Below are 51,101 nucleotides of genomic sequence, written 5' to 3' on the forward strand. Positions count from 1 at the left end.
ACAGACCATTTGCCTGTCCTCATCTTTTCTGGCCGATCTTTGGTTAGTTTTTCATTTTTCTAGTGCCCTCACCACTAGAGGTGGCATGAGGCGGTATCTGCAACCTACAGAAGTTGCTCAGGTAGTGCAGCTCATCCAGGATGGCACATCAATGTGTGCTGTGGCAAGAAGATTTGATGTGTCTCCCAGCACAGTGTCCAGAGCATGGAGGAGGTACCAGGAGACAGGCCAGTACACCAGGAGATGTGGAGGGGGCCGCAGGAGGACAACGACCCCGCAGCAGGACCGCTATCTGGTCCTTTGTGCAAGGAGGAACAGGAGGAGCACTGCCGGAGCCCTACAAAACGACCTTCAACAGGCCACTAATGTGCAGGTTTCTGCTCAAACAGTGAGAAACAGAATGCATGAGGATGGTATGAGGGCCCGATGTCCACAATTGGGGCCTGTGCTCACAGCCCAACACCGTGCAGCCCGATTGACCTTTGCCAGAGAACATCTTGGTTGGCAGATTCGCCATTGGCGCCCTGTGCTCTTCACAGATGAGAGCAGGTTCACACTGAACACATGTGACAGACGTGAGAGAGTCTGGAGACGCTGTGGAGAACGTTCTGCTGCCTGCAACATCCTCCAGCATGACCGGTTTGGCGGTGGGTCAGTGATGGTCTGGGGAGGCATATCCTTGGAGGGCCGCACAGATCTCTACGTGCTAGCCAGAGGTACCATGACTGCCATTAGGTACCGGGATGAGATCCTCAGACCCATTGTCAGACCATATGCTGGTGCAGTGGGCCCTGGGTTCCTGCTCATGCATGACAATGCTCGTCCTCATGTGGCCAGAGTGTGTCAGCAGTTCCTGTATGTCGAGGGCATTGATGCTATGGACTGGCCTGCACGTTCCCCAGATCTGAATCCAATCGAGCACCTCTGGGACATCATGTCTCGTACCATCCGCCAACGCGATGTTGCACCACAGACTGTCCAGGAGTGGACCGATGCCCTGATCCAGGTCTGGGAGGAGATCCCTCAGGAGACCATCCGTCGTCTCATCAGGAGCATGCCCAGACGTTGTAGGGAGTGCATACAGGCACGTGGAGGCCACACACACTACTGAGCCTCATTTTGAATCGTCTTGAAGAATTTCCACAGAAGTTGGATCAGCCTATGTTCTCATTTTCCACTTTGATTTTGAGTATGATTCTGAATCCAGACCTTAATGGGCTAATGATTTTGATTTCCGTTGATCATTCTTAGGTTATTTTGCTCTAAACACATTCCTCTGTCTAATAAATAAAGATTTTCAGCTGAAATATTTCATTCATCGAGGTCTATATTGTGTTTTTAGGTGTTCCCTTTATTTTTTTGAGCAGTGTACATTGAGAGCCACTAAAACGCCGTCAAAGTCCTTGGATGTGCAAACACACTTGGCCAATAAAGATGATTCTGATTCTGAAGTACAAAACTTGTAAAATAAGAAAAATAAAAAAATCTTAATACGTCTCCTGAGGGAGTATTTTGTCTTTGTATATTGTCACATTCTTGTCTTTCTCACAATTCTTGCTGAGTGCAAGCTCATTCTGGGCGATATGGGAAATATTCTCATGATAATCACAGGGCATGTCACATGATCTTGATATATATCATGATATCTGTTTATCTATGCAACAAGAATCCATCTGATGTCCATCACATTGGACTGTTTAGTAAAATAAAGAATAATATCAAACCAAAACTAGATTTCAAAAAGCCCAGTAATCCCTCAGATATTTCAGAATTTATCTCGTGAGGACATTTTAGGCAGCAGATCTTTAAATTAGACAACAAAACTGTTTATCACGATAGGACAACATCCAAATTTCTGCTCAATACAATACCGCTCAAAGACGATAACCGATAACAGTGGATTACTGTCCAGCCCTTGTCCAAGGCGCCACTCAAATGGCTCCACTGCAGCTCCTTTTCCCACAAGTGGCTTAAACATAAACAAAGTGGACAGGCGACTTCCTCTACTCCAAGCCCGGGTCCACCACTCTTGCTCTCATGAGTGGCAAAATGTTAGAGATGTTTTGCCATATCTACTGCTACATAAGGGAGAGTAGTTTCATAATCTTATTCGTGATAATAAGTGCATTTGAGTTGAAGGTCTGTATTGTGTTACATAACATCTTAATAAGAAAATTTGCAGGGATTTGTCAGAATACTACACATCTCTCTTGCTTTGAATTGAGTGGGGAAAAAATATAAGTATTTATATATAATGTGGAGCTTTTTGGGAAGTGGGGGGGGGTTGTTTGAGCATTGTGGTGATGGGGGCGTAACAGCCCATAGGTTAATGATAGTTCCTCTGCCAATTTCCTCGTAATTAAATAATCCCTGTCTACCTGATCTGATACACGGGTCTCTTGCCTGGGGGGGGGGGGAGTCTGGAGCTTGGATTAAAACCATCTTGTAATTTAGCAGGCTGGTGACAGAAGATGTGAGAGTGAAAAGGAGACAGAGACCGAGAAGACGGCGGTGTTGCATTTGACGGCTGAATAGTGCAGGACCTCCGACTCGTTACAGCGACCCAATTCATTCTACCTCAGTTATCTCTAATTGCAAAGCATTTCCCATCTCCAGCCTAAATATCCAAAATGCTCTTCCCCTATCTCTTCGTTCTCGCCGACACGTTTTCATCTTCAGCCCTCTGGCCCTGTGTCAAGCATGTGACCTTTCAGTGGTTTTGAGTATCAAGGCTTTTTAGATGCCCGAGTGTGACTCTCCGTTTCCTTGGAAGCAAGGCTTCAGGGGAGTATCCATCAATGTTGGAAGGTTAAACCCAGAATAGACCAAAAACACACCCTCCCCATACACATTAAAATTCCTCTGGATGCCAACCCTCACCGGGCATCCACATATTCCACATTCCCCTGGTCAAGGAACTTTTCCGGACTACCTGTTTCCGAGGCAACGCCGACTAAACACCAAGGCTGGATGAGTGTGTCCATGTCATTCCCAACGTGACGGCGGTTTGCCATAAACTCTAGCCGGCGTGGTAATGACACTCCTGCACAGTAGGCGTGGCTGGCATGAGACTCTGTGGACGCTGGTCAAAGCCCAGTCTGGCCACACTTGCAGATGGGGAGGCAGCACAGGAAACTGGGGCTTCCAGTATAAACATGTAATTAGAAACACATTGACTGGGAGCCCTGGAGTGATACACCCAGTTAGAGGAGAGAGACACACGTACTGAGGGGTGCTCGGAGGGAAAAGAGGTTTGATTCAAGTGGAAGACGTGATCATCAGGGAATCGGGTCACTGGGAAAATCCCATGAGAAAACCAAAGCTTGCGAGATGAAAAATGGCAAAACCCTGGAAACACCAGGGGAAAGACGCGGTGCAAAGGCTGAAAAATACATATGGTAGTAATGACAGAAAACAGAGGTATCCCGCTTGGCTGCATGACTTCTCCGAACTGTCAACCCACTGAGCACGGACAATGCTTGTGCTATGATAACAGGGTGGGAAGAGCATGTGGCACAGTGGCGGGCAATAATATTCCACTCTTGAAATTCCTTACTACTTCTATTAACCCTACTACCGCTGTTAACAAGGTTGCTGTATAAAAGTCCACAGAGTTTGAGTGAGCAGTCAGCATGGCCCTGAGGCCTGACCACAACAGAGCAGGCAGCGGGGCAACGCGAGCATAGCTGGCAGCGTGGGCCCGAGTCAGGCTTAGCGAGCCCGGCCACGCCCTGCCTGGCCATGTGGTGAACCTCGCTGCAGAGGGCGGTCAGGTTAACATGGCCAACACGCGATCTGACAACCACGTCATCACCCAGTGTACGCCTGCGGAACCCCAGTGGAGAAGTTGAGAGGAGATAGGCATGAGATGGCCCTGCCGGTATAGAAAACCTGTGCTGTAATTGCCGGGACGAAGCCGAAGACAAGCACCTGTAATCGATTAAAGCGAGACGTGATATTCAACGTTACCTCTATGTACCGTACATGTTGTAGGGCTAACGCTCCATGAGCAGCCGTGATACTGAGCAGTGTTCTGTGTTCGTCTGAAACGCAGCTGAAAATGTGTGGGAAAGGCGTCAACCTGTCAGACAATCTGTTAATGTGAAAACTTGCATCCTGTTTTGTTTTTTTTAAACCTGTATTTAACCAGGAAGGTCCCGCTGAGGTTAAAAATAACTTTTGCAAGGGAGTTCTGGTCAAGACAGACAACAGACTACACTACAATAAGCAGCAATCACAAGGAACAGGCGCAACAAATGACATGTTTCCATAATACGAGAGAGCAGAAAAATGTCAGTTAAAACCCAGACATCCTAACAACTCTGCCTCCACTTCTTTCTGCATTTAAAAAGCATTCAACAAGATCAATTATTTAAGTTTTAAGAAAACCTGCAGCATATTTCAGTCAAAAGGCACAGAACACATAAATGCCCCTTTTCCGGTCTCTGTTTGGGTATTTGTGACATAAAACATAAAACAGTCCTGTGGCTGCAATGAATACTGCCCAGCACATTTTAGAGCCGTATATACACATAGCGCTAAGTGGGATGGGAGCAGACCAAGAGCGTTTTTTGGGGGGGATTCCCCCCTTTTCTCCCCAATTGCACCCGGCCAATTACCCGACTCTTCCGAGCCATCCTGGTCGCTGCTCCACCCCCTCTGCCGATCCGGGGAGGGCTGCAGACTACCACATACCTCCTCTGATACGTGTGGAGTCACCAGCCGCTTCTTTTCACCTGAGAGTGAGGAGCTTCACCACGGGGACGTAGCGCGTGGGAGGATCACGCTATTCCCCCCAGTCTCACCGCCCCCCGAACAGGCGCCCGACCGACCAGAGGAGGCACTAGTGCAGCAACCAGGACACATACCCATGTCCAATTTACCACCCGCAGACACGGCCAATTGTGTCTGAAGGGACGCCCGCATGGTGCGAACTACGGGGGCGCTAGGGGGAGCTCGACTCTCCTTAATAAGACATGGGCTCCCCTGAAAACGTGATTTGTGAAACTTTGGGGAGTCTCTAAAAATATTGACAATGTGTTATTTTGACATGTACTTTCAGTTTTGTGTATCGTCATCATCATGGATTATTATGTGCAAAATTGCGAACGTGTCATTCATTCATGCATGACGGCGATTTAACACGAATTCACTCCAATAAAGATAACGACACATGCTGTTCTTGTCATGACCACCAAGGCGTGGCGGCGCTGCGGTACAAATCAAACTCCACTCATGTTTGCGTGTTAACTCAAAGATGCGTAGAAGAAATATAAACGTTGGAGGCTGAGTCCCATTGATCTGCGAGTGGAGTCCTTAGCATTGTCTTTTTGCAGTTAGCATCAATAGCCATGTCAAAAAGAAAACAAGGCAGTTTAATTTACTTTGGTTTCACTAAGAAATCGTGTTCTAGTGACGTTAGCATGACCGAGTCACCTGCTGCAAGACCTGCGACCGCCGTTAGCACACCGCCCGCCGGGGTGGCAACGCAGCAGAAAGAAGCTGAAGGAAAGTCCTCTGGCTGGAGATGGTGGAGGTAACAGCTCGTCACCATCACGGTCACCATCCTAAACTGTCACTGAAATGTCAGCAAAGAGACATCACTCTAGTGGATGCCAGTCGCCACATTCTGCAGCCTATTGGTACACTGAAAGCAATGAAAGCGAGTGGAGGTAAATCCACACAGAAGGCCGAACAGCGCACGTCCCTGGGGCTGTTTAAAGATGTCCCAACTAGTTAAGGGCACGGGCAAGATTAACCGAAATCAGTTTTATCAATCTGATCGACAATATCACGAGGCAAATGCCAGAATCAGACCTCCTACAGATGCTGAACCCCCTGGACAAGAACTTTTGGCCACAGGATCGGAATGCTTTGATTCTGTATGGAGAAAACATAGTGCGGGCACTTGCTGAAATGCTTGAAGAACCAGCCAGAGAGGCGGTCGAGGAGTTCCGCCACTGGAAGTTACTGGACAGAGCACCAGGCGAAACGCTGGAAAAGCTTTGTACAGCGAGTAGAACATATACCTTCCACTTCAGCTGAGTGTGAGAGGGGATTTTCTGCCGTCAATGATACTGACAGCAAGACCCGCAATAGGTTGCGTGAAAACAGCCTCTCATCGCTCCTTTTTTCTGGATATTAATGGATCCCCGTTGGAGAGTTTCGGCTCAATGCCCTTTATAACATCTTGGATTAAGGCAGGGTCATCGCCCGTCCACATCATGGATTTCTGGGCGAACAGCAAAGGCAGCTGACCCCAGGCCTCTGTGGCCGATTCTGTATTAAGGTAAGGCATGCTATTCCCAATGTGTTGTGGCTGGGTTGTTATAGGTCTACGTGATGTCTTAATTGGACGGAGGAATTATGGCGTTCTTCTGTAGCCTGTGGCGGGTAACTTTAACCGTTGTTGATGTACTCGATTGTAGGCAGCCTGATGTGCTTTGTTTATAGCCTATTTTATGTAGAGGGAATATAAGAGTATATTGCAGAAATCTTTTTTTTGGGGGGGGGGGGGCAGCCCGGGAACCGTCGCCACAGCCGGGACGCGAATCCGTATCTGCCGCACCGCGGGCGACAACGTTAACCAGTCGACTAAAGGACCCCTTAGCTAAGGGCTAACGTGTCTACTTATCCGTGCACGTTACAATATATTTATAAGAAGAACTCCGCTACAATGTAGCGGTTTGGTTATCCACCCGTCTAAATCCTGCCAGCTAACCGCCTTCCCCCTGCCCCTAACCCCCCCCCACTCCAACTCCCTCCCCCCAAATGCTCAGAATCATCTGAAATGCAGAGAAAAGTGGTTTTTAGCCATGTTTAGAAAATGCATATTTTGCATAATTATGTATAATTATTATAATTATTTTAAGTTTCTGCTATTTTTCTGGTCCTCTCTGGAACAATACCTACCACCTCCCAAAAAAATTAGGATCATAAGTGCATTTTTGCAAAAATGCATATATTTTGCATAATGCCAAAACATTTGTCCCAGAAATTTTTTTTATATAGGTGAAAAAAATCAAAGATGCTCAGAATCATCTGAAATGCCGAGAAAAGTGGTTTTTAGCCATTTTTAGAAAAATGCATATTTTGCATATTTATGCATAATTATGCATAATTTTAATTTTCTGGGATTTTTCCCTTACTCTCTGGAACAATACCTACCACCTCCAAAATGAATTAGGATCATAAGTGCTTTAGTTTTCGGTCCCGCTATCTACACTAACACCACACACACACACATTACGAAAATATATGAGTAGATAGCCTATACGATCTGCTGTCATGAAGCAAGTAGGCCATACACTTGCAGCTGCTGTATCTTTGTAAGTCATTGTAGGTCCTCATTTTGAGGCACGCGCAAACCCCCCCCCCCCCGAAAATAAATACCAAAAGTGGGCTCCTCTGAAGGCCACCGTATAGTTCGAAAACTGGACGCCCGACCAAGTCAGAGATAACACGGGGATTCGAATCGGCGGGCAACGGAATAGACCGCCACGCCACCCGGATGCCCACCAAGAACGCTCTTGTGTATAAAAATGCACGTGCATACAGGTTGCCTGATCAGGGCATGCTACCCAAGATTAGCCTATAACTCACATTGGTGAGTCAAGGCTAATTAGTGATGACTCTCGGGAAAACTGTACTGCTTGGTTCGCCGATAGGCTGCTTTGTACAAGAAAATGCAAATAACATCATTTCACACAGCGGCATAATGCAGGGCAGCTTTTGCATTCCTGGATTGACAACCGGTGACAAGGACCAGTGGACACAATATGGGCAGCGTTTCAGAAACACAGACGACTGCTCAGCGTTTTGGCTGCGAGCAGTGTGTTATCCCTACAACGCATACAAATAATGTTGAAATTTATGATCGTTGCCCTTTACGGGTTTATCCAAACAGCAGCACTCATTCAAAAATGTTAAGATAAACATACAGTAATAGTTACATGTTTTTTTAAGGAAGTCAACAGGATTTATAGTTTGAACAGCAGCCCGTGTGATGGCAAACTTAGGGCGTCACATCTCATTGATGACTACTTTCCCCTTTCACCAGTTTCAAGATTCTCACAGAGTGAAAACCTAAGATGTCCCTCTATACAAACAGCTTTGGCTAAGGGATGAACGTGAGAAATCGTTCCTCCCTCCGCAGAGAGAAACCATCAGAGACACTTTTTAGTGTGTGGCTTTAGAGATCAGGCAAGTGGTGACTGTGGGCTCAGAGCAAAAATGCCCTAATTAGCCTTAGCTCCCAGCAGGCTCCCAAACCAAGAGTAGGGGTTACATTTAAAACAAAAAAAGTGAGCGCTTTTAATCAAGTCTGAAAGTGTTTCTTTTGCCCCCTACAAAAACAGTTCTCTAACACGTAATCAGAATTTACAGAGGAAATGGATGTTATGCAAGTGAGGAGGGGGATTGTTATACATTTCAAAACACAAAAGTGTGAAGTGACAATTCACAGTCCAAAACCACATGGCAAGAGATTGGAAAATGTGCAGCAATCAAGGGGACACAGGAAGTTAATGGTTCTGGTTATAAAACAAGAAACAACAGAATTGCACCTTTTTTTAAATACATTAAAAACATTTAAACAAAGACTAACGAAGAACAGAAATGTAAACATTATAAGTACAACATCCCTGGGGACATTCTTATGATAACATAACGAACAATTCATTGAAGTCAAGGAACACAGTACTTTGGTCAAAATTTGGTCCTTCTTCCCCAAATACATTTGTGACATTTGTGACACAGCAACAGCACCACACATTAAGCACCAGTGGCGGTGTGTGTCTCCAGACAATGTAACACATTCATGATACAAATCAGCTCCAGCACGACATCTTTCATTTCTCCTGATCCATCTCACAGTGCAACACACACCATACAGTATCTCTGTAGAAAAAAAAAATTCCCATTTGTAAATCCACTCTAAAACTCAATTGGAAGTGAACACTGGCCGATGTGGGTTAAAGGATGAATTAACATTGAAAGCCTCTACCTTGCATGTAAATATGAGGCTGTTTTTCACTGAGTTACAGTAACTTCCAAGCTGACCTTCTGAATGCATGAACATGCTCTTATTTTCTGAATAGTCTAGTACGGCACCCGAGTACATTTTAAGACTTGCACGAAAGGCTCTTCATACACTTATAGACACTTTGCAACAAGGAACAGTTGTGAATAAAATAACGTCAAACCAGAATGTTGTCAACATGTAAATGGTCTGAAAAGACAAGGAATGTGCTTAAGTGTCTTGGTAAACATGTTTGTGCATAGGATTTCTTTGACAGGTGGTAATAACAGACCACAAGTGTACAGTAGGTCAGTAAAGTGTGACAGTATATCAGTACGAAGTACAGTAAAATAGGTCAGGCTATTAACAGTAACGCTTAGAAACTCAGAAGAACTGAATGAATTCAGTTAGTTTTTTTCTGTAGACAATTTTTTTCAAAGGCACTATCCCCACATCCAACTAACTCAGATGCCGGTGCATTGGAGAGTTTCACTTCAGCATTGAGAAAGGAAGATCCCGCACACTGCTCTCGCTCAGCATCACAATTTCAGGAATCAGGAACACTTTATTTGTCACAACGAAATATCGTTTCTCCCAGCCCACAGCAGTGCAACACAAAGACAAAAACACATATCCAAAAACTATAGGAACTACGAGAACACACATATCCAAACTAACACATATATCCAAACTATCACATTTTTCCAAACCAAACAACAAAAAAAATATCACTGTCCAAGGGAACAAACACCAGCCAGGATGACTGTCAGAACTGCTGGTCTGCATGGGCTAGCAGTTAGCTTAGCCTGCCCCGTTTCCACATCCTGTCAGACTGCCCTCAGTGTTTCCTCTTTGGTCGCAGCTCCGGGCAGGGGAAATGGTCTTTGGGCCCACCGGACGCAGCAGACCAGCCTCCCTCGGCCGATCCAACGCCAGCTCTCCCAGCCTGACAACCTCGAAACACCTCCCCGCACTCCACACGACGACACCAAAAACACCACAGTCATCGCCAGGCAAGGCTGCCACCAGACTGCCCTTGGTGTTATCGGAACTGCCGGTCTGCATGGACTAGCAGTTAGCTTAGCCTGCCCTGTTTCCGCGTCCTGTCAGACCGCCCTCAGTGTTACCTCCTCCGGCGCAGTTCCAGGCAGTACCGTGGTCCCTGGTTCCACACGACGCAGCAGACCAAGCTCTCCCAGCTAATCCAACGCCAGCTTTCCCAGCCATCAAATGAAGACAAAACTTGGATGCAGATGTGGACAAAGACACTGCATGGATGCAAACGTGAATTCGTGCCGCCATCTTCCCACACTGGAAGCGGAAGAGTGTCTCGCAGTAATTGACAGTGAGATGTGTACATCTCTCTCTGGTAGTCACCTTTTCAATGACCTGGAACTTGAATGATGAGATATCATGTTTTAAGTCACTGAAATGTACTGTTATATGGTAATCGCTATCACTTCTCTCTCTCCTACTCTACCAGAGAGAGACTGCACACGTCACTGTCAAGTAATGAGAGACACTCCCACAGGAGATTAATTGTCCCACACCTGTGCACACAGAATATGTGGAGCATTATCTACGTAGGATCATCGTTGTAAGAACTGTTTAAAATACTCTTGACGAAGGTCCAGAGGGACAAAACGTTAGTATGATCGATAAATTGTGATGCTGAACAAGAGCAGTGTACGGGAGCTTCCTTTTTTCTGTGGACAGAATTCCGTGAACTTAGATGAAGACATTTTGTCATCACCATGCCTTGTGACAAGCCAGAGAAAAAAGCTTTGCAGGCAGATGAAAAATGTTCAGGATTTAAGGCGAAATAAGTATCTAAAATGTATGACTTGAAAGGTAATTAAACAGTATAGGTTACAATATTGAAAAGTTTCCCTAGTACTCTTAACCATATTCTGTATGTGTGTACTTTTCATAGCAAAATACTGTTTACGTCTTCACCTATGTACACTTAGGCAATACTGGTTGTATGAAGTACGAGACTGACCTTTTTCCCATATATGTACAGTATTTTTTTTTTGTGGATTTTCCCCCCCCCTTTTTTTCCCCCAATTGTATGCGGCCAATTACCCCACTCTTCTGAGCCGTCCCGGTTTCTGCTCCACCCCCTCTGCCAATCCGGGGAGGGCTGCAGACTATAACATGCCTCCTCCGATACATGTGGAGTCACCAGCAGCATCTTTTCACCTGACAGTGAGGAGTTTCGCCAGATCATGCTATTCCCCCCAGTTCCCCCTCCCCCCTGAACAGGTGTCCCGACCAACCAGAGGAGGCACTAGTGCAGCGACCAGGACACATACCCACATCCGGCTTCCCACCCGCAGACACGGCCAATTGTGTCTGTAGGGACGCCTGACTGAGCCGGAGGTAACACAGGGATTCGAACCCGCGATCCCTGTGTTGGTAGGCAACAGAATAGAACGCCACACTACCCAGATGCATATGTACAGTATTTTTAACAATTTTAGCCTGACACTGAGGAATCTGATTATTTTTAGTCAGCCCTCCGTTTCTCCATGGACGTTCTCCATATGCACTTTGAGGTAGTCGTTCCTGGTGAACTTCTTATGGCACAGCTGGCACTCTGCCATGGGCCGGTTTGGGTTGTGTGTGAGTTTGTGTCTGCTAAGCATCTTCTTCAGGCTGAATGACAGGTCACAAACCTGTAGAATAGAGCAGACACAGTTTTAGTTGCCAAAACCTAGAGGCACATACCCTTTTACCCTGTCGACTTCTGATCTTGCATATGAAACGCATGATCACTATATGTTGTCATAACATCATGCAGAAGCTTTATCATGGGCTCAGTCAAAGAAACCTGGAGTGATTTGAAAGGCATATGAAAGGGGTGTTGGGGGCAGAAACGCACCCCCCCCCAGAAACAAGATGGAGTGTATTCAGCTTAATATCCATCTCAAATTAGGCATTTTACACGATACAAATGACTTCAACGTCCTCTATCAATCATGATAATCCGTCATTGGCTGGCATTCAGCTGCAGTTCAACACATCAGTTCAAGAATCGCAGCATGTCCTTTTCTCGCTCGGCTCAAGTTGCTGCTTTCAGGGCAGCCGACGTCAAGAGGTGCCTGAGTCTATGAGAGGGAAGGAGAGCTGTAGTTTCCTTCTTTGAATCACATCTGAGATTAACACACAAGTAAATTAATTATAATTAATATTCACTAGTCAAATATTCACCATTACACATCAGCACCTTAAAGACCTGCAATTCCAGGCCCAAAAATAACTTCTACCCAAGAGCTACCACTGAACTGAACTCAAAACACTGCCCCCCCCCCACCCACCCCAAACATCATCATAACACTCCCACCACAGGACTAACAACTGGACTAGAATTTCTATACAACGATGGAATGTGCAGCAACATCTGTAGATATCTGTATATATCGTGCAGTAATATTTTTATAAGGTGCAATAGCATTTGGTACAATGAGCAATATCAACTTCTGATATGCCACTTCTTTTTTATTACTTTTTTATTTATCTTTTTATCATTATTATCTGTATGGGCAGTTGTGTGTGTGTGTGTGTGTGTGTGTGTGTGTGTGTGTGTAATGTTAAATGAACTGTTTTAGGAGCTGCACAGCAAATTTCATTGTACAATAATGTGCAATGACAATAAAGGCATTCTAATTATAATTTAGTCATAATTTATAATTAAATATGTATAATTTCATTTATGTTGATTATTGGCAAAGAATAGAAGAAACAGTAGCTAGCAGGTTTTGAATCTACTCCGTCTCTGTCAGTCATTGGTGTTGCTGCTGTATTCACACAAACAACAAGGCAGATTATCAAACCTATTTGACCCAGATATAACTGGGTCAAATAGGTTTGACCCTGATTTAATCTTTTCATTCAACCTATCAAAACTAGAGAAAAAATCACCCACTAGTCTCTGATGAAATTTTGGTATCAATTTCTGTGCATTTCCAAACCAAACGACCCAATTTAAAACAGGTTTTCCAAGGCTTTTAAGTGTTAGATGCATCATAAAAGCTAGTATCTCCCACAAGCTACTACTTCTTGAAGTTAAGGGGTAATGTGGAAGTAATATGAACCTCACACTGTTGTGAGAGGGAGCACTTCATCAAACTATTTTGAAGGCTCTATAATAACCCCTCACCATTATCCACCTTTCTGGTACTAGCGATCGCAACTCCTACCCGATTCGACTGATTCATCTGCAGACCATTTGATTGGACACTCGCCTCTAGAGACTGACACGCAGAGTTCATACATGTGCCTATAATCTAGCTTCGATATCCAAGGTCCCTTGAGAAAATGCAAACAATTGTGGATTGTTATACCATGCACTGGCTTTAATATCCACGCAGCAGTAAATATAGTTTGATCTGAGAAGCGATCCAGTGTCAGGGAGATATTTTGACATTTACAGAGAGACACAAAGTGGCAGTGGTTGAAGGGACGACAGGGTCCCTGTCTCATCTTAATCCAGATGTTTCTTTTCTGTGCCTACAAATCTTTTAAAGCTCCTACGATACACGTAGCTGACCAGAGCTCTCTCTCTCTCTCTCTCTCTCTCTCTCTCTCTCTCTCTCTCTCTCTCTCTACATGCTTGTCTGGAAAACTGTCATGCAATTGTACACTCTTTTGTTTAAGCTAAATCACCCCCCCCCCAAAAAAACAAAAACAAAATAAAACCCACATGTTATTTCCATTATCTTGAATAGTTTAGGCTAGCGCTGCGTACATGAAAAAGTCTCTGGCAAAGCGAGAGAAAAAGAGAGTCGAGACTGATGTGGGATGTCACCAAGCGACACTTTTTGGAGCTGCTCCACTGACAGTGAATAGGATTCTGACTCTGTGGTCTTCCAGAGGACCCTGGGTGACTCTCTTGAGCTACGGGCACAGTTCCTGGTTTAGACTTCATGGCGATGCAATGACTTATTTTGGTGTAAAAGCTCACACTAATATTATGTGAATCCACAAAGTCGGCCTCGCACTCAATTGTCAATGGATCCTTTCCAAACTTGTCTTTTGATGATATTATAGATTTAAGAGCTGTATGGATACAAGCTTTTGGACACGCATGCCCGCGCAGGATTAGGGTTAGACCAGTGGTGATCTTTGCTTTAACAACAAGAAGAAAAGAAAAGAAAAAAAAAAAAAAAGATTTTCCAGAGGATTTAGGTATATCGAATCTGGTAACAAGAGCCCTAGGCCAGACAAACTCCTCATGTCAAACAGTTGAGAGGGTTTAGTAAAATTTGACTGGCTTTGGGAATCTTAAGACATTCTTACAACACAGTCATGGCTTTTTAAGCAAAATATCAGGGGCAGGGGAAACATGCTTTTAATTTCCAGGATAGATTACAGAATTCTGTGGCATGTGAAGAGACTTAAAAGTTTTCTGGTAGTTTTCTCATTTCTTGAACAACGGCGCGATCTTCTGCCGCGTGTGCTCTCTGAGAATAATTATTATTCCTGCAGCACTGTAAGCAGAGGGTAATTTCTGCCTCTGATCCTCTCAATGTGTTTACGTGAGATCAGCCCACTAGGCCCCTCCAGAGGAGCGAGATCGCTATCTGTCTCTTATTGAGTCCCCCCACCACATTTGGCCTAATGCCATAAGCTGCTGAAGCGCACACACACACACACATACAAACCACACAGACAAAAATATCCGGGAATCCATTGAAGAAAGACATTGTTGGTGCCAAGAATAGAGGATGCTGGACACTCACATCACACTGAAAAGGTTTCTCTCCTGTGTGGGTCCTCATATGCTCATCCAATCCTCTCTTCTGACTAAAGGCCTTGTTGCATTCGCTGCATTTATATGGCTTCTCCTGCAGGGATCGACAGACACACACAGAGTCTCAAGAGGGGAATATCATCTCTCAGAATACAGCAGGGCAACAGTTGAGACTATGCTTACCCACTTCTTACACATATGGACAAAACCTGGAGAAAAATATGTGTTCAAAATGTACCAAGGCACACACATGTGCAATGGTGCACATATGCGCACACATAAAAACACTCACACACACACAAGATATAGAATATGCACAGACCCACAAGCAACATGGGAAAACACCAAAACACAGTGAAACATTCCCTGAACACATCCATTTGCACACGCGCACATATGCATGCACGCACGTGCGCACACACACACACCTGCACACACACACACACACACACACACTCATATCCTCTATCTTCACACTCTGGTGCGCTCCCTGTGTGCTTATGAAGATATGAAACAAGAGACTGTACAGCCCCTGAAGTAAGGAGGAAATGACCGGCATAGGGGCCATCAGAAACACGTGGGTTCCTCTAAAGAGTAAGGAAAACACACCAGGAAAATCCCTTTGAACGTGTATCAGAGCCCTGGCACTCTGGGGCTGTAGAATATCACTCCTCCGTCTCCACACCTCATCAGTTTACCAGAAGAACATTTCCTCTGTGCCTTTCCCAAACCTGTCAGGCTGTCACTCAAAGGAACTATCTCACAGTGGGTGTGTTTTCCGAAAATCTGCAATGTGTGTGTGCGCGTGCGTGCGCGCGTGCGTTCATGTGTGTGTTTGTGTTCTTGTTCAGCTACATTTGCGAGAACGAATTTGAGTTTTTAACCATAAGACTGACGACATTTTTGCAGCGTGAGGACATTTTGGCTGGTTCTCACTTCATTAGGTGTCTATGTTAGGGTTAGGACTTTGGTTTAGGGTTAGTAATAGGATTAAGTCAACGTTAGGGTAAGGGTTAGTTAGGCACGTAGTCTTGAAGGCTAAGGTTAGGGTTAGGGCTAGGAGACAAATATAGTCATTGAGAGTCCTCACAAGTCACAAGTAAAGAATAACAAACGTGTGTGTGTGTGTGTGTGTGTGTGTGTGTGTGTGTGTGTGTGTGTGTGTGTGTGTGTGTGTGTGTGTGTGTGTGTGTGTGGACCGAACTTCTCAGGGTAGGTGTGTGTATGTGTGTGTGTGTGTGTGTGTGTGTGTGTGTGTGTGTGTGTGTGTGTGTGTGTGTATGTGTGTGGACTGAACTTCTCAGGGTAGGTGTGTGTGTGTGTGTGTGTGTGTGTGTGTGTGTGTGTGTGTGTGTGTGTGTGTGTGTGTGTGGACTGAACTTCTCAGGGTAGGTGTGTGTGAAAGTCTGAAGGGAAAAAGTGGTGACACTTGAAAGACTTGGTTTGCTTTAAGGGCAGCAAGACCCATAGAGATAGCGGGACTTAGGGAGTATGGTTCCTTTTTAGCCTGTCAGTCCTTGGGTAGCTGTTTTTGACAAGTCTGGCTGATAGCAAAGGGTCTACCCATTTAAAGCTTAGTTGTCATGGGAACAGGATAAATGCAGGAAGTAAGGGTCCTGGGAAAGCAGCTATCATGTGGGCGGGGCAAGGAGTGCCCAGCGACGCAGGACACAAAAGGAAGTAAAGATCAGGTCCATTGCATGTGTGTTCATGTGTGCGCGGGCATGTGTGCGAGGAGCTATAAAAAGTATGCAAGTATTTGTGTGTGTATCTGTGAGAGTAACGGAAAAAAGAAACACCCAGACAATCGTTGAGTTGTAAGTCAGTGGGAGACGTGTCTTTGGGAAGCAAAGAACGTATGAAAGCCTGTGTAATGTAAATTTCCAGTTTAATCTGCTGGTTTAACAGGGGTCACCTTCCCCAGTAAGGATTTCACTTTCCATCAGGGAAAAAGTGGTTCTCGAATAACGTACAAAAAAAAAACTATGAAAGGGTCAGTGTTCAAAGGTCAGAAAACACATGGATGGACTTAGGTGATGTGGTCTACCCAGAATGCCTCAATATGACCCTGGTAACATCGAACATCTGTACCTGGTGACCTTCCCTCATCAGCAGCTGTTCACTCTCTGACCTTTGGATGAGCCCTTCCTCTCAAACTGACCACTTTACAGCCAGCACATCGATGAATGCAAGCATCGACCCTTGCTTGTTTACTTCAAGGGGTCTCACGTTTCATGCCAAACATGCGGGTATTTCTAAGGCAGTATGGCTACAGGTTGTCACGTATCCTCCTTAATATCCTGGCGTGACATTAAATCAACAAAAACAAGCAATTCATATAGCTGGGTGGGATGGATTTCATCATCTAATGTCAGTATTATATCAATTTAACAATACCAAAGCTATGATAGCATACTAATACCAAATATCTTCCATTATATCTACCACAGTAACTTCGATCATAATGTTGACGACCATCCCTTTCTGGATTAAGTCGGAGAATATGAACCACAAATGAAAAAATATGTACCAGACAAATGACAAGAATGATTTGTTTCACTGCCAAAACAGAAAAACATGTTATTTTGCACATAAGGAGCCAGTTGAGTCAACGCGCTGACATTCATATCGCTCTGTCCCCATCCAAGAGATCAAAATGACATTAATAAAAGAATTCAGACCCGGGGAAATGTCAGCAGTGCTGAGCAGCATCATGAATGTGTCTCACTGCAGCCAGTGATGTAGTGTGTGGAACGAATGTGCATGCTACAAACACATCCATCTAAAATCTTCTGTACATTAAGGCTCAAGTGCGGCTCCTGCTGCCAAATGACATTTATTTTGCCCAACAGTGACTTCATCCGCCTCTGCTGTTTGTCACTTTTCAGCCCATATTTCAGAGCGATCACAGTGCTATGAGCAAAGGCAGATCTGGGAACATTAGGACCCAGCATCCGTCTAATGTAACAGTCTAATCAGCTACTCATTTGAGAATTGAACCTTCCTGTTTCTATGGAAAGGTTTCCGTCCAGGCCAGATATCTATGTTTTCAAGTAAAATCAAAACAATAAAGAGAGGGAGCATCATAAAAGAACCTCTTAAATTTATATTAAACTTTTTTGCTGACACTGCTCTGCTGTCAGTCATGTCCTGAGAGAGAGAGAGCGAGAGTGAGAGAGAAAGCAAGGGAAAGTGGGAGGGGCGGCAGAAATATATACCGAAAGAGAGCAAGAGAAAGAGGGAGAGAGCGAAATAGAGCGAGCGAGGGAGAGAGCGAAATAGAGCGAGCGAGAGAGAGCAAGAGAGAGAGAGAGCAAAAGAAATAGAGCGAGCGAGAGAGAGCAAGAGAGAGAGAGAGAGAGCGCGAAAGAAAACGAGGGAAAGTGTGGGGGGGGAATATATACCGAAAGAGAGCGTGAGAAAGAGGGGAAGAGCAAAAGAGAGAGAGAGAGAGAGAGAGAGAGAGAGAGAGAGAGAGAGAGAGAGAGAGAGAGAGAGAGAGAGAGAGAGAGAAGGGGAAGTGGCATTTTGCTGCTGAACTCTAATGGGTAAAGAAGGAGTGCTGGGACACGGGGTGTCAATGTCCCTTCCAGGGAAATGACCTCACAAGGATCAACACAGCCGTACCTTTTCTTTCTCCACCTGTTGACTCAGTTTACACCTACACGTTCAAGGCATCAACATAACGCCTTTTGTGTCCTCAAAATGTGGCGCTTCATCGCACAGTAAGTTTCCGTCTATAAATGAATCTGTCCTCCGCTTATCAAATGGTGAACTTCACATGATACTAACTTTATAATTTTCCCATGTGTCTGCATCCAAATACCTGTGCTTCTCTTTTGTGTCTATAGGCCTAATCAAGCTCTTGGTGAAAGAACTACAGGAGCAGCCGTGGTGTCCTCAAATTACATTTTGAGGAATCTGACTGTAGATACTTTCCTGCGCTAGATATTATAGAGATAGGATTTCATGGTCTAGGCAAAGTGTGAGGGTTTTCCTGAGAGTTTTCCAAAGTAAGAGCAAGAACAGAAAAGATGAGGAATAGCAGTTTAAACTGGATGATAAAGTTTCAGGGGCATCTGCACTTTAAATCCTATTTCCTTTCTTTCTATCATCACAATCCCCATCCTTCCTCTGTCATTCTTTCTCTTTCTTGTTCTCTCTCTCTCTCTCTCACTCTTTCTGACACACACACACACACACACACACACACACACACACCATATATAGAGTAGACATAGTGTGTAGTTAACACATACTTGGCTAAATCTATAAAGTACACAGTATGTATGTTTTTCTGGGAAATTTAATATAACTTATTAAATACACAGTAAATCATTCTGGGGTCACATGTGATTTTTTTTTTTTTGGAATAAAATAAAATAATTTTCCTGTGGGTACGGTCATCACAACTACCCAAATAGTGCTTGGAACAAAAACTGCACACTGACAAGAAGAAGAAGTGGGTTGAGCATGTGGCTGCAGAGCATGCTAGGACTTACACGGGTGTGGGTGCGGATGTGCATCTTCAGGCCATCGTTCTTGCTGAATGCTTTGTCACAATAGGGGCACTGGTATGGGCGCTCACCTAAGAGACAAAAAAAAATCTGTCAAAACACTGTGTACAAGACCATATCATTCCCAAACAAAGCTGACATCATAGCATACTGGATCATGTTATTCATATACAAAGCTGACGTCATGCAAGACAAGACTCTTTTATACACTTACAACACTAACATTACACCATGTAGTGTTTAAGAATTAAGACTCTTACAACCGAGAGGATGTACTCACACTTTCATCTCGGGAACATCATCTTAAACATTATTGAAACAATCCCTCCATGTACAGTAAATCTACTCATCGCACACGCAAACACAACATACACTGGTTTCTTTGTGCCCTGCTGATTGCTGATGTGACCTCTTGGAGAGATGGATGGATCTGTTGGCATTTGTTAGCTCTTTCCTGCCCCTTTCCAAAGCAATTTTTAACATGCTGGACCTCAAATACCATGGTTTGGGTACTGTTGGAGCAGACGTCTCTCTCTAGGAGCCTGATTCACCGTTACGATCACTTGAAAGGCAAACATCCAACATCTCAAACGAAGTCCTGAAAATCTGCAGCTTTCAATGGTACATAAATGAATACTGGCCCATAGTCTAGGAGCACATCTGAGGTTGTACAGCTGCAATGTGGCTTATCCCGGTTGGATCAAAAGCAGTCCAACCAACCAAGCTCCTGGAGATCCTATCTGAGCACACACCAACAATGGCAAAGAGGAATTGACAGGCTGTCAGTCAAACAGCCCTCCGACACGTGGATCTATTTACCCTTGAGCTGATCCACAGGCCAGATAGGAGCACCAGGGTTGATTACTAATCTATAGTAGGAATATGAGGTAAGCCACAGAACCACAATGAAACGAGAGTTTTAGAAAGAAAAATACAGTAAATTACTGACTAGGAAACAGACTGTGTCTAACAACTGCTAAATTCAATTTTTCCAACTGTATGTTCATTCAGGGACTTGGATTTTTTACTACTGCTGTCACACTATAGATAAACACATCTCAACAGTCAGGACCAAAGACAAAAATCAAACATAAAGCTTAGTTTACCTTGCCTCGTTTCTGGGGTAATGAAACAAGGGATTTTTAGACAGCAAATTACTCTCATCTGAATTAAGAACTACTCCTGCTAATGTAAATAGAACAGCTCCTGCGGGACGCCAGCAGGCAAATGCAATTTATAAAACATTGCCTAAAACAGATACAGATTACCTGCACGTTTGTGTCAGTTCTTGCAGTGTTGCAATGAAATTTCTCATCCATTTTGCAGTAGCGTAATCTCTCCAAAGTGCCTAATTGATCAAAAGGAGAGCAAGTAGCTTTATTGATAGGGGAGATGTTTTGCCCCTTTAAGTAATAAGGTTAATTACCTGTGTTTCCCTGGGATTCAAAATGCTAAGATGCTTATTAAATCAGAGATGACACACAGGGAGTCAGAGGAGGGATATCGCCAATCGCTTTTAAGAACATAACATTGTTAGAGAGAGATATAACTTCAGGTCTGTACAGTGAGTAAATGCCTACAATTTATCTGAACCTTGATGAAGATGAGTTTTTTTGTGAGGACTGATGTCTTTATCTGCCTTTTCTACAATCTAACTCCATTCAGAGTTATGGTAATGAAGGTTTCAAATCTGTCCGAGAGCATTTAACACAGATATTCTGACACTGTTCTGTTCGGATGGACCTCGTGTTTTTCAATGGAGAGCATCTAACATGGGTATGAGAAACGAATGTCGCTTTGGGACTGAAAAGGTAACATCCTAGTAACCTGAGGTCTGTAAGACTTAAACAAAAACTTCAATGGCGACCATGAGATTTATAGAAACCAAGTCTGGATCCAAGCCGCCATAAACCCCCACAAGAGGGCTTCCGAGGAACACAAAGTTGAGTGTTATAAAACCAACTAATGAAATGTGTTACCTCACGGCGGTGTGGAAAGGGTTAACGCGACATATGCAGAGAGTGATTACACAGTCTCCAACATGTGCGGGGGGCAGATCAGAATTCAAGTCCAAAATCCCCTCCTGCTCAATTTCAGCCTCTAGGAGGCCTTTTGTTGACAAACAGGGAAATCTGAATCCCAGATGTGTTTTGAGACAGTGGAGAGCAAATCTTACGTCTTGTGTAGCATGTGTGGTATCAGGTTAAGGTCCAGCACTAGCCCTGGGCTCTGGGGAAGGCATTAGTGTGCTAATAGCGCTGGAGCACAGTGTGCCAGTGTACTCTGTGGCTTGGATCGCATCCTTCCCAGGAGTTGGCGAGTGTCAGCTAATACATACTACAGACACCCACACCCTGTAAGCACAGGGGCTTACAATAAGTGCACACCAGTTCACCTACTTAACCTTCATATGCCTAGTTGCTGGTTATGGGTGTCTGCAAAATGACTAAAGTGCAAAATGCAGAGCACGGTGGGTGTGTAATCCATTTTCTAACAGTATATGTCTTTGATAAAGGCGGTTTGTAAAGTACAGATAGGCTTATCGTGCCAAATGCCAATGACGGTGCATAGCTCTTAACAGAGGATTTTCTGACACCCATCTCTGATACAACTAAACAACCTGCTGCTCAGAGTAAAAAGCAGTCCCCTCATAGTCTCCTCAAACACTGTCTCCTCCTTATTCAATACACTGTAGTGCACAACCCAGCCAAACAGCCTTTCGTGGGAAAGGAAACAAACAAATATCACTGAAGCAGCAACATCCAACTGTAACATTCATCTCTATTTGTCATGCAAGAGGCTTTGTGCCTGTTCTGCCGGGCTTTACTGAAACTAGAAACCATCCACTTATTCACCAGATTGAGGCAGATTGTTTGGGGATTATGAAGGGTGGCTGTAGCACCACTGAGCCTGGCTTTGTATGTGTGTGTATGTGGAGATGGTAACTGATTTAGCATGTGCTGAAACAGTACACCATCTATTTGACCCTGAGTGTCTCCCCCACCCCCTGCTGTGGCCCTCACACTCCTTGTCTGCTAATCGATCCGTTTGGCACCCCTTATGTGTAGTGTGTGTGTTTGTGTATGTGCACGCCTGTGTGTGTGTGCGTGTCTGGTTAGCAGATGGTGTGCTTTGTCGCCTGCCTGCCGCACAGCCTTCATGTTATGGAGAATGCTTTGTAGCTCCAGGCCCCGGTCTGAAAGACATTAGTGCTGTCCATCAGAAATTAATTCCTGGCTTCCTCCAGTCCGGCCAGACAGTGGCCCTCCATCGCCCCTCTTTCTCCACCCTGTGCCGCATGCCGACAGGGGCCACTGAGGTAACATGATATCAATGTGTTGAAGCCGATAAGAGATTGCCTTTGATCAGTCATGGAAACGCCCAACAACTTTTACACTTGACCTTTCCATTTAGGCCAGGGTCTCGGTAGATTTTTCTACTTCCTCAAACGATTCTCTTAAACTTGCCCATGTGAGGGAACCTGAATCAAACGGCACCACTCCCTGCCTGTCCCGCACATTCACCTTACCACACACGCAACGGATCTGAAGTCTGATCTGATGCACACATCTGACACATTTCTCAGAGCACAATCAACACCGCTCAAATTAACTGCCTAAAACCTGTAGTAGCCACCCCTCATCATAGGATCAGCAAGGCTTCACTCAATCCTTATTGGGATCTTACTGTACATGATCATTACAATAACAAAAACAAAAAAAATCCTCCTAAATAAACAGGTGATCCAGTGGGTTCTGCCAGGTGCACCCATGGAGTGGATTTGACTCTTGTGTTTTGTCCAGACACCACAAAATAGCAGCTGTAACACAATTCCACAGCAGGGGTGATGTCCTTCACTCATCATCTGCAGTCTAATAGATACACCCCTATTTCAGGTTCTGCTTCTATTAAGACATCTCAAGACATCAGCTTTTGGCCAATCTCTGCACTGCCTGCACAGACTAATAACACCAGAATCTGAATCTGTATCCTTAAAATTTTCCAGACTTCTGCAGAATCCATGTCTATGGTATATGTTTGACTGACAAGGTACCATATGATCCCTATATTTAACCAAACATTGCTGCCAGATAAATACTGGGTAATTTAAATCTTAAAACAACTGAATACAAAATTAAGCTGTTGCATGTCAGCTCATTAAGTTACAGGATTATTCTGTTATAGGGATTATTTGTGAGAGTCCAATAATGACATGTCCTATGATGTCAGTATGATACTGAGGCACTGCGTTCTGTCAACATTTCCTTTGGCACACAAGCCTGTATTTTCCATAACCCCACTTGTGCTTCTCACCACATCACATCATGGCACATCATGGAAAATTAAATCACATTGACCTATGATGTATGGTAGACAGTGTTTGTGCCAGTCCTATGCCAGATGATGGGGAAACACCCTTAGCTAACATAACTATTACATTGCTCTCGCCATGCTTCATGTTTTTTTTTTGACAAGTGTCACTTATCAATGCTGAAAGTAAATACAATTCACAAAGGGAAGGCTAGGCAACTCTCCCTGATGCCAGAAGGGTTTGACAGACGGTAAGTAGAGTATTCACACTGCACCACCTTTATTAGACATTTTGATCCTAGTCGGATGTTCGTCTGGTCAAAAATAATTGCTTTGACTCGATGAAGATTGAACTAGGACTGAAATATTGTCTAATAAAGGTGTTTGAGTTTTTACAGTGTGCAGACTCTACTCTGGCTATGCTGCGTTGTAATAGCCCCCCGTTTGTTGTGGGGTATGTATACTCAACTCATCAAGGCAGTTTTCCCCCCCCCTTTTTCTCCCCAATTACATTTGGCCAATTACCCTATTTCTCTGAGCCGTCCCAGTTGTTGCTCCACCCCCTCTGCCAATCCAGGGTGGGCTGCAGACTACCGCATGCCTCCTCTAATACATATGGAGTCACCAGCCGCTTCTTTTCACCTGACAGTGAGGAGTTTCGCCAGGGGGACATAGCACGTGGGAGGATCACGCTATTCCCCCCAGTTCCCCTTCCTCCCCAAACAGGTGCGCCAATCAACCAGAGGAGGTGCTACTGCAGCGACCAGGAAACAGACCCACATCCAGCTTCCCACGGCTAATTGTGTCTGTAGGGATGCCCGACCAAGCCGGAAGTAACATGGGGATTCAAACCAGGGATCCCCATGTTGGTAGGCAACGGAATAGACCACTATGCAACCCGGATGCCCATCAAGGCAGATTTGATAGATATGAAACAGCACTATGTCCAAGCAAAATCAAAAATCAAGACATGTGCAACACCTAAAATGTTCCCCGTATTTTTGTCTCTTGCTTTGTTTTCTCATCACTCTCTCTTCTTCTCTCACAGAAATCAGTGTTGTGGGCTGGTAAAATGATAGGGGGGAGGTGTCCAGGGAAGCCTCTAAAAGTGCTCTGTGTTTAGCAGGTAAATAACCACCACTGACTTTTCCCCGTGTGGCAGGAGGAAGACAAATAAGATAAAGCTTTTCTCTCACTCGTCCAGAGAAGCTGTCGATGTACAAGTCTTAAGCTCAGCTGGGGGCCCGCTTTAAGAGATTACTGACAGGAAAACCAGACATCTTAAAAGTCTTATTAACGCGTTGGGTGCATTTTAAGATGTGTGCACGTCACATTTCTAGCATAATTTCACGCATCCACATAAGTTACAATGGCAAGCTTTCTGACTTATTAAATTTGGTGGGGGGGGGGGGTCATATGTAACCAAATTACTGCCTCACGGTTGTTGAACAAGATAAGCCTTGTCAGGATAGTGGTTCAGGGAACAACTCACACTTTCACCAAACCTTATTTCTCCTCACACAAAAACACAACATACAAAACGTCCCGAGCTATAGAATTAAGGGACAGATTTACAGCCAGTCAGGGTCAGGGGTCATCCTGCTGGATGCTTTCTTGGAGTGGTCTTTTCTTTCCTCCATCCTTTCTTTCTTTGAGGTGTCCCCTTCGCTCCCACCCCTCCCCCTGCATTCCCCCACAGTCTGGGTCTTTTGTTTATTCTATATAAATACAATCAGAATGGGCTGTGTCGCACACTGGCACACATTCTCTCCATCCATCCCTCCGTCTTGTCAGTTTGTCTCTTTCACGTTAACATGCATGCAGGCAAACATGCACACGCGCAGCTCGCACACGTGAACGCTTACATACACGCACGGAAACACACAAATGCACAGGAGCACTCGCTCTATCCACATGCCCTCTCTACCATAAACACACACACACACACACACACCCAGATACAAAGACAGTTGTTGACAAGGTAGATCTTTTTACTACAGGCTTGTCAAGGGACGAATATTGCACAACCACACTTCGAAATTCAACCTTACTCCCTAAATTCATCGTTGCCGGAAAAAAAGGCTTAATATACAGAAATGTTGCTAGTTGTAAACTTGGAGTTGTCAGGGAACACCCATCATTTAATTTGGTGTGTTGAAATGAAAAGCTGATGCTGGGGACAATGACGATGACGATGACGCTGGCTGAAGTGAATTTAATGTAAAACACTGACTATATAAGTAAGCGGGATGGTAAATGATTTCGGGTTGTTAGAATGGTCACTAAGAGTGTGCTGGTAATGATGTGAAAGCTCTACTTGGATTCATTGGGTACATAAGCTCAAAGAAAATCCTAAACTCTACAGCTATGAACACATTCTTGAGATTAGGGGATTGGTAGAAGGAGTCTGCCATTGTCTGAAGAAGCTACTTAGCTTGAGAGGATTTCAGCTGGTGTATCTGTAGCGAGAAAAACAACAGTGGCCCGGAATGAGCGAGATTTTAACACCCCCCCCAAAAAAAAGCACACACGAACAAGGAAGCCAGCATGGATGACAAGGACAGAAAATGAGAGAGTGGGAAAAAGACAGAAGGAGACAGATAAAGTTGAAGTGGGAGTCACAGAAAAGAGGGGGACCACTAAGAGAAGGCAGAGAAACTAAGAGAAGGAGAGAGACCGCTCAGTAAAGGAAATCTGGAGGCCAAGAAGTCCATGTGTGGCCGTGCCAATTCTCTGCACCAGTCCTGTTGGTAAGGAAACACACAGGAATGTGTCGCTCTCCAGTTAAAGGCAGTTTAATGTACATCCAGGATGAAATGGGGGCGTTGGTACTGAATTGGCGTTGTCAATCTTGCAGATGTGACTTGGCGAGTCATATGCACGCTGTAGATCTTTTGCAAAGCCTGTGATGTTTAATGACAGTTGATGGTGGGTCAATTTGACAAAGCATCCAACTGAGGAGGCCCACTGACCTGTGTGGCTGCGGATGTGGACCCTTAGCGTGCCATTGCTGGCAAACTTCTGTCCACAGTACGGGCAGATCTTCTCCTTCTCCCCTGTGTGGGTCTGGGATGGAAATGATAAAAGGACATATGGTTTGTGTTAGGAAAAAACATTTGTAACATTCAGCCTCACATCCTTCCTACATTAGAGAATGCAATGTGATTGGCTGTAACGTAGAAATTCACTACCAAGAACATGATCAAGGATATTGAAATCATGCGTTCTCCACTCTTCAAACAACTAATACTAAAAAGATAAGATTTCGTTAGTCTAAGATGCATACGGCATAAAAGCAAACCCGATATCTAGAGGTTTTAAGGCATAAATGGGGTCTCAAGACCTTATTCCTAAACAGATCTCCCTCATTAGGTAAAGGACAAATGAGATTAGACTATGTCCCGTAAGGTGCCCCGGTCTGCTCTGCTAGTAGGAGTGCACATGTTGACTTTAAAGTGGCTCAGACGCACAATAATTGAGGCAGGATCAAAGAACAAAGAGGATGCAGATTTGCAGCTGAAGTGAAAACATAGGAGAACAAAGGCTAAGGTGCATTGTGTGTGTGTGTGTGTGTGTGTGTGTGTGTGTGTGTGTGTGTGTGTGCGTGTGTGCGTGTGTGTGTGTGCTTTTTTTTCTCTTCCTCTCCCCACCTCTTCCTCCCTGCCAACCCTCCCCCAATGCCTTCAACAGTCCAAAGTGTATGGACTCATACGGGGTGCATATGCACACCAGGGAGAGCATGTGGAAAGAGTGTGCTGTACCTTCCTTTTCTATTTTCTCTCTCTCTCTACCTCTACCTTTTCCCTTCATTCCCCTCCCCTCGCTCCTCTCCCTCTTTCGCTCTCTCGCTGTTGAAAGGTATGTTCTGAATTCTGCTCCCGGCCTGTTGTAAATTCCCCAGGATAAACAGCGGTATGAGAGGCTCAAACTCAGAGTGACAGTTTCAACAGCAGTACAACAATACAGTAACACCTCCTCTCTGGGCCCCCATCCTCCCCTTCATCACCCCCTGTGTCCCTCCAACACCTCTGGTCTTTGGTTACAAAAGCTCTGTGTGCACACACAAATACACACACACACACACACACACACACACACACACACACACACACACACACACACACACACACACCCATGCCTGCACACGAATAGGAACAGAGAAACATTCAAATACACACACACACACACACACACACACACACACACACACACACACACACAACCCCACATATACAAACACATGTGTCCCAGATGGTCTGGTATAGCGTTGTTTGGTTAGTTGTTTATACAAGAAGGAAGAACATCCTCAGTTTTCTGATTCCATAAAGGAGCAGGATAGCTTTACCCCCAAGCAACACAACCTTTTTCCCTGGGGAACATCATGTTCTGAAACATAACTGGAATTTATTGGCGGTTGGAGCTATTCATTAACAGTCCTTTTAAGCGAATGATCTATATGTATCATTGATTACTTGACAAACAACCCTATAATTTCATGCGTGCATACGCACCTCCAGCCCAGGATGAAGAGAGAGAACACCATCTTGTACAATGCAAGAATCACACGCATGCAAACACTTCCGGACATGCTAACACCTCCATCTCTCGTAACACCCATTCAGACTTGCCGTGGAGTTAAAATTTACTGTGTAATACAATACTGTTCTATACCAGCTCTTAAATGCACACCATTACTACAAAATGTCACCGAATGGAGTCAAGATCCACATCTGCAAATGACATTAACACCTGGAGAAAAATGAAACCCGGTGACAAGAATCAAATGATCCATTCTTTCTGGTAATATGCAGAAATGGAAAGAGATGACGAAGACTGTAGAGCACACTGCAAAAACTTAACCTGTTAAGAAGTATATTAATGCCATACTCAATTATAAAACACTTCAGTTTCACTAGTTTTTTAAGTATTTTCTGGAAACAAGTGTGTAATACTTTGAGGTATGGCAGACCAATCCACAAGTATTAAGAAAAGGACGATTGAATGGAGAACATTTTTTGAAATAAATTGCTTTGCATTGAAACCAAGTATAACTACCCCAACACAATGTCAGGTTTGTGACTTGTGTCAAGATTAAACAACAAATAAGTTACTTGTTAATATGGATATTCTTTTCCCATCAGTATCTGTCCCAGACCCTTCATCAGTCCATTCAGTCTCAGTGAGTTGTCTTCCTCTCTGCGACCTGACTTTGATCAAGGCCAGGCCTCTCAGCAGTCTCCGGTCTCTGTACACTAGTGAGATAGTTCATATGCCTGTCTTCAGTCCTACTGTTCTGAGGCAAACTCCAAGACATTTTCTTTTGCTGAGTGCCAAGAAACTGTTTGGTTTCAATCTTGATCCATAACCACACCGGACGTTGTCAGATTTAGGGCTCATAATCTGCAGTGGGATCTGTTTGGGGCTTTGAATCCCTGTGGAGCTAATGGACTAACTGTCATTTCTAATCTCCAAAGTGGGACTTGATTCTGGGCTTTGATTGGTAGCAATAGTGAAGGTGGACGTCTCGGCCGAGCTTGACAGTCCATTATATCAGCTTGTGCAACATATCAGCAAGCTACATCACTTTGCTGGAATAAGGAGTAACCGGGATAAAAAGAAGTGTATTTTAAGCTATGATAAACCATTTGACAGTGTATATGGTGGGGCTGTTGCTTCTTTTTCCTCTCTTTTACTTGCAATTAGGTACAACGCTGATGATGGAAATTCAGATCTGATATTGCAGTGGAAGGCTAGCAATTATTAGAAATTATAGAGGACAACCTGTAATCCGAAAGTCTCAAGTCCCCCCCTCCCCCATTTTCTCCCCAATTGCGCCTGGCCAATCACCCTGCTCTCCGAATCATCGCGGTCGCCGCCCCACCCCCTCTGCTGATTCGGAGAGGGCTGCAGACTACTACATGCCTCCTCCGATAAATGTGGAGTCGCCAGCCGCTTCTTTTCACCTGACAGTGAGGAATTTCGCCAGGGGGATGTAGCGCGTGGGAGGATCACGCTATTGCCCCAAGTCCCCCCCTGGACAGGTGCCCTGACCTGACCAGAGGAGGCGCTAGTGCAGTGACCAGGACACATCCCCACGTCCAGCTTCCCACCTGCAGACATGGCCAATTGTTTCTGTAGGGACGCCCGACCAAGCCAGAGGTAACGCAGGGATTCAAACCGGCAATCCCCATGTTGTTAGGCAACGGAATAGACTGCTATGCTACCCGGACGCCCCGAAGGTCTCAAGTTTAATCCCTGCAATAGGCATGTGTCTATTTGGAGACACTGAATGCCTAAGTATTCACTAAATTACACTATAAGTTACTCTACGAAAGTGTGTTTGCGAAATGATAATTTCATGATGATGCTGATTTTTATAGGCTGCAGTTTTATGTATGACTTGGTCTATGTAGTAAAAGACACTGCTCCGTTTAAAACACAGGATGGAGTGAAAATCATTTTGTTTGTCCATTGGCTTTATGTGCAACTGTGTGCTTTTTAAATGAATATGAATGGATTCCACCAGTTACTTTTGAACTCAGTCTTTTCGAGAAAATATTTGCCCAGCCGCCCTATCTCAGAGGGTTAGGTGCTATCACTGCAACCGAAAAACAGAGAGAGTCTGGTTTTAGCAGTTTTCATTCACCTTTTTGTGGCTCTTGAGGACAGATGGCGTGACAAAGGCCTTCTCACACAGGTCACACTTATACTTCTTATGACCATCATGCACCACCTGGATGTGGACGTTGAGTGTGTCCTTCCTCTTAAAGGTGGCATCACACTGGTCACACTTGAATGTCCGCTCACCTGCAGAAAGGATTAAAGTTCAGAACAGTTAAGAGCCACTTCCCAGCATTTATTATTGTGCCTCTAAATGCACAGCCATCATGCACAGCAAGAGGGAACCCAATTTCACCAGGGCAATTGCGTGGTCAGAACTACAAAGAGGGGTATTTCAGTGGCCCAGACAGTTCCAATGGCCCATAGACCATTTTGTGTTTTTTTTTCTTCTATCTTTTAACAAAAATCAGCCCTTATCCATGTAACAGCACCTCAAACTGAACATATCCCAGTGGAAGACAGCATGACAAATAGCTTGTCCATATGTACTGCCTGAATGGTGAATGGTTCTGTCTTTTTAAACAGTACAGAAAAAATGCCCTACTTTACAATTCATTCCTCTGAAATCATTTAAAACGCTAGACAGTGCCTAGACATTGAGTTACAGCACAACTCTCAGCTGTTCCCTTTCAGAGTGAACCGTGATGTTATTCTTCACGCTTCTGCTCTTTGCCTTCGTACAACCTAATCTATCGTGGAGAAGTACTTGTTTCCATTATACAGAGATCATTCAATTTCCATAGAGCAGTTTGGAGGGAGTGCGTGTGTTTGGCAGGGTCAGTGGCTGCAAGCTTGTGTTGACTCTACCCCTTAGCAAGGCCAGCGATGGTCAATACAATATAATGGCACACCAGTGGAAGCCTAGCTCCATTGTGATTTTAATCAAGCTGAAAAATTCACTTGCTTTATTATGAATGTGAAGGAAACCTTCGCTCCACACGCGCACGTGCACACTTAATGCAGGCTCATGCGCTAACTCACACAGACACACAAAACAGACACATGCAAACATGCTGAGGATCAATCTTGAGGTGTTTGTTTGGCCTTAAACAAAGGATTACCCATGAGACATTTGACCCAATTTAAAAGGGGCTTGGCGTGTTTCACCAATTCTAAAACAACAGCTTAATTTCATGTGAAAATGCTATGACAGCTGTGAATCATTTTCTCAATGTGGGGGCAAATGCGAGAGAAGTCATGCGGCCCACAAACATTACCTCACAAAGACGGATACAATCATTATCTGGCATATCCACTCTCTGTGCAATGAAATAGCCCGTTTTATTCTTCCTCCCTAACCCATTGTCGAGCACCTGATACATAACGCTCGTCCCGGTCCCATATAGCCCCAAATCCCAGTGATTTCACTGAACAGTTATCTGTCTCCTGAGACATGGGAAGGAAATGCCTCAAGCTTCATAATCTCTGTGTCATCAGTCTAAATTTGAAGACCAGGACTGGATCCTGCCAAGACTCACTGTCTATAGGCGCAGGGCTACAAAACCCTTAGTTCACCCCTGGATGTGGACACTCCAGCGCCAAAGTTTCTACCAGACCACAACACCCAGCTCACTGGTTAGACAAGGCCATTTGCAAAATGTATGAAGTCTACTCCGAGATGGAAAGGACAATTGGGGATTTGGTGTTTAATGCCGACTAAAATATGAGAGTTGATATCACTTGAATGCTTCTCAAATAAACATGTGCAAAGTGACCACACATCAAGGCTAGTTTCCTTAGAAAAAAAAATTTTTGGGATTATTACCTGCATTTCTTACAAGCATATCAAGAAACTTTGCAAGCTTTAAATTCTTTCGTGAGTTAATCAAATAGAAGAAATGTTATACTTAACTAATTCCCACTGGTTTTTGTGGTTTCAGATATGATCATATCAACATTGATCATAATACTAGTTTATTCTTTTAAATTGCTCCTCATTTATGTTATTTTCCTTTCTGTATTCCCTGCAGTTTCACTCAGATAAAATACATTACACTGAAATCAAAACTGCGGGAAAAATAAAACAGCATTAAGTATCTGTTCTTTGACCGTTTCTGAAACACAAGTATAATAGAATATGTCTAAATAATCCATTCATTATCCAAGCCACTTATCCTGCTCTCAGGGTCGCAGGGATGCTGGAGCCTATCCCAGCAGTCACTGGGTGGCAGGCGGGGAGACACCCTGGACAGGCTGCCAAGCCATCACAGGGCTATGTCTAAATAATACTAAAGAAAATTTGTAAGGCTTTACCTTTTGAGCACAGAAATATTTTTGGGTGTATTCATTTGTTGTTGGACGCAGCTATGAGCATATGATCAGACTTACTATTGTGGATGAGTAGGTGGCGCTGTAGAGAGAAAGGAGTGCGAAAGAGGGCCTTGCACTCCTCACACTGGAAAGGCCTCTCCTCCGAGTGAGTCTGCAAAAAGAGTTGATCAGAATCAGGTTCGGAGGGCAGGCTGCCCTTTCACAACACCAGTTTCCCCTTCTCCCACCATTGCTATCCCTCTATCACTCCCTTTATCCCAACCCTCTCCATATCTCCACCATATCTCGTCTTGAGCAGCAGGGAGAGTTGTGCCCTGTCTCTTGATGAAAGCTGTGATGTTGATGTGGAGAGGTTTACGCTGGGGTTAGGGCAAGGCTCCATTGCTGATTTAGTTTGTTGACTTGATGAAGACAAGTAGCTTGAGGGCTTAGGTTCAAAGTGCTTCTGTTTATCTGCCCACCCTCTCTGTCCCCCACCTGTCTGTCTGAATGACGCCCCACTCCCATAAGTAAACATGGGAGACCCCAGGGGTGGACACAGGCCAGAGACCCCACAGCAAACAGCCTCCAACGAGACCAGATTGATTACAGACAATCGCTAATGATACTACTGTAGCCTTGGAGTGTGTTTAGTTTTCATTTATTTGTCTAAATCAGCTCAAATTACCATCCGGTCCTCTGAGTCTGACGTCTAATGCGCCTTAATGCAATTACATAGTAATCTATCAATGAAATTGTAATTGCAGAAAAATAATATGCAAATAGAAATACTTCTGTTACAACACACGACTCACCTATATGTGAAGACATTTCTGAATCAATGACTATAATTGTGAACTAATAACTGTCGTGTTGGTAATCTTCGCTGCATGCCAGTGACTTAACACGGAGTGTATCATGCTCACCTTCTTATGATTCTTGTAGACATTACGGTGGGCAAACTCTTTGCCACAGAGCTTACATTTGTATGGTTTGTCCTCACTATGGATGATCTTGTGCGCAGTCACCTGGTCCAGACGCTTGAACGACCGATTGCAAATCTCACAGGTATACGGTCGCTTCTCTAACCAGGGAGAGATAGACAGAGAGAGATGCATTTAGGTGGTTATATGATACATTTTAAAAAAAATGGAATAAATTCTTTGAAGGTGATTTTTTTTCATTTTCTCACCAGAATGCGTGATCATGTGGCGCTTCAGCTGATTTGTAGAAATGAACTTCTTGTCACATGCGTGGCAGCCAAATATTTCATGTACCTTCATGGTAACAAATGCAGAAGAGAAGACGGCTCAGCTGACAATTTAAAAAAAAATTACAGATAATGTACATGTAGCATTTGAACACAAAATGTTTACGATAGCCAACTGACTTGTCTATAGACAGAAAAGCATTAAAGTGATGAAAAGTATGAATCTTTTCTCTCCTCTGAGCATAGTTCCAATAATTGCATATTTGATGGCTGCCTGGCCTCCTGTTCCAACAGCATATGCTAATGCTGAGCAGCTCTTCTTGTCGTGGCTGCTCCTGTAAGAGCTTGCTCAGCTAAAGGATGATAATGGCAGCTCTAAGCTTCTTTGTAGGAAACTTATTAGAGAAAGTTTAATTGCCCCTTTCTGAATATCCCTCTAAACGCTACATCATCTTTATTTTAAAATGGGAGAAAATCAATGGAAATCTTCTGCCAAAAATGTTTGATATCTACAAAAAACATTTTATGTTCAAGTATGCCCTAATTGTTCTCTAAACCTCTTCAAGAAACAATTCAACAGAATAAAATAAGTCATTCGCTGAACTCTATTGTTAATCTGACCAGAATAAAATGAATCCCATTGCCGTTTCACAACCTCAAGCTTTACTACTGTTTACAGTGAGGAGAACATTTCAAACTCAGACAAAGGTAAGCTAATACAATGGTAGATCTTTCTAAGAAAAATTTCTACCATCATGGGCCAGATAATGGTTATAACTGGCACGTAGATGCATAACGAGGTAATATAGGAAGACTGCATTGTCTTTTTTTTATATAGAGCAGAGATTTGAGATCAGAGAAAACTGACTCATAGACAGTCAAGCAGGTTAAATGATGCACTGCAGAACAATGTCACTGCTTCCAGGTGATTTGAAAAGATGAACACTTTGCAAGTGACTTCATGATGAAGGAGCTGACTGGGATGGATTAATGCCTGCTGATTAATCTAGCAGATAGATGTTGACAAGAGAAAATGAAAATCCAAACACCAGCTGGGGTCGGGATCATAAATAACAACCAATGGGACAAATGAGGCAAGAGCAGTTGCATGAGAACCCCGTGCCTGACAAAAAATGATTGTCCTGGTCTGAGGCAAGGAATGATAACTTTCAAAGTTAACTTATGATGAGAGTAACTTGCTACAGTGTACAGGATGGATCTTTGTCGTTAAGGTAACATTATTATGCTCTATCCACTCTCATTCTTCAAGTGTGTGGAAAAGAAAATGTATAAGAGGAAGAATCTAGACGCCAAGGTTGAATCCTTATTGTCTGTCCTCGGTGACTCTAAAGTTTCACAAGCCTGTAGGGATGAGCTTGTGAAATAAAAGCCACCCTTCCTCCTCTGTATCACACAGACTAAATTTGTAACAACTTCATCATAAAGACACCCTCCTGTTGAGAGGGAATACAGGCAGAGTGGAAGTGAGAGACTCAGGAAGAAGAGAGGGGCGTGAGATTACAAGGTTAGACAGGGTTACAGGAATTGAATAGACTATGATGGAAAATACTGTAAAGGAAGAACATTGAAAAGGAGACACAATTGGAAATGAGTCCAAGCTAAGAGACAGATTTGATATTAGAAACGGGGTTCTAGCTCCTCCCTGGCCCCTGACTGTGCAAGAAAGAATATAGATATCGATTCTTTTTTTTTCAAAAACACAAAAAGTACAAAATTACTAAAGCCTATTAAGTTATCTAAGATTGATTGCTAGGTAACAGGTAACATTGAGCTATAAATATGCATAGCAAACTAGGATCTTACCTTGCGATGTTCCTGTAAATTCAGCGAGGAAGAGCATTTTCTGTTGCATATGGTACATGTGAGTTTCCGCCGGGCACTTCCTGGAGGAAAAAACATTACCAGCCATGATCTATGGGATTCACAATGTGGTATAATACACATGTAATAGATGCAAGGATTCTACAGCCATGACTTTCTCTTATGACATTTCCATCACATCATTACCGTGAAACGTAAAAATGTAAAAATACCTCAGCCCTAATGAGGTCGATCACTAAGAGACAGTTTTCTGCCTCTGGGCTGCTCTGAAGTTTTACTGGACAATGAAATCTGTCTTCATTGGAGCCCCATAATGTGAACCTCAAACAATGTGAATATCTCCGACACCCTCCCTTCTGAATCACATGACTCACATCTGTCAAATCTGGGCCTGCATCACTTCCCTCTCGCCCACACACAAATACCCCTTCTGCTGACCACACCAGTAAAACATCAACCACAAACTTCAACTATTTGTCTTTGGACGGAAAATGCCCTAATGTTTGGTTAATATTCTGTCATGATGCCCAGATAAGGGTGTACTGACCACTCTCAGCCTAAATCCATTAGTCGTGATAGAAGTGCTTTTATCTAAAAGAGTGAGCTGACCCAGAGCATGCAGACTAGCACTTTTATTGAATTAGTAGTCCATGACATGTCTCACCATTGCAGGGCAGTTTAACTGATCTGGGTCAAATATTTATTATTTCAATGTTACATCTATTAATGGACTGTTAAATTCATTCCTAGAGCTTTGCAGAAAGAGCCATGCTCTAGGTTTGAATGTGTGTGTGTGTGTGTGTGTGTGTGTGTGTGTGTGTGTGTGTGTGTGTGTGTGTGTGTGTGTGTGTGTGTGTGTGTGTGTGTGTGTGTGTGTCTGAGAGGAAAATAGAGAGAGATAAAGGAAGAAAGAGAGATTCCAACCTGTGTGAACATTCCCTTTATGTTTCTTCAGAGCATCCTTGCTCTTGAATCTTTTGCCACAGCTCTCTGCCTTGCAGATGAATCTGGCGTCTCCTTTACAGGCTTCTTTATGCTGCTCAAAACTGTGCACACAGGATGAACAATTACTCGGGGGGGGGGGGGGGACGACAAAGGCTTTAAATTATAAATTATACACGGGTCCATGATGAATGCTGCTGAGCCCCCGATTTCTACATTGGTAAATTATGACACCTTAAGTGAAAGAGTTTGATCTAATTTGGAGCCACCCATACTTGGACATTTCCATACCAATACTATCACCATTACTAATAGTACAGCTGCTATAAAGCGGCAGTAGACAATTTTTTTTTGCTTTAACTTATCATTATGAAGTCAATGTTGATTGCACAGTGTAATGGCTATAGAAAAATGACACCATCTGTGTTTAGATTGGTTGCCTATAAGCCTTGCTTTCAGGCTTAGAGGGGAACAAATTCTGTCTACCACCGGGTATGATCTCTCAGGAAAATGAAAGCTCAATTTATGGCACAAATGAAGTGCGTCAACCATTGCGCAACCAAAATATGAAGAGAATAACGCTTTTGTTTCCCCCGGTAGCTATCAGCAGTTATCCCCAGTAGTGGAAATGGCGGATGGTGGAACAACCAAAGTGACACTGGAAACTCTACACCGCAAGAGAAAAAGAACCTAGTTGATGGAGGAGGCAAAGAAAGCGAAGAGGGAGAGTGATAGAAACGGAGGTAAGACAAGAGTGAACCTCTTATGGGCATTCACTCAATGGAGAGAGTTCTGGTGTCGTATTGAATTCTGTTTCCCCATCGAGATCTGTTTCCCCGTAGTCAGATGAAGGCGTTCGCATGGAAACAGGTTAGCTATCAGTTACAATGAGGCTACGGTTAAGTGTTAGGTTAAGCTTAGGGTTAGACTGAAGTTAGGTTAAGGTTAGGGTTAGGTTGAAGTTAAGTTAAGGTTAGGGTTAGGTTGATGTTGGGTTAAGGTTAATCAAGCATCCCGGTGTTGTGTCGAACTCTGGCTAGGGGGTAACAGATCTCAGCGGGGAAACAGTTTGATATAACACCCAGGACTTGAGAGGGTTCCAAACCAGCATTCAGCTCATTATTTCTACTGGATCAGTAAGTAACACAGTAGTAACACAACCTGCCTATTTATTAATACTACCAGATGTTTTACTCTGCCTTTTTCATAGCACTGAGATTGGGGTTTCTAGTTCAAATTGGGATTCTTACGGTTGTTTCTTGCTTTGGACAGTAGCCAGGCTGCTAATAAACAGAAAGCAATCCGGTTGTCTTTGTGACAGTGGCACAAACAATAAAAATGTTTGGAAGCGCTAAGGGAGAGGAACATTGAAAAGTTGTCTACTGCTGCTTTCAATCACTTTGGAAAATAATGAGCTCAGTTTATACTACAGCCTTTATTATAAGGATGGGGGAAATTCGAGTCAGGGCAAAATCATGATACTAAGCCATGACAGTCTTAATATCATAACATTTCCCCTGTATGACAATGTTGAAGCACAATTAAGAGATGCTGTGAGCAGGCTTGATGTAATGATTTCTACATCTCTCAATGTTTGAATCTGAATTGTTTGAATGTTTACTCAGGGAAACATACTCATGGTTTAAGCTTTTGTAACACAAGGGGCTTAAACACATTTTGTTGTACATTTTCTTTGGATTATTGCAGTTTTCACATTTTACTATTGGTAAGAGGGGATGGAGCCTTAAATAATCATAATATCGAATCACAATATCTATAATATCATGATATTTGAAAAACTGCAACATGTATCAAATCGGCCCGAAAATATACAAACCACAATTCCAATGACGTTGGCACATTGTGTAAAACGCGAATAAAAACAGAATACAATGATTTGCAAATCCTTTTCGACCTATATTCAATTGAATACACTACAAAGAAAAGATATTTAATGTTCAAACTGATAAACTTTATTGTTTTTTGCAAATAATCACTCATTTTGAATTTGATGCCTGCAACACGTCCCAAAGAAGCTGGGACAGGGGCAACAAAAGACTGGGAAAGTTGAGGAATGCTCAAAAACACCTGTTTGGAACGTTCCACCGGTGAACAAGTTAATTGGAAACAGGTGAGTGTCATGATTGGGTATAAAAGGAGCATCCCCGAAAGGCTCAGTTGTTCACAAGCAAGGGTGGGGCTAGGTTCACCACTTTGTGAACAACTGCGTGAGCAAATAGTCCAACAGTTTAAGAACATTTCTCAACGTACAATTGCAAGGAATTTAGGGATTTCATCATCTACAGTCCATAATATCATCAAAAGATTCAGAGAATCCGGAGAAATCTCTGCACGTAAGCGGCAAGGCCGAAAACCAACATTGAATGCCCGTGACCTTCGACCCCTCAGGCGGCACTGCATTAAAAATCGACATCATTCTGTAAAGGACATTACCACGTGGGCTCAGGAACACTTCGGAAAACCATTGTCAGTTAACACAGTTCGTCGCTACATCTACAAGTGCAAGTTAAAACTCTACCATGCAAAGCGAAAGCCATATATCAACAACACCCAGAAACGCCGCCGGCTTCTCTGGGCCTGAGCTCATCTGAGATGGACTGACACAAAGTGGAAAAGTGTGCTGTGGTCTGACGAGTCCACATTTCAAATTGTTTTTGGAAATCATGGATGTCGTGTCCTCCGGGCTAAAGAGGAAAAGAACCATCCAGATTGTTATCAGCGCAAAGTCCAAAAGCCAGCATCTGTGATGGTATGGGGGTGTTAGTGCCCATGGCATGGGTAACTTGCACATCTGTGAACATGTCTGTGAATATTCTCATTCATCCAGGTCATGGTTATAAAAAGGAATTGAATTGAGTGCAGCTGGACTTGGTATATATCCGTGAAGATGTTTCGCCTCTCGTCCAAGAGGCTTCATCAGCTCGTGCCTTTCTGACTAGACTAGCTTGGTCTAGTCAGAAAGGCATGAACTGATGAAGCGTCTTGGATAAGAGGCGAAACGTCTTCACGGATATATACCAAGTCCAGTTGCACTTGATTCAATTCCTTTGGATACACATCTGTGAAGGCACCATTAATGCTGAAAGGTACATACAGGTTTTGGAGCAACATATGCTGCCATCCAAGCGACGTCTTTTTCAGGGACGTCCCTGCTTCTTTCAGCAAGACAATGCCAAGCCACATTCTGCACGTGTTACAACAGCGTGGCTTCGTAGTAAAAAGAGTGCAGGTACTAGACTGGCCTGCCTGCAGTCCAGACCTGTCTCCCATTGAAAATGTGTGGCACATTATGAAGTGCAAACTACGACAACGGAGACCCCGGACTGTTGAGCAACTGAAGTCGTACATCAAGCAAGAATGGGAAAGAATTCCACCTACAAAGCTTCAACAATAAGTGCCCTCAGTTCCCAAACGCTTGAATGTTGTTAAAAGGAAAGGTGATGTAACACAGTGGTAAACATGCCCCTGTCCCAGCTTTTTTGGAACGTGTTGAAGGCATCAAATTCAAAATGAGTGAATATTTGAAAAAAAAAAAAAACAATAAAGTTTATCAGTTTGAACATTAAATATCTTGTCTTTGTAGTGTATTCAACTGAATATAGGTCGAAAAGGATTTGCAAATCATTGTATTCTGTTTTTATTTACCTTTTACACAACGTCCCAACTTCATTGGAATTGGGGTTTGTAATTGTAATGTCAAACAGAGGAATGCATGCCGATTCCCAGCCCTACTTTGTTACCTGGATTCTGAGCTGAATGTGTTGTGGCATATTGAGCACTGGTGCGCTTTCGAGTCTCCTGTTGGGCCAAGTGACTCAGAACAATGCAAAACACTGGGGAAGGATTCAAAAAATAGACACAGTAAAATAAAAACAAATTAGTAAACAAATAACGAATGAAAGATCACTGTGCGATACCATATCAGCAAAAACAGATGCTAAAGCAGATTAAAAGTGGCAGGGATGGATTTATCGGACGGACTCATTTGAATTCTTAGTCTAATTCTTAGCTAATTCTTAGTCAAAGAAAGCAGCATGTTAAATGACATAGGAGATCGTATATCATACTGGCGCTGCAGAGCCTGTTTGACAGGGAACTTCTTGCCACAGTTCCTGCATTTGAACTCCTTCTCCTCTGTGCTGGGTCTCTGATGCAGGCTCTGAAGGTGGGCCGCCAGGATCTCTTCACTGGGGAAACTGCTCTCACACAGCAAGCAGGGGTGGTCCTCCTTCTTTATCACCAGTTCTGAATAGATACAGCACACACACACGCACAGAGCCCCCCCCCCCCCCACACACACACACACACACTCTGCTGGTATCAAATAGCACATGTCCAAGAGACAACTGCAACTTCCCCTGGATCTTCACCAAAGTTTATACTATAGAGAACAGAGTATCTGCTTTGATTCCTAGAAGTCAAACAGTGCAGCTCAGTTGTACCCATTTCAACAAGGTGCTTGGCATCTTTGCTATTCTCATCTTCATCTTTAATCACTTCTTCCTCTTCCTCCTCTTCCTCCTCCTCCATATCACTGTCCAGGTAGCCTATCAGGAGCTCCGTGTCTGTCTCAATGTCATCCACAGCCAGGTAGAAGATATTCTCGCCATCCTGCGAGGTACAAAAGGTATGAGAGCTATCAATGGTAACTACACAGCCATCGCTGTGCAACACAACACTGACAGAAACACATGTCTAATCTGGCACTGAGAGAAATGCTATTGCAGAGCATGCTGTACTTTAGCTGGTTGATCGCAATGTCAAACAAAGTTATGCCCATCGCTCTAATGTGTACGGAGAGAGGACGTGTGTGGGGGGCCGGGGGGGGGGGTTATCTCAAGGTTGACCTCATTACACCCAGACATCATTCTGCTGATTAAGACCACAGGTCAAGAGCTCAGACCCTTTAAGATGTTGTCATTAACTTTCCTGTCCTTAAAGGTCACACTAATAAAATCAAAAAGCAATTTTGTTTTAGCAATGTGGTTCCAAATATACATAAATATTAATTAGCAAGAGGAAAGTAACACAATAAATGTCATTGCTGGTGGAACCCAGAGCTTTAAGACACTTGAATGACCTTTACACGACCAATCACTTAAGACATTTGAGTATTAATGGCAGAAGCATGGCCCCAGGAACCAAAATGTTTCCTATCTTTGCTTCCTGATGTTATTTTTTTAGCTTTTGTCAGGCATGAATCTTACACTGGTGAAATATCCCAGAACTAGCACATTAACATCATGATCTGGAGTGTTTTTATGTGTGTTTGACAATGGTGTATTTTGGGGGGGGTTTTCTTCATAATCCTTGTTATTGTACATTTGAGACAATAATCATTAATATTCAAAACAAAACATAGCAAATGGAAACTATTTCCAGAAGCTTTTTTTGTAATAAAGCAAGATATTCAGAATCTCCCAAGATTTACAACTTTGCAAACTAGTGCAAAACAAAACACAACGAAGCCAATAACTTTGGAAACAATGGCAATTATCCGCTTTTACAAAAATAGGGAACGAGCCCTTGTATAAAACATATTTCATGTACTTGTCAGACGGACTTAATCTTACATCTGTATCTGTGGCATGCATAAGCAGGTAACACATTTTCAAGTTAATAAAGATAAGATAATAAACAAAGATAAGATGTGCACAAGTAACAGATTACTTTTACTTCTACCTCAGCCTCCTCCGCCTATCTAATCTTCAGTTCTAATTTTAGGTGTCATTTACTTAAGTGTGTGTACTTGAATTTGTAAATATACCTGAATGGCTGCCAAGTTTTTCTGCTCTTGCGAAGGTGCTTGATGGACAAAGCGCAGCCAATTGGCATAGCGTGGGTTACTGGCATCCAGAATATAAAGCACATCTCCCTTATTGCCTCGAACCTATGAAAAAAAAAATCAAATGCATGAGTTACATATCAACAACACAAAGTCATCAGAACTTTTCTCATTGCTTGTTCATTTCTTCTACACATCAAAGCTTTGAGGTAAAATTAGAAAACAAATTATGTGACCAGTTCAATGCCTAAAACAATGTGGTAGTTATAGATAACGACATCACAATAATATTAATTTCGGTGGTAATTATTAACTGAATTCCTGACACAAGCGATAAGAGTCAGTTTAAATCAACAAATACTGTTAATAGATCTGAAATATAATTACATGTTGCCTTTATCAGGGAAAAACACATATACTTGGACATTAACACACGCTATTGCGTATTTAAACTGAAGGCCAGGAGTTTTCTCCATTAATGTACAGATATTTTATCCATCTGGACCACTGGGACAGGTTACACGATACAAACTGGCATCTTCACCGTGGTTGGAGACACTCTCTTTTCTATGCTACAGCTGCAGACATTTTTGACCAGGTAGTACAAACACTAGTGCAGCGACAAACATGCTCCTACTCAAACAGGAAAACGTGATGAGGATGTGGCGATGCCTCTGTTGGACAGATAATATAACAAATTCAACAATCAATATTATAGTAGAATGCTGTTCTCATGAAGTTTGACGTAGTATCTTACACACTATATTGTCTGTGTAACTAGCTTTGGTGTGAGGATGCCATTTTTACAAGCGCAGGAACTGTTTACTGCTGAGCTGGCGGCACACAAGCGACAATGACTGCTACACCTTGTCTGTAGTTCTCGCTGCTACAGGGACAGATTGGAGAAATCATGGATTTCAGCTTTAAACCTTTTTTCATAATAGCGCTTGGTTAATGATGATGTTTGCCTAACCGTTCAGAAATATAATGTAAGCTTCAGCGATTACAGCATTTGCTTCATTCCATTAATTATTAACATATTATAGATATTTTAGAGTTTTACAGCTGCAGGGCATTATAAAAAGCATGCATTTAAGGCACGCATAAACAAAATACGATGGTGCTTATTAACTCGCTTAGTACTAAAACACTAAACGCAGTGGTGGAGAAATGAGCCGTGTGAGGTAGTGTACTTTGTATGCATTCACCTCCCACATCAGCCTGGTGTCCGAACTCTCATCCAGCTCACTAGGCAGCTTTTTCTCACCTGCAAAAGGACCAAACTTTTCCCCCTTGGAAAGAAAAAAAAAGTGAAAACAAAACACAGCCAAAGCCATTACTTGTTTTTGGACAACAGTGCTATTGTGAAATAGAATAAATGCTGCAATAAATTAACCACAGAATCAAGATAAAACAAAATGTTATGCATCCCCCGTGGAACTGACAAAATATGTACTATGCTGTAAGGATGAAAGGTCGGTGGTGTTCTGTTAGTCCTAATGTGGAAAGTGGATACATCCCTCAATGGTCTATACTTTCCTTTAGACCTTCCAACAGTGCAGAAATCAAGGGGGTGTGGTCAAAACGCGCTCTCCGTGAACGAAGCTTTCATGTTCATCTTCAAGACATCTGACCACATTATACAAGCCACCGTAACTAAATGGTAATAACCGATGCACGCATCTGAAATGGCTTCTAGGCAAATGCATTTGGGACCTCTCTTGATCGTCTTTCCTACCAAACGACTTGCGGTGTCAAAAGGAAAGAAACAAAAACAAAAACAAAACTAGCAGCTATGCAAAATGATGGCTAAAGTTTTGAAAGTTAGCTATACCGATTATTTGGGTCAATGTGTTAGATGTCGTGTGTGTGTGTGTGTGTGTGTGTCTGTGTGTGTGTCTGTGTGTGAAAGTGGGTGAGAGAGAGAGAAACAACTTGAGGTACAGTAGTATCTACGTGGCACTTCACGTCAGAGGAGCCTTGCCGAGCTGCGGTCGAGTTTTCTTGACAGCGACAGCAACAACGGCAACAGAAAAGTCGCCGTTTGCGCTGCCGAAATTTCATAAAATTCCGTAAATGTCCGACTTGCTGTACAAAGTCGCCGAGGCAGAAAGAAAGGGGGGGGGAACACACACACACTCACACTCATACACCCACACAACAAACCTTTTTCACTCGCCTCGCCGTGTACAGACCGATTCCATCCTGGACCTTGGACGACTTCAGAGAAAATCTGTCTGGCACATACATACCCAGCATTGTCATTGCTCGGACACGGTTGAAAGTGACTGTTTAGAAAATGTCACCGGAAGTGGATGAATGTTGCCAGTGTCAGTTTAAAAAAAAAGCTGATTGTTTCTCCGTGAAAGCGGTCCAGGTTGAACTTGCGTTGCTCCTATTGCAGGAATGTAACGCAGCGGCGCTCTGATTGGTCGAAAGTTTGCAACCAGAAGAGCGCGTCCACTGTGATCCCTTGTGGTCATTTTGTCTCGGAGAATAACATCCATCCATCCAATGTACCGATTTAAAAACTCAGAAATAGATTTTCCATTCACCCCGTAATCCATTTTGATCACATTTCATCAGTGCTCCCCCGCGGTGGCTTGATGTTACTGTATGATCCACGTCACTATTCAGTCCTTCTCAGGGATGTTCCTACCCCCATGCATCCTATCTCTGAAACATAACGGTCATCAATCACAGGTTTTGATGCACGGAGCCATTTTTCCGTTAAGTATTTTTCAGGGAAGCCTTGCTGAAATGTTAGATGTGGTTTGAGTATATGGAGCTTGTCAAGGAGGGACTTTCCATTTAAGAGTTTCTTCCAGGGATGGGCAACATGATCAAGAAAGGGCCGGTGTGGGTGCAGGTCATTATTCCAACCAAGCAGCTACACACCTGAGTCCACAAATCAAGGTCCTTAGCAAAGACTATTGGCCGACTAATAGAATCAGATATGTAACTGCTTAGATGGAACAAGGACCTGCACCCACACCAGCCCATTCTGGATCATGTTGCCCATCCCTGAAAAGGACTTATAATGAGCAGGGCTAGATATTAAGGTGAAAATTATCAATCATGATTTGAACATCTAAATTGTTTTCCTGAACGTCTAAATTATTTTTCGTGGACTTAATAATAATAATAATAATAATAACGATAATAATAAATAAAACTTGTGTATTGTGTGTACTACATCTAAGCTATTTCTGAGCACACCGGGCACTCAAAATAAAATCTTTCAGTGTTGCTTATACTAATATTTCACAATTATTAACTCTGTAAATAACATATCACAACACTGACATATGCACCATAAATTTCGGTTGCTCTAATTAGGCCCAGGGCACCTCCATCTCAACACAGTTTTACTACACAACATACGCTACACCTTCACTTATTAGGATTAGCCTACACTTTCCTACAAAGTCTCAGGCTGTGATTTTCCAATTCACCATCAACCTAGAGAACAATGGATCATTGTGTTCGCTGCCAGAAACAGCCCACTCAACAGTTCAGAAACCGCATCATGCCGACAATCAGAGATTAATGAGACGTCTGATTCTTGTGGCTTGTAGTGTCCTGCTCAGTAGGTCAGAAACCACAATGCATCTCTAATTATAGGCTAAAAGGGATTCCTGAAACTCACAACTCAATATGGTGAGCAGCTCAGGCACCATTAAACTGACCGTTGCGTTTATAACAACAAAGTTGAGTTTAGTTGAGTTTATACCAACAAACCAAGACTCACCCATGCAAGAAATAGAAATACTCAGGATACCATGGCCATTCACAATCAGTGTCATAGCATCATTGCTTTATTAAAAGTATTATCACTTGTATTATCATCCTCGACAATTCATTTATTACTGATTTTATATTATTCTAACTCCAAACCTTGCATGGCATTTATAAAAGGGCTAGTACCACATAAGAGTACTTATGTATTTACCTAAAAAGTCATTAATTTGCCAGTACATGTCTTTTTATATTTCAACAATTAGGCCCACGCAAAGTTTACAGTCAGTTAAGAATTTATTTAGACTTTACAATACAAAGGATGATGATTCTTGGGAAACATCTTCATAATAGAATAAGAAATAAAACAAAGTTAAAGAGAGGCCAGGACCTCCTAATGGGTTAAAGTATAGTTATCCCACTAGCTTATTTACAGATGGTCTTTTACCAAACTGGTGGTTGATAGGCTCATGGCCAATCCCCCATCAGCAGCCGGTACACAAATTTTGTGTGACAGCTGGATGGAGATGTACATTACAGTATCCTGAAACTATTAGGTCGCTGGCAGATATCATACTAACTAGATGATTGTGATGTGAAAGACATGGTAGAGGAACAAAAACAGGCAAGACCACAAGCGGAAAAGACAAAAAAAAGTGGCCCGTGCACCTTGATTTGTTGACTTTCACTCCACACAGCAAGATTACGGTAATCAAGTACACAACAACACTGACTGTTTGTGTGTACTTGGTTTCTTGAACACCTCTTCGGCAGATCTCGTTCCCCTCTAATCAGCATTGTGTCAGTGTTTTGTTGATTCTGTTTATGTTGTTCATAGCTCTTGTTTATGCCAGTGGCTTCTCCCTATATTGTGGCTCCACATCCATCTGCATCATGATTGGTCCAGATGACCATTACTGGTTGACAAGGATACCACAGAGACATCGTGTCATGATGCTTCTGTTTACTCGAGAGTCAATGAACCGGACAAAGATGTGCTCTGCATCTTTGTTGGACAGGCCGAGTTTCTTTCAGTGAAAACGGGATACAAACTGCTCTCCAGTCTCCAATATGCAAATCTCGGGCTAAAGCAGCGGACTTATGCGGTCTGAACGTTAAATGCTCTTATCGGTTCAAATTCAGGTCACATTTCAAAGACAGTTTCTTAAATAGCACTCCATAGAGCCGGGGAGAAACTTCTGACCAGAGTTTTTTCACGCTTGTTTTCTGCAAAATAAAAACAACTCAGACCACCAACATTGTATTCGACGTTGTGTCAGCAATGGTCCTGTCATGTTCCAGTTTTGTTAGGAGAATTATACCCACGCAAATGTATTGCTGCATGCTCTGTGATACCCGTGCAAAGTGCCACAGGGAGATCTAGATAGACCTATTGGATGACGGGTCCCACCAGAGAGTCTTTGTGCGCCTCTGCCCCACCCAGGCCCATTTCTGTCTCCCTTGACCTCCCTGTCAGGGCCATGGTCTGTGGAGCCAGGACGATTAAGTGTCATGACCCCTTTTTACCTCCTTGCCCTCTCAAGACCCCCAACCCCATTAACTTTCACTCGGCTTTCGCTTATATCCCTAGGTGATCCGGACCAACTCTGATCTCCAACACCTGCAAAAAAGACACACATCCACAGATCTTCCCCTCGCTGCAACCCACATCCACCCACACACACACACACATGGTTCACACCCTAACATTAATGGACAGCTTTTGCTATGGTGTTGTAGTTGACGGACATGAATCACCACAGAGTGTAACTTGGCAGGATAAACACTATATTTTCGACCAAAATCTTCAAAGATGTTTCGAATGCCGGCACCACAGTATGGGGACTCACAACCTAAAAGTACCAAGCTGCAGAACCAGGCCTGCCAATGGGCTCTCTGAGGGGCAAGAAGTGCGCAAACCACATTTTGGACATGGCAGAGGATCGCGCTGAAATAAATACTTTCAGAGTTTCTTTTTTTCTAAGTAAATATTTTCACTGGAAGAAAACCTCAGTCTCGGCAAACATACAAATGGTTCCATACAAGATTTTCCAAATGGATGTGTGCATTTTTCTGAAAATCTCCCAAACCTGATACTGTAGATTTAGGAGCCAGACCACCTTTTGTTTCATGTTTCACAAACCCTCGCAGCCCCTCACCACAACCCCCTATTTCAAGGCTGTCGTCGAAATACCAGCAAACCATTTCCTGCAGCTCCGAGGTCACTGGATAAACGATGTTTTCATTTGTCAACCCCGGATCGCCATTAAAGGAGGGTCTTCAGACAAACCTTTTGAAATTACAGTACAGATGAAGCGTGAGAAATTACGGGCACTTAGGAGTGAGTTCATGAACACAAGAAAGTTTGAGGGACCACCTCTATGCTGATCCAACAAGTGGGGGCAGAGGCATCGAGTACACAAATATACAAACATGCCAACAGTACGCAAGCCTTATAATGTGTTCACCTGCACGTACACTGGCACACACACTCTCACATGTACACATTTAGAAATTACAGTGTTCCTATTCGCACACAAATTTCAACACCACCAAAGCCTGTCCCGAACTCTTTCAAGAATTAGGGAATGCATTAGGGAACTATGTGCAAGACCAACCGATGAGTTGGGACATCTTTGATTTGGTGGAAACTGGAGCAGTCTTTGTTTGGTACATTCCAAAAGTTGTTCTTATGGAGATCAGCTGAGACTGGCAATGCCTGAGAAGCAACTGGTCCCTCTCCACTGTGGACTCTGGGAAAGGACTCTTGGTCAGGATGGGTTTGGGCTGGAGCCCCAGACTTCTGCATGACTCTCTGTTGAATGAGAGCTATGCGAAGCTGGTTTGGAGCTGAGCCTCAACAATAATCTATCCCCTGAGCCACAAAGTGGAGTCATTTTCATCACAATCTACCCTTCTTCAGAGAGGGCTTTCTGTATGTGTGTGTGCGTGTGTGTGTGTGTGTGTGTGTGTGTGTGTGTGTGTGTGTGTGTGTGTGTCTTTGTTCGTGTTTGTATTTGTGCTCACATGGTCCTGATTCGTGATGTTGGTGTGTACTCATGTATGACATTTGAGAGCTTGCAGCATCGTATTTCAATCATTTTCTATTTATTTTGCCGTTTCAGAAGACAACGGCACCAATGCAGGACTGAATCGTATGAATTCAACCTTTTCTAGCACCTAGATGGCAGAAGGCTTTACTGTAATTCTGCGCTCAGCTTTAGCTTGACATACACTGTATAGCTAGTTGTGTTGAGTTTCTCTGCTTTCTTGCTGCCAAAGGAGTAACACTCAAAGCCTCTCCAGTATTTAACTCAAATCTGCAATAATGTGTTGGTTGGCTTTATGTTTAGTGGCATGTGCCAGCTTTTAACTATGTTTGGATACAAAGCTTTCATTTTATCCTCTGCTTCTTTTAACAACTCTCTCCATGTCACTCAAGTCTAAGTTATGGAATGCAATGAATACGCATGAAATGCATTAACACACTGAACACATGCTCGCATCCAGTTGATCTCTGCCAGAGCCCTAGAAAGAGAGAGTTACGTCAACTCCGTAGACGTCAATGGGCCAATTATTTAACAGCAATGGCGGATCATGGGAGCCCCGGATAGTTACAAACAGTGCGCATAGAATATGTGTCACGTTGGAATATATCTATATCTATACATAAATGTAAAAATCTGACAATATTGGTTAGTAGTTACCAGAAATCGCGGCTAAGCAGTTCATTTAAATGACCCGCCAAGCTTCGTTTGGAGCTATTCGGCGGCTACATGAACCACGTGACCCTCTCGCGTTCTGACCCCTCATTGATGCAACTCTCTCTATCTAGGGCTCTGATCTCTGTGAGAGCAAACCAGGGCATCATTACCTAACAAAATTGGGTTTTTTTTACTGAGAGTGTACTTTTTTTTGTCTTATGTATAATCCCTTTACATCAGGCTGTTTTGAATGACGGCTCAGACCAGCCATACTTGTGACACCCGTGTAGTGAATTTGAGACTAAAAGTGAGTCATGCTAAACTGGACCAGGAATCAAAGCAGGTCTTCCGTGCTCCGGTCTTATTACTTCCCCCACTTATGCACAGCACTAGACGTCTGTCATTATTCCTCACCCTGCTCCAAGCACACATACACTGTATATACAAAACTGGTACATCAAAGCCCTGTGGCCATTACCATGCAAAACATAAACACAGACAGCACTTTTAGGTCTTGTGCAGAGCCCTAATGTGTGTGTGTGTGTGTGTGTGTGTGTGTGTGTGTGTGTGTGTGTGTGTGTGTGTGTGTGTGTGTGTGTGTGTGTGTGTGTGTGTGTGTGTTTGTGTGTGTGTATATATATATATATATATATAGGGGAGGGGGTTAGGAATTAGTGAACTGGGTTTGCTTCTGATGACAGCTCCTTTAGTGTCTATGCACTAGAGAAAATGTGTGGAGTTTTTTTTTTTTCATTCTAGTATTCCCGTACCACTTGGGTAACCAAAGAGTAAAATATTGGCTTCATTAATGAAATGAAAAAAAAATCTCAGATCTCACTCATGAGGGTTGAATAACATCTGAGCAGAGCCGTCCCTGCTGGCCAACTTTATTACTGGCAGTTTACAGAGCTATCCATGACACTCCCACAGCTCTCTGGGAGCTCCTCCACATTATTCCAGGGCAACAGCAGGTTAATGGAAGCCAGGTGGGGCCTTCCTGCATTTTCTCTGACCAGGACCGCTTGATTGACAGCACACTGTGATGATGATGAATCACAGTGTAGCTACTTCGAATCGGGATGTGATAGAAACCCTGCGATTCAAAAGCAGCAGCTGTTTTGCTTGGCCACAACAGAGAGCACTTTCCCATTCACCTGAGACTATTCATAATTGGGATGTGTGGATGTATCTGTCGATGTATGTCTGTTCTTGCTCTTCGGCTTATTTGTGGTTAACTTCTTGTTTTCACTAAATAGTACGGCGAGTCATCCGATTCTCTAAAATGCACTGTAAAAACAAAATCGCGGCTCTATGGGGGGAGGTCTTTTTTTTTCTTTTCTTTTTTTTTTGCAAAACATGTTGCTGTTTTGACATTTTCCATTTGGA

At 43.4% G+C, this 51,101-nt stretch overlaps 1 protein-coding gene across 1 annotated transcript; it reads right to left on the reverse strand.

Moving 5' to 3' along the window:
• Positions 1-11,532: 11,532 nt before the first annotated feature.
• Positions 11,533-44,532, reverse strand: prdm5 (PR domain containing 5). The gene is made up of 16 exons (XM_056277953.1): positions 44,440-44,532; positions 43,482-43,565; positions 42,256-42,378; positions 40,931-41,099; positions 40,556-40,733; positions 40,229-40,321; positions 36,450-36,571; positions 35,508-35,587; positions 33,666-33,750; positions 33,400-33,557; positions 32,552-32,645; positions 30,249-30,409; positions 26,575-26,668; positions 19,277-19,362; positions 14,764-14,868; positions 11,533-11,697 (listed from the first exon to the last, which is right to left on the reverse strand). Exons 1-16 carry the CDS (start codon positions 44,530-44,532, stop codon positions 11,533-11,535), a joined length of 1,890 nt encoding a protein of 629 aa, XP_056133928.1.
• Between the last annotated feature and the right edge of the window lie 6,569 nt (positions 44,533-51,101).

Source organism: Lampris incognitus, chromosome 3 (genome assembly GCF_029633865.1).
Source record: "Lampris incognitus isolate fLamInc1 chromosome 3, fLamInc1.hap2, whole genome shotgun sequence".
In the NCBI taxonomy this organism is placed as follows: Eukaryota; Metazoa; Chordata; class Actinopteri; order Lampriformes; family Lampridae; genus Lampris; species Lampris incognitus.

What these genes read in the sequence shown, in the direction of transcription:
- prdm5 (XM_056277953.1), bottom strand. Translation starts at nt 44,532, where the DNA reads ATGCTGGGTATGTATGTGCCAGACAGATTTTCTCTGAAGTCGTCCAAG. An exon ending in ACACCAGGCTGATGTGGGAG is followed by an intron (nt 42,379 to 43,481) that starts GTGAATGCATAC and finishes TTTTTTTCATAG; the next exon opens with GTTCGAGGCAATAAGGGAGA. An exon ending in AAAACTTGGCAGCCATTCAG is followed by an intron (nt 41,100 to 42,255) that starts GTATATTTACAA and finishes TGTACCTCGCAG; the next exon opens with GATGGCGAGAATATCTTCTA.